Here is a 60948-nt window from a genome sequence, read left to right as displayed (position 1 = left end):
CTACACTAAACTAAAACTAAGCTAAATGTTTTAAATATCTGAGGCAAAAAAGTATTCACAAAGGCACATATATGAACATTAATTGCCTTTTCATTTTTAACTACACTAAACTAAAACTAAGCTAAATGTTTTAAATATCTGAGGCAAAAAAGTATTCACAAAGGCACATATATGAACATTAATTGCCTTTTCATTTTTAACTACACTAAACTAAAACTAAGCTAAATGTTTTAAATATCTGAGGCAAAAAAGTATTCACAAAGGCACATATATGAACATTAATTGCCTTTTCATTTTTAACTAAACTAAACTAAAACTAAGCTAAATGTTTTAAATATCTGAGGCAAAAAAGTATTCACACGTGCACATATATGAACATTAATTGCCTTTTCATTTTTAACTAAACTAAACTAAACTAAACTGAAGATAGTACACGAGGAGAACTAAGCCGGCATAAACATTTCATCCAACTAATGCATAAATGCAATAGTCTACTCTTTTGTTGATAGGCCTTTATGTAGATAGATGTTTACATGTTTGTAATGTACACAGCTGATGACAATGCCAGTGTACTCAACAGTTCATAAAGTCTTGACTGTACACTGTAGACCAGGTGTTCAGCGTCAACTCAAATGCACAGATGCGTTCTTCGTTCAATATTTGTGCTCACTCACTGCCAGGTCCTTTCTGTTCGCTCACTGCTAAATCCTCGATGGGTGTTCCATTTGTAACGTGGATGTTCAACAATGGCACAGAGGTCCAGTTGTGTTTTCGAGGATTTATTGGAAGAGTCAAATTTAGAACCAACGCCCTGAAACATATACGTAACAGTAAATACATATATTTATATACACTTGTATGTAAGGGCACATTAAAATCACAATAAAATTCATATTTACATTCATATATATTCACACATTTAATCCAACGAATGATGCAGCATATTGTAGATAAGAAATACATTTTTCAAATACATTCAAGGATAAACTACACTGAACACACACACACACGCGCGCACATGTATGTATGTATGGATGGATGGTTGTATATGCATATAAAGACTAGTATTTTTATAGATACATAAAAAGGGTTACCAGCGTACCCTGTGGGCTGTACTTTGTCTCGAACTGACTGCACAAGTTGATTATATCAGCTGCATCTAAATATACAAATATAAATATTTCAGAAAGACTGGATAACATACCATGTATAACACACAACATACCTATGAAGACTTCAAAACATGCACAAATAGTTACAGACAAACACGTAAATAATAAAAAGCATATACTCGCTCACTCAAGGTCAGAAACAGAAAAGTGGAAAGCTTCCGCCCGTATCCCTCCTCGATTTCAAACATAAGGAAATATTTCTTCTAGACGCATTTTTAGAAGTTGGCTATGTCTTTCAGTATGTTCAGATACAATTAAAGAAACAGGGTAAAACTTATCCTTATCATATGAGGATTACATATTCGGGTCATATGATTTGACTAGAATGAAATTTAGCGGGGGATACGGATGGAAGTCTTTCAAAATAGAACTGTGTAGAGACTTACTGTTTAATGTAATTTACATTTTGAATTATACCTATATTGATTACATAGATATCAGTACAGCGTGGCTTTAATATGACGGATTAAGCATTTTATAGACGTGTATAACTGTGAAAACATACAAAACGCGTAACTTACCTGTATTAATTTCTGGTCAGTCTCAGTCTACAGTGGTTTGTGTGCCGTGCTGGTAAAGTGCTCAACATTAGCGTTTCAGATAGGCCAATCAGGCGTAAGCTGTCTTAAACAAAAGAGTGACCCAAGCTGTGTAATCTTACCCTACAGCTACCCAAAGGCAGTCAAATAAAACTAAACCTGAATCAAGGACAAGTCAACCAGGCGTTTAGTGGAAAGCAAGTTTATTTCATTCAGTACTTCATAGTAAACTCTATTACATTATTTCACGACAACATTTGATAAATACACATGTGTAAAATACAGATGAATCATGAGCGTTAGTATCGCCACAGCGCTAAGGTTGCTGGTGGTACAGGACAGATATGGTATAAATGTGAATCAAGACAATCATGGTTCATGGTTCAATCAACACCATGACATCATGACGACCGAGCAGATCGAGGGTGTGCAGGCCGACTTGGGCGGCACTTTTAATACTCTCAGTGACGACCTTGTAAATACACTGGGCAGAAAGAACCAAAATATCGTTTTTTCCTTTGCATCTTTTGTAAAGGATTACACAATATATAATGAATTTACAACAACGAAATGTTACACAGGGTTAGGAGCATATTTCCTCCATTACATGCAGTCATGTATTTGCACTGTGGGACATTTGTGTCTGTGACGGCATTGTGACAAAGTCAGTACCTGGTGTGGCCACCACGAGCATCGATCACATGTAATGAGCTTCGCATGTAATGAGCTTCGCATGTAATGAAATGTCTGACATATTTTCGTCTCTATTCCTAATGCTTTATCATAAAAGCTATATAGATACAATGGAAGCTGTCAAAACCGGCATCTGCCCAACCCGGCAAGTTGTCAACACTGGCATAAAATCTCAGTTCTATGCGTGGCTTGTACATTTACCTTCAGCTCTGCAATCAGGCATGTTGTCTAAAGTGGATTACTTCTTCAGTCCCCGTGAGTGCCGGTTTAGACGGCTTCCGCTCTATATTATTAGGACGGAATATTGTACAGCATTGTGATTTAAAATGGGTTCTTTCATACCTAGACGACCAAGGTGTCTGGACATGGATTATACTCTACATCTGTCCCTGGTTGCGCAGACCTCATTCCGGGAAAGCCATGCTATACTGGACATGGTCAGTAGATATACGGGGTGTATTTTGCTTGTCAGAATGTTCCGAGCAGTGGGGAAAGTATAACACTCCGCATGCATGGTGTAAGAATGAGTTGCAGGTGCTGTCCACACCCAATGACACCACATTGACTGTAGACGTACCGCGAGGTCATCTGGATGTCTAATCCCGCTTGTTCGTGTATTACTAGACAATCAGTTTCTGTTCACTGCAAGTATAAAAGGACACAAGAGCTATCCTGCTTCGACATTGATTTCAGTCCACTTCCGATCATAATGATTTGGTTTTCACTACTTTAGTTCAATTTCGTCCATTTCATTCTAACAATGTATTATTTTTAATGTTTGGATCTAGTGGTGACGCGCTGTAATTTCTGTTATGAATTTATTTTATGTGTTAGATCTCACTGAGTTCGCAATGAATTAAGCCGGGTGTTTGATAATAGAACGACCAATACCGAAGAATTATTTGTAACAGATATTCAAGGAAACAGTTTTCAGATACAAAAATTTTGCAGATGAGTTGTTCTTTTTTCAGACCCAGTTTAGACACAACGTTCTTATGATGAATTATCTTTTTCAGTGTTTAGATCCAGTGGGGATGTGCTATAGTTCCTGTTATTATGAATTGTTTGTTTTGATGTAATAGATCCAGTTGAGACGTACAACTTCCTTATTACATTACAACTTAACAATACCAGGGATAATCTACAACATCTCTTGATAATACCAAAGTTTCTGCAGCAAGTTCGTGACAACTTCAGGTCTTATGGAAGACTGATTTCAATAGTATGACCTGGACCTGAAAGTTGAATCCTATGTTTACTTCTAAGCAAACTATTTGTTCACAGTACACTAGGATCAAGGGGTGCAAACCAGTTTGGAAGCCCTAGCAGAAAATGCCGAACTGTTAAAATTGTTTGTAACAAGCATACGCAGAGGGTTTATCACTTACTTAAAATTTCGGACTGATTTTGTTTACAAACCATAATTTTTTATTGTTAATCTGTTATAATTCGGGTTCAAGTTCAAAATATGATATCTCGGTTTCGTAGGTCGCGCCGTATTATGGTTAATTTGGGTGAAAGTTCGCACTCGCAAACGCTTGTTTTAGCGGTACGTATATTCAGACAATGAGTTACTGTGGTGTGTACTACGTCAGAGAAATGAGGGAAATGTCAGCCTCCACCACCATGCATGATATGTGACAACGAATAATCAATCTGCCTGTAACTCGTTTGACAGTTAGTGTGGGTCTGTTGTTGAAATATTTCCGTGCTTGAGTAAGTATGATGACTACATTTTGAACGTTTTACAAATGTTTAGAATGAATTTTACAGAATATAAACACTAAGTGCCAGGCTGCACTGTTTTGTTTACAGTCAATAATCAATATTCGATCACCCAAGTCGTTTAGGCACATCAACATCAACAATTATACAAACCTTCATCAATATAAAATGTTCATAAAAACATACATTTCAGCATTTGACACGTCGCTATCGTGGCGGGGCGAAGCCATCATCCACACGACAGTATCAAAGTCAACTGCGCGCAACGACTTCAATATTCGTGATAGCTTAAATCCGGACAAACATAATGGTGAATAGTTTACGCCAAAAGCTGATACCGATGTAGTTTTGAAGTTCATGTCTTACCATGCTGATAAGAAGGTTTTAGTCAGGAAATGTTTAGAATTTATGCAGTCATAAAAAAAAAGCATTTAAACATGTAAACGTTCCAGTTATCTTGAATAAAAATTTAAATAACATTCTACATGCCTTTGGAGACACTTACAGAATAAACACAAGCATATGTTCGTTTTTCATTGATTAAAACCATTTGATTTGATCATAAAAAGTCATATTAATTGCTTTTATGCTTTTACTTAGTAACTTTTCATGAAAATTTGTTAAAAAGTTTTAAGGATTGTGTCTGAAATTAGCTTCCAAGGTTATTTTTCCCGGACAACACCCGGCCTTCTGGGGTAATGACCTTTTAGCATTACCATTTACCAATACAGACAACCGGCAGATCGGTGATGCCATGAATGAAAACTGTTTTAGGGTTTAATTTCGTCTTGATGTTTTTGCATCAGTGCAGAAGAGTAAAAGTATGTTTGCTGGAAAACTTTGGATTAAAAACTGTACTTTCAAGTTTGTGATTTCAGAATCATAACAGCAGAAAAAAGAAGACGACTTCTTGTTTACAAACCCAGAATCTTACGTAACACTTTTATGTGTAGCGGCCACGTAAATCCGGAATGACAGGTGCACGAAAATTGACGTCCATGACTTTACATTACGCCAGGATGTTAGAGTAGGGATCCCAGACGAATGTGTAAATTTGCTTGCAGCTGAATAATCTGAGGACCTGTAGTAGATATAACATTATACAATAGTTTCATGTAAACATGTATAAAAATAGACATGCATTGTGTTAAAAATGACTTTGAAAGGTGTTGAGAATTAACTATACATGTTGTCTGCTTTAAGCGGAGAGGGAGTAACTGTGTAACTGTGCCTGTTATAAATAATTTAGAGACTGAAAGGTGACTGGTCCAGAGAGGACATCACGTTGGGATGATGAGGACAATTGTTCTGTCATTGTCAGTGTTTACTCACTACAAAGAGGAGAGTAGGGGAGGAACACATTCCAAAGTACCAGTTAAAGAAATTTATCTTATCATCTCACATTTTAGCACTTTGTTTTGTTCATTTAACAGTATAGTGTATAGGATAATTGCAATGAATGATATTTTTTGGCCTTTCCTCGATGAATGTTTGCCCAAACTCAAATATTACATAATTATGTGCTTGGATGAAATTATTTAGGAGATAAACATCATGTGTTGGCCACTTTCCGGGTGTTATAACACCCGGAAAGTGGCCAACACATGATGTTTATCGACATTGTAAACACAAAAGTAAACCAAAGGGGTTTTAGTGTCTGCACTTGTTTACATCGAATACGGACACAGCAGTGAAGTGTCATCAGCTGGCCGTTTCAGCTGGTTCTCATGGTAGCATCTGGAGTTGCTCATTTGTGACGTCATTCTAACTTTACGTCACAATATGATTTGAATGATGTCACCACTGTTGATGACACAACAAAACAATTGTTTACGTGTCAATACGCGGTGAATAGTCTTTCAGTTTCCGGGGATCTAATACCATTTAATCATGTTTTTCAACCAATCAGATTACACAACACAGTAACTTTTGGTTTACAATGTCTCAATATCATTTACAAACATACTATGAACATTCTTGCAGGAAACAGCTGCCATGACAGAGACAACGAAAGGGAAGGATACTCAGTACCAGCGGGTTGTCAGCAAGGGACCACTGCCTTTTCAGTACATAAAAGTCAAACTGTAGGTGAAATTTCATTCATCCATTCAATTTTAAATCAGCCCCTCAAATATTAGAAAGATGTCACAATTCCATAAGGCATTATTTGAAAAAAAAATGAAACATATGAAATACACTGGTTAGACAGAGTCCTTTGATGTCAACTTTTAACTGACGTTAAAACAGCTGAGTGTTGTCGAGAGTTTTCAACAATTTCTACTTTGCCAGCCTGCCATGTGCAAACATTCTTCACTGCCTCATTGTTAATTGGTATTTGTATAGTTTTAAGCATGTCTTGGTAAATCTCTGTTTAACAATGTGGAGGCTAACAGTCCAAAGGTTGCAAATTGTCTTGATAATATCTCCCTCACAGAAAGTTGTTGAATTATTTCATCAAAACAATATACAGTTTCAGAATTTGAAATTGTTTAGTTAATCATGCTGAAAGTGAACAGTGTTGGATATGTTTGTGCATGTATTTTTGTATGTGGTGCAATAACATTCCTTTATGTTAAGTATTTCATTGATTAAAAGTAATTTTCCGTATAAATATACCAAATAATTTCATTAAAATCATAATTCTTTTTTACACCATGATGTTCATATGAGATCAGTTATTGTCAAAAGTTTTGATCTATGTTAAACATCAGTGTTGAAATCAATAGTGCATATGATTATCATGATTATGGTTCATGGTCCTGGAATAATGATGAATATTAATGATGAACTCATCTCCTTCCTCTCTCATCATTCACTTCCGCCCCTTCACCCACTTCATGTCTTTCACTCCACCTCACTTACCTAAGTGTTGCGTTATTAGTCCGAGTATCTATCTGTCAACATCACAGTCGTCTGATAAAGTGGATTAATTGTAATATAATAGTTCTGTATCCTTTATAAAGGTGCCATTGTGCCATTGTGAAGGTGGTAGAAAACAGTCGCTGTTGTTGATGTGGGGAATTGAACCCAGACAAGCTATTCTCGAAACATTCGTAGCCTTACAAACTTCTTAAGGCCATTCTCAACACACTGGCTACGATCAAAGTTACGAATTCTTAGGGCTATGAATGTTTCGAGAATAAGTGCCCAGGTCTTTAGTTTGACAAACTAATGCTTTCACCACTAGTACTCCCCAAACTCTTACCCCCACTGCCCCAACACTTTGTAAAATATCTTCATATCTGTGGTTGATGCTTGTGTTAACGCATTAGTAGGTATCAAAATGTCACAGTGAAGGGCTCCTATGTACCTTCAAAACTGACAGTGGAGGAGGAATGGAAGTCATGGAAATTTCAAAAATATTTACGATTTGAATGAATTTTCTCAATGTGAGCGAACATTTCATTCCTGGTGTTTTTATGTTATAGAAGTAAGTAAGGTAAGACATTGCATTCTTGTTATTGGAGACACTTTCATAATTATTTTCTTTGATAGTTTTGATCTTTCAACTTCAGAGAATTTGAAGATGGACAACCTCGAGATGTTGGAGAATCTCATATGAAGGCCCTCATCAATAGCATGATCAGGGAAGTCTATGGAGAGGTAAGATATGACTTCTTTAAATGGCATTTAGAAGATGGAGATCATTCTGTGGCCATAGAACTCCCTTAATTCTCATAAGGCAGCCTTGCATTGGTACTGCTTGCTTGAGTATCTAAAACTAAAAGTTACATATCCACAGAAATATCTCTCTTGTTCATAGTGCCGCACAATATATGTCGCTGTTATATGTGTATGATGTATAAGGATTGCCTGCTTTTGGATGATAACATTGTCATTGATACCAGTTAACGAAGAACACCAACTTTGTCACACTATTTCACTTGTCTCGTCAAGTGGACGAGAAGTTTAAACTGACAATTCATAGATGTTTGGAGCTACTGAAACAAATATAGTAACAGATAAGTTGGATTTTGGAGGAATGTTGGATCAGAGCCATTTTTATCAGATCCCAATAGAGCTAAGGGACACAACTCTACTCAGCAGTGTGTTGTCCCAGATGGCAATTCATGTGTTGGTGTATATTTGCAGGTGGGCTGTAGCCTGACATCAGACGTGTTGAAGTATTCTCCCAAAGACTGTACAGTTATTCTCAGAGTGACACACAAGTGAGAAATGTCAAGGAGAAGAAATTTAACAAAAAAATCATGAAAAAATATCAAAACTGGACATTCAAAAGATCTGTCATATATCATATATCATATACCTTGAAAAATGTTTTAACCATCACATGCATTAACAACCAGTCAATCATGATTAAAATGTTTATAGCCTTCCTTTTTGTGCTTTGCATGAATAACTTGGAGAAAAATCCAACATGGCCCATAGAGAACAGAGACATGAGATGCATGTATAACTATTACGCACATCCATTTTGGTCAGTTCCGGTCATGTGACACTTATATTCCACCTACATGGTGACTTGCCATGGAATGGCCTAGTTTGCGTCTTTCATGACTTATCTTTTTGAAAGATAGTAATACCACAAGTTCCAAATAAAGCATAACTGAAATCGATGTTGGTCAATTCTGGCCATGTTAAATATGTGGGTTGTTGTGTGTTTTCAGAGTTATTCCCCTTTTACTGTTTCAGGAATTTAGTGAAGGTGTGGAGTTCATTGACACTGTGTGGCAGTTTTGAGGGAGAACCATGTGCATTTAGAGTTCTTCAGGTAAAAATTAATTAAATCGATGTATTGAAAATTAGTTTTGAATAAATTAAATAAAATCAATATCACTCACCTGTAAATTGGTTTAATTCATGCAAAGTCATGGCCTTCAGAAGAACAGATAATCTCTTCTTGTAAGAGAAATCAGGTATTCTTTTTATTATTCTTATTGAGGTAATAATTCATCAAATCGATGTAAGGAGAAATAGTTTTGAATAAATTAAATTTTTATCAATATTGCTCACCTCTGAATTGGTTTAGTTTCATGCAAAGTCACGGCCTTCAGAAAGAACTGATAATCTCTTCTTGTAAGAGAAATCAGTTATTCTTTTGATCATTCATAGTAATAATTTTGAATTAGTACACAGAATATGTTTGAAGTATGTATTTCTTATGTATTTATAAAACTTTATTTCAAACATATGTATATGTACATGTATAAACATTGTCAAAGGCTACTGGACCTGCAAAAGCACATAATATAAGTTGTATGCTTCTCTCCAGGGTAACATGGACTGATGTGTTCCTCTTTGTAGCAGTGTCACTGGAGAAGCGTCTATCTTACTGCTGTGTTACATGTTCAAAATTAAAATACGAAAAATTCTTAGTAACAAAATATGAAAAATATCATTTGGACATTTGGATGAATTGTATCATTATTGTAATATATTTATATAATGCCGAGTTCCAGCTAGCCTGATCACAGGTACTTTGGTTGTATTTTCCCTCAGTAATAGGATGTCAATCTCTACAGCACTCCATATTATCAATCTCCACTCCCTTTGGATCATACAACTCTAGAGCCACAAGGCACACCAAGTTAATATAGATTTCCTATCCTTATGAGGTACCCATTCACAGCTGGGTAGACTGGAACACATAGTCATTTGGTTCAAGTTGCCGTACCTGCAACTAGGTTTTGCACTTATTCATGTGGCCACCATCTGGTCATCACGTTAGACAGCGCACCACCACACCCTTTCAGTCAGTGTCCTAGAGAATGAACTGATTTGTCCCACTATACTTCTAGTACTCATGTACTTGATGTATTTCTGATTTGAGAGTTATGTCCTTTTCACCCTGTGTTGAACTCATGTGACAGCTTGCAGATACATGTAAAATCTTTGTTTTCCCTGTTCAGTTAAATGAGTGAGTTTTACCTCGTTTTAGGAATATTCCAGCAATATTACGGCAGGGGACACCAGAAATGGGTTTCACATATTGCACCCATGTGGGGAATTGAACCTGTGCCTTCTGAGTGACAAGTTGATTCTTTAACCCCACTGCCCTCTGTTCTGATAAAGTCACGAGAGGTGCACATAGTGACATGAAAGAATCAGGTGACCCTGAAGTATTTGATATCAAGATAACTGATCAAGAAGACTGTAGCATAAACTTTATGTTGCTTATTCTGTAAGGTACTTTGTTTAAGTGATGGATCGAAACAGACTCCGAGGTTTTATTTGAAAAAGTATGCCCGCAGTAGAGGTAATTGGGGATGGCTGATAGGCCCGAAAACCGAGGAGGAAGTTTTGATTTAACTTATGAACTGCCTGTAGATATACTCTAGATATAATTTTAATATTTGGTATTTACTGTTGAATCAACTGGGATGTGCCTTGCATGCACAATGCATGTGCACTGCACACACTACCCATGTCTCCACGTGCACTGCTCTCACTACCCATTTTGTGACGAATGCATGGTTCAAACAGACAATCACTCACTTTAGAGCAATTCTTTGTATCCTAGAGAGTATGGAGTATTCAACCACTTGCCTTGCGGTCAAAAACCCAGGTTCAATTATTCACATTGGTACAATATGTGAATTCTATTTCTGATGTCACCCACAGTGATACTGCTGTAATATTGATAAAAACAGCCTAAAATAGAACTCACTCACTTTCATAGTGGATGATTTACCAATAATTTACTTTTATAGATTTACCTATATAACAAGTTAACAATTGCATCCAATGAAATATAATGCCCCCTTATCCTTTTCTTTCCCCGTCTGGACAAAATATGACGATACTCTAGGGACACAACCTTATTCCATATGGTCATTGAACAAATTGAGTCTTGTTCTTATGATCGCCTGGGAAATTATATATTCATATCAAGGCTTACAATCCTATTAAACTAACAGTCCATCCGATGAAATTAACACATGCAATAAAGATTCTTATCAACATTGTACACAAGGGAACTCAAGATATATATGGAACCTTTGGGGCTACATATGTACTAGGGCTTCAGTGGCATCAGCTTTCACACTGAATTTACTGTTGAGTATTTCATGGATTACTTGTTTTGTTAAACAGTTAGTTTTGTCATAATTAATGTAAGGATATGTAAATTTCTCTTTCTGTACATTTGGCTTACAGTTCATAAAATAGGTTTGCTAAAAAATTGAATGAAATCTTAATGCTGCAGAAAAGCCAATGATGTTTGATATTTTCACTCTCTTTAACACCACTGAACATTATTTATTCATTTATTTTAACAAAGGTGTGAGTAGTAGTAACGATGAGGTAATAATGATATTAAGGATTATAATATTTTTTTGTCACTTGCAACTTGTGTCTCAGGTGATACTCATGCATGACTTGGCAACACGGAGTCAAGTGAGTGTGATTGTACTCCATTTTAAGCAATATTCAAGCAAACACTCGGTGGGGGGCACCAGAAATGGGTTTCACACATTGTACTCATATTGGGGAATATAATCTGGTTCGTCAGCATGTTGAGCAAATTATTAGCCTATTAGGCTTCCCAACCACCCCTGTCATCAAGTAAAGAAGAGATCCCAGCAATTATATACCACAGCGTAACGACTGAAATGACGAATGATATATCATTATGTCTCCCATTTTCTTAAAAGTTTGAATACTTTTCAAATAATAAGTCAGAGTATACATATCACTATTTCCTTCTCATAAACACATGTATTCACAGTGATATTGTAATTGTTACAGAATATTGATAGAGTCAACGTCTTTCCAAAGTGGTAAGGTGAGCTACAGCATATTTTTCTTTAAATTCATGTCATTTTCATGGCTCACCCTGTACATTTGATGACACATGGACTTTAATGGATGTTGTCATTTGATGTTATTGATTCGACATTAACATTTTTGGAAACAGAAGATTTAATGATGTGTGTTTTTGTGTGACATTTTCAAAAAGGAAGTGGGTCATTATTTTTGTGGAGGAAGGTCTGGCCAGAGCTGACTCTACTGATTCTCACTTTGTAGGATTCCTTGATAATCTGCACCTTATTTCCGAGACAGCTTTTAAAACTCATTTGCTGAGGTGCCTCTTGACTTTTAGCATGTGAAAAGATCAATATCACCACTGGAAGCCCTTGCACGTTCATTTGAAATGGAAAACCAATGTAAGTTAAATAGTCTATTTATATTTTGGAATGAATATGCCTACATTAAATGGACATGAATGATTGATTGTGTTTGCAATGAAATCACTGGCATTCTGCGGATGTGAGTAAAAGCATCAGATAGATGCAGTTTGATTGTAATAGCCAAATGTTGACTAACTTGATGTTTAATTATCTATTTTGAAATATACATGAAAAGGATTGTGTAATTGATGTAAGATTTTTAAATGTACATGTGAAGAAGAATATCTAATTATTCTGAAAAAAATAGCGATTCCTTCAAAATAAAGTATGTAATCAATGCAAATTATCTAAGTATGTTTGTAAAGGATAAGAAGATTGCCAATGTGGTACTGACATGAGGTGTATTGCATTGCCCACAGCAGTTTCAGTGTTTGTAACACTGATTAAGTCAGTGTTTAGTTTGGAGAAATAAATACACACATCAATCTGAAGAGCAGTATTTGAAGTGATTCCCATTGTCTCCAAAGACCACACAATTGCCACCATGATTTTCAGAATAATTTCATTTTACTTACCTATCACCAGAATGGAGTCACCAATGCCCCCTAAATAAGCCAGATCATAATTTGACACCTATGGTTGGTTTGTGGTGTAATGCCTCACTCTGCAATATTCCAACTATCTGGCACCAGTGTGTAAATAATCAAATCTGGATCAGACAATTCAGTGATCAACAGCATGAGCGTCAATCTATGTAATGGAAATGTGATGACGTATCAAACCAAGTCACTGAGCTGGACCACCTGATCCCTTAAATAATTTCTTATGAAAAACATGGGTCACTGAAGACTAATTCAAACCCAGATCTTCATGGGCCTGATAAAATTTTGCTTATACTGGATAAATTTCACACTATTTATATTGTCATATACACATTTGTTATAATTATTCATAAATACCATCTTCTGTAGGGTCACCAGAAATAGGTTTATAACTGCTTTTACAGATGGCAGGTCCAAATGGTTAACTCATAGCTTTTTTTGGCCTAAACTTGGGTTTTATGGTCCATTTTGGAACAATGTTGAAAGGGGATTGCGAAACGATTTCAAAATGAAATTATCACCATCACTAGAGAAAGCCCATTATGTTGCTTGTTCAATAAGATTGACCACATGGAATCTTCTTTGTTGAAAATAGCTTTACTGTTAATTTGGACCTTCCCTAGAGTAGGTTAGTCTTGACATCTGAAGTAGAAAATATGTGACAGAAGAACATTACTGTCACAATTATTCCTTAGCCGGGGCAATAGTGGGAGGTCCTCAAGTGTTGGCGCCAATAAATGGCCATGTGTGAGAATACAAAAAATACCATTCCAGTGACCATACTTAAAACTGTCGTGCAGTCAGACTGGGTAACTGTCTTGTACAGTCATCCCAGCAGTCTTTGCAAAGCTGATTGGTCTCAATCAATTATAGGAAATATCTTGTTAGAACACCTTGTGTCCACTTCATTGTGATTCTTGCCTAAATTCTAATCACATTTTCGCCCTTCTTGTGACTATTAGTCTCCTCAGGGGGCTTGTCTGGCAACTGTACAAGCCCCAGGAAGAAATTAGTCCCATGAGTGTGTTTCAATGACCCTGATTGGTTGAGGAAAATGGACATTTACCTGACACGTGGATGTCACTGACGTTTGCCAAAATCGAGGTGGTGTGACTTTGGTTTGACTGATTGATGAAGTCTCTGTGAGACCTAGCTTCTGGTGTGGTCGGTCATGGTTGATAAAACAGATAACTTCATTCTCATTAAACACTGCATGAAGGTCAATGTGTGTGTTGTTCTACACAGGCCCTGAAAATGTTAGCATTGAACTGGCAGGTCTTTCTACTCCACCACAGTTCTGATCCACAGAGGATTGGGATGGGGCATGGTGATGTAAGGTAGGGGTGGAATGTTGAGGTAGAGAGTTGAGGATGGTGGTGAGGGGTGGGGTTGGGATGGAGCATGGTGGTGTAAGGTAGGTGTGGAATGTTGAGGTAGAGAGTTGAGGATGATGGTGAGGGGTGGGGTTGGGATAGAGCATGGTAATGTAAGGTAGGGGTGGAATTTTGAGTGTGAAGGTCAGGGATGGTGGTGAGGGGTAGGGTTGGGATGGAACATGGTGATGTAAGGTAGGTATCATGGAATAATACTTTATACAAAAATTCATTTATTACCACTACAAGCATTATATATTAGGATTCAGATATTAAGAAAATATACACATAGCATATTAATTTCAGCTTGAAGCAAAAACTAATTTCATAGATCTACAACTCCACAAGGGTTTAAAATTACAAGTGCATTGTTTAAAGATGTTTGTAGCCTGAGATATTCAAAATGCCATGGTTAGACAAACCGTTCATTAAGACTAAAGCTGAATCTAGACAGTTTAATGAGCTTCTTTGAAGAAAACATATCATTAGTACAACAGTGTGAAAACATTTTTAATCAGGGTCATTAAGCCATGGCTCAGTGAAGTACATCTATTGTAATCCAAGCTATTATAATTGACACATCAGAACAGGCTTGGATAGAACTAGCCCAAGCATACAGTAAATGTGCCAGCAGGATTAATGCCACTTAAGATAGGATTAAGAGCACTCCCCTCTGCCTGGTTATTCCAGTAGGTGACACCCCACTCTGTATATTCAGTATTTCATTGGCTGTTATAGAGCACACCCATTTGTATCTTTTAACGAGCCACAACCTTTTTATTGTTTCAAGTTTAGTTAAATAGTCTCCAACTCCATTTGTCGCTCAGAAGGGTTTAGACTTCCAACTCAGACCAACTCTAGCCCTCAGCCCAGAGGGTTGTACCGACTCTCTGTGACCACCCTTGTTATTCTAATTCTTGTTAATAAAATTGTAATTAGCTTCTTGTGACTTCAGACTCTTTGCTGAGTTAATTCCCCCAAGCAGACCAGCACGCCAGTTAGATAAGGGATTTCACTGGTGCGCTCATTTGGACCCGAGACCCTTATCATAATATAGGGGTGGAATATAGGGGCTGAGGGGTGGGGATGGTGATGGTTGGTAGTTTTGGGGAAACAGAAATCACTCTCCCACTAGCTTTGTTGGTATTTGAAACATGCTGCCTATTTTCTTAAATTCTTGGATATGTCCTTGAAAAGTTCCATTTAAAGCCGATTTTTGATCCATATATGAGTACAGTTGCTTCCCTTAGAGATGCAAAGACCGAAGTTTCAAATCCTTGATTGATTCAATTTCAATGGTAGATACACTATTCAAAACTCACTCACTCATGATCTCTCTCTATATCGTGAATGAGGATGTTGCTGGGAAAGGGAAGCAATTCTACACAGTATATTGCAGCATTTCAGATGTTTGGACGGCTAGTATAGATTGGACTCAGTATATTGAGAGAAGCTGTAGGGAACAAGCGCTTTGCAGCCAAAGTGTCGCAGTCATTCATGATGTTATGAAATGACAGGTTTCTGGAACTGGACCATAGCTTGCAATATGAATTCAGCTGTAACCAACAATAACTGGCATGCCAAAGACCCCAGGAACCAAGTGTAAGTTATAGTGCTATTTGGGGCTGCTTATTGCTCTTGATGCTGTTGAGTGTGACGTGAGCCATGCTTCTGTTGTAGAAAGCATTCAGGCAAGGTGAACGATTAATTATTGGTACTGTGTGAGGCGCCATCAGCATTTAGACCTGACATGAATTACCACACTTGCTCCATAGTCAACATTTGTGGCCCAGGCTATAGGTGTTTGTCATCAGATCAGATCTGAGATAAATCAAAGATAGCAAGGTGTCACAGTGTGCTATCACTATAAAATCAACTTTATTCCCGACTAGTTTTTGGAGGGAGGGAGGGAGAGAGATGAATGACATATCGTTAAAGACATCTCACACATTCTCTCTCTCTCTCTCACTCACTCACTCAGAGAGAGAGAGAGAGAGATAAGATCTCTTTACTGAACAAATAACAAAACCAAGAAATCCTTTTGATTATAGTTAATTCTTTCAAAACACTTGTTTGAATTTCCTTTTGTTGCAGGGTTCCAGATTTGTTGCAAAAAAATATAAAATCAATGAATAATGTGTACTCTCACTCTTTATATGAAGCCCTTTCATGCCCCCAGACAAACGTAAGAAGGGTTTTGTCACAATTTTTGAATCATAGAAGTTCCTAGTGTTATAGTCTACTCAGGCTGTTAAATATTTGCTAGGCTTCCTCAAACAAATTATCACAAAGATGTGTGCATTTACTTTCATTCAGTAAAACAATCTCTAGTAAAACAGTCCTTATTTTTTAAAGAATACATTTGTCTAGGAACAATGTCAGCTTATGAAACATTGACCAGCTGTGTTCTCTCCCCTGTTCATAGTTCCCTCAATTTGGTGGATTTGTCTGTTAATTTACCTGTCTTCCTTCTTGGGCAAATATTGACAGTGGACCTTGACTAAGCAGGAATTGCAAAGGTGATACCCTTTTGCTTGTGCAAGGTAGAGCAATCAATGGTTTGACAGGATAGGCGGAAGAGAGTCATTGGAATATGGCCACTTCGGTAGCTTGGAAAGGCTGGAATCTTGACTTTTGCACACCCCCTGAAATGTATGTTCATAGTCGGTGATTCTTCAAATAATTGTTAGTGGGGCTGGCAGAGAACAAGTTGAAATGATATAATTCCAAGGAAGTATCGTTCTGATTGATCAATGTTCGGAAAGGAAGGTGTGTATTGGTTACTGTGGAGACCGTTTTCATCCTAATTTACAGCATCGACAGAAGCAGTATGGTATTGCATGCAATGTGACAACATACAATGTGGTCATCTTTTTATAAGCCAAGTGATATTTCATATTCTTGTGGAGGGGGAAGGGGTGTGGGGAATTTGTATGGAGACCAGGTTATATTATAAGCTTGAATATGAGGATAAAAGCATCTTGCAAAAGTGAAGACTGTAGGACGTTGGTCAGAAATGCAATTCAGTAGTTTCTTGGAAAACTCACCCACTCACTCACCTTGCCAAGGCCTCAAATGCCTCAGCGTGACCCATACTTGAGAGACTGTCAGATCCCAACCTTGAATTGTGTGTTGTGGACAGACAGTTGTGTCATCAAACGAGATCCCATCTATTACCATTCACAGTTCGTGTTACCCTAGGGGTCAGAAATGGTCACGTCAGCGATTAATGTTACTTAACATGGACAAAGCCCATTCTGTATATCAGAGATGAAATAAAAAAACTCTCACAGTTGCACAATCACAAATGAAACCACCTACGCCATTATGGGAATCAGTCAGTTTGAATGCTGCTTTGTATGGTATTTACGTTGTTTTATATTGCCACCATCATGAGTGTTGGTTGGGTAGCCCAGCAGTGGTAGAAGTGTTTGCTTGTCATGTCAAAGCAGCATAAAACTAAACCTTATTCACGTACACACTTACTCACTTGACCTTCTATGAGGCCATAGCCCGATGTGACCATTGATTACTGTCCACGATTTGGTTGACCTATTGCTCGTTCTTACACTGGTCATAGGTTCTTCATGGATGGTAGATGCCAGAATTCTCAATTTCTTGTTTCAGACCTCACCACATCTCATGGCACTAGCTGTCAATTCCCGTGACCTTGACTTTTGATGCAGCGACCTTGATAGTTACAGGTGAGTAGTTATTGAAAATAAACAAAAACAATGGTTATGAAAGTTGTAAAACCTGTTTGATTATAGACATGACCCACATTAAATTTCAAAGACAGTACAGGCAAACTTTGAATAAACTAAATTACTGCTGACATTTAAGGAGATAAAGAAAATGAAACATGGAGGTCCTTTCAGTTTTAACTTGTTTCACTTTAGATCACATTTTGATGAATCAATTACTTTTGAAGCATTTAAAGTCTCCTTTCAGCATCGAGGATTTTGGACATGAACTAATTTTAAACTTGACGTAATCATTTTCAAGCCTGATTAGTCTTGAACACTTCAGCTGTGATCAGCTCATGGAATTCAACATCTGCTTTTGAAGCATGTCAGATTCAACTGTAGTTACAGATTCTCTGTGAAACACTTACCAGTTTCCATGTTGATTTCAGTGTCAGATAATTGGTAAATGGGAAAGTCAACCAAGCACTCGCATGTACAACATGTAGGATCATTTATCATTGCCTTCGAACTGTGCTGATGTTTTTAGTTGAAGCTCATTAGCTACTGTTCATGCATGCATTTTCTATGGGCCTTGAGGTGATATTTTGTTCCCTCTTATGAGTTAGTAGGGAATGTGAACGTGCATAAAGCTTTGACCAAGGAGTAATTTATTGCATTTTTTAAAAAACAGTGTCAAAACAACTGTTAGGTGAATAAGGTTGAAATGGAGGTCATTCTGAAAGGTTTCATCAACATCGTCCTATTTCTTTCTACTCTTTGGGTGCTAATGTTTTTGTTGTGATCTGGATGTTCAGTGGAACATCAATACGTGGCAACATTAGTTAGAAAATTCATACTACTTCCACAATTTTGATATAATGTCTTTTAAGTCTTCATCAGCTTCATCCCAGATATCTGTGGGTAATGTCTGTAGATAAAGAGAGTCATTCACCCATGAATTTGATGACCAAATTACAAGTGACAAGGTCAGTGCTGACAAAGGAATGTGGCTTTGTGGTCACAGCATATAGCTGTTACACTGAAACACAGGGTCTTCACTTGGGTACAATGGGTGAAGCTCATTTCTGGATTAATCAGGACTGGATTTGGGCTAAACATTGTGTAAGGCAATAATCACTCACTATTCCTGCCATATGCACCTGCCAATCAGATGTTCAGGCTCTGTGACTTGATTACTTGCAGGTACAACTCATGATATCAAGCAATGGTTTGTGTGTATCAGTCTTGTCTACTTGCAGACAGACATGCTGTGCCATTCATATCAACATTTAGTCAACAATATTCCAACAATGCTCAAGGCTCGTGTTGTCAGTGGCGTGACTATTAAAATGATTCATGTAACAGTCATACTGTAGTCGAGATTTCTCAGACCACTAAATATTCTCTCATCCAACACCTGCAGCCACATAAACTTCTGGATAATATCACGTTTGTTTCTAAGTGAAACTGCTTTTTCTGAATTTAAACATTATCCTCTGATTTATGGCATACAAAATAAGCGTATTGGTTTGCTATTTGTTCTGTGTCACTGATCATGTTTGAAATAGGAACTTCTTCACCCATATCTCATTAAATGTCATGAATTTCAGTTTTGATCTTGTCTGGTTTACTGTTGGATAGATAATAGATTTGATTTGTACTGTCTTTCTCTTGACAACCTTTCTACTGCAATGTCTGATGGAATTGATAAAGTAGAATTTACACACATTATTGTATAGGGGTTGAAGAGCTCCTTGATGTCCATGATCTTTTGCAAGGGTTATTAAGTTGAGCTTAGTCAGTGCCCGTGTATTTACATTTTAATGCTGTAGTTTCATTTCAAGTCTGCCAGAGGCCAAGATACATCAAGGTATTTATTTAAAATTGCAAGTTTTTTGGGGCTGTGCAGAAACGCTGTGTTATAGCAATTACAGCTAATTTTGAAGTCTGGCAGTAATCTTCAGATTTGTAATGATGTGAGGGATTCTGAGCAGAACTGGTCATGATGACCCAGTGTTTTTGTAATTTATGACTCAGAATGAAGTTTGAGTTTTTGACAAAGACCTTACATATTTTTACTTTCCCGTTGTAAGACTGATGTTTAATCATCCCATTTCAAAGAGCCTTAAGGGCAAGTGTTGTGGCTGGTTATCCCTTGTCACCGTCCAACATCCATTGTGTGATCCAGGGATCATGGATTGGCCTGTTCTGATATATGTCTCTGTTTTTCTCCTGTCATAAACCATTTTCAGCTTCTGTTCTTGAGAGTGATGGCATGAGGAAGATTTTGTATGTGATAAAGGGATTTATTTTGTCACAAGCATGAACATTCATTTTCTACTTAAAAGTATTCCATTCGGAATGTATTTTTTACAAATCAAAATGTGTTAATTTTGAAACAGTCCAGTTATCTCTTAATGACGGAAAAATGGTGCCTATAAATATTTTTACTCAGTTTTTAATCAAAACCAAGTTATCGTTTGATGTCATGCTGAAATTAACCAATAAATTATTTGGTCATGAAATGTACATCATCTGCTTGTGTGATTTGATTTCTTTAACTAAAAATAATCTATCAGTTTCAATTCTTGACTGCTCATGGAGCCCAGTGTGAGAAACCATTGTTTTCTACTTACCCTTTTAGTGTTGAGTGTTGAAAATATTGTATGGTTAATTCAGTGTATAAGTGGCAAGCAGATTGTTACAGATAATCATTCTCTTTAGTGTGACAATGGAAGTGCATTGATGAAGGTGATTATTCAGCTGTGTTTTATTTGGAAAGAAATTCAGGACAACTCTTGAAATCACCTATAACCCAAGGGAGTTTACTCCATCTTGACACATGTTGTGTACATCAGCATGCTTCTCAGACTCTCATCATGTATTTCATGGCAAAATATTACCCTCGTCAGTGCTCCATGCTTAAAATTCTGATTGGATTTTGGAAGTGACACAATTGGAGAGTTTGTGTGGATGTCAGTTTTGCACTGTGAGGATAATGCTGTTTCAGATCACATTAGTATATCACCTGTGTTAAAGCAGTCTAATGAGGATAAGCTAGTGTTACCCCTAGGCACATTTAGGAGGGCACAGCGCCCTGCCCTTTTTAATTTGTGCCCTGCCCTTTTTAATTTGTGCCCTGCCCTTTTTCGCCTCAATCGCAGTTGTTTACTATGACAAGTGTGTATTTTCCAGATTTGAAATGCTGTTTTCAAATTCTAATCTTAAAGTACAAACTCAGAAGAGTTATAATTTCAATTCTCAAGTTTGTTTTAAGACAATTTGACTTCTTATACATTTTGTTGTTTTCTAAATAACCCTCACCATCATGCCCTTTGAGGTTATGAAGTGCTCTTTTCCATGAATTTACCCTGCCCTTTCTGAACCCTAGGGGGAACACTATAAGCTGCATGAGTCGATTGCTCACAGATTACCCTAATATTGAACAGTGGAAATTAGTGATCATTCTATCCACCACTGACTGGCCAAGACTTGACCACTTACTGGCAGTGTTTGCAATACCAGTTGGCCTTGCTACTACCTGCAGGCTTTAAAATCTACAGTCCCTGAATGAAATCTGCAGGCCCCAAGAATGCCAAATAGACTCCAGTAGATATAAATTTCATTCTACAGCACAGACAATAGAAACTATGTCAAAACAATGGTAAAACAATGCGGTAATTAGCTAAAACAATAGCCCATGACCCATGACCCACATCCCTCATCCCTCATTTCGTGCTCCAATTAGCAAAGACAATGAAACCAGTGACCGTAAATCCCCCATCCCTCATTTATCCCTCATCCCTCATCCCTCATTTGGCCCACATTTCATCCCCAAAATAGCTACACGTGACAGTCATTATCTAATCATATCAATTTCATTAAGCCTAGTGATACATAACATCACCATGATGAAAAGAAGTTAATGATGTTCAAGGAGAAATTATCAATGGATGTTTCACGCTATAGTTGATGGTTATTTGTTACAAAACGATTGGAATGCTGTCTATTCAAATAAGTTGTTTATACAGAACAGTCACGACAGGGTGGCATGACCGGTTGATACCCAGTGCACGGTGCACTCTATATATAGAATCAACAAACCGGGGTAGCATGACTGGATGATGAAACTTAAACCTTTGAATAGTGCCATGTCATGATTAGTCATCCCTTTCACATTCTTTTTTTTAAAAAATACATGTTCCACTACGTCTATAAATCTACCAATGAGCGATGATGATTATTGTGTGTTGTCCAGTGACATAGTTTGAATTCACCAATAGATGTGCGCATGCTCGCATCCATCACTGCTTACAGCAATGTTATTCCAACTGAGTACAAGCAACAGACAAGGTGTGCCTTTGCTGAGCAGACGTCATGGGAACAAGAGTTACAGATCGGTTCGTATTCTTTTATACAAAATCTTCACCATTTAGCCAGCATTATCCTGTTAGGATTGAAGTTGATGGTAAAATCTTCAACTGTGCTGAGCAGTATTATATGTACATGAAGGCAGTGACGTTTGGCGATGTGGTTACAGCTCAACACATTTTAAGAGCCTCTTCTGCTGTTATGCAGAAGAGATTAGGAAGATGTGTGAAAAACTTTATTCAACACAAATGCGATGTTGTGAGTTACCATGTTGTGAAGAAAGTTACCCTGGCTAAGTTTACTCAGTCTTCCACTCTTCGACATACATTAATGAACACCTCCACAAAAATATTAGCTGAAGCCAGTCCATATGATAGACGGTGGGGTGTTGGACTCTCTCTTCACGATCCCAAGCTACTAAATCCATCTAACTGGAAGGGACAAAACTGGTTGGGGAAAGCTTTGATGGAGGTCAGACAAGAGCTTATGGACAAAGCTGTTGAGAGTGAAAAGTGTTAAATTCTTGTTTACAGTCAACTGAATGGTAAAGCAGCTTTCTATTCCTGGAAGCAAGTTCTACAATCATCACACACCTTGCATGAAACAGTTGTCATGCAATCTAACGAATGGTTTCAAGATCGCAGTGAATGTGTCAAGGATGCTAAGAGAAAGTTTCAAGATGATTCTAGGTCAACGAAAAGAATCATCTACAAGAAGACAAGAAAACTGTTCTTGTGTGTCGACGAAGTTGACAGTGTAAATCACATAAAGCATGCAGAAAATCTTCTCACTTTGTGTTACACTTTGGAACTGGCTAAGATTCTTAGACGGTTATCCTGTGATTTGTGTTTTGGATGTATGTTTGAACCCGAGGGAGAACTGGTGCACACGTGTAAGCACATACTAGAACAGGATCACGTTTATGGTCTTTTCATGACGGCCATGAGTGAAATAAATGATGAACACATGATTGATAAATGGTTGGAAGTATTTAGTGATGACTCATCTCTGAATTACGTGAACATAGTTTCATACCGCTGCAAAGACTGGCTTCATGATCTGAAGCAACGTGTGGTTAAGATGCTGTTGTTAGGAAATCGCTTTCAATAATTGTGAATGTATACATGAATGAATTCTATTAATTAAAGCATATGGTCCTTCGTATTCGTACCTTCATGTTATATATTGCCTGTTACAACTGGTTTCGTTCAGTACTTGTGTGAGTTCACAAAAGATGAACAGGGTATTGTCAGAGAGGCACGAAAAAGCATTAGAAAAGTATTATTATGACCCTCACAATCCAGGAGCCTACTCTGGTCCGTCCAAACTCCGACAGGTATTGAAGACAACACCTCAACCTGATGTTAAGCACAGGAAGGTGAAATGGTTTGTCAACAACCAAGATCCTTACAGTTTACACAAACCAGTCAATCATAGATTTAAAAGGATGAAAGTCAGAGTGAATTCCATGGACGAAATGTGGGATGTGGACCTTGCTGATCCTTCACGCTACAGCAAAGAAAATGAGGGTATCCGGTATTTGCTTGTCGTGATTGACATACTGAGTAGGTTTACTTTTGTCTTTCCTTTGGAAAATAAAAGGCCAGAGTCCGTGTTGAAAGCCTTTAAAAAAATACTTCAAGAAAGAAAACCAAGAAAATATGCGTAGATGGTGGTAGTGAGTTTAAGGGAGTGTTCAAATCTTTTTTGGAAAAACAAAATATTACCATTACTATTGCATGCAACGAAAACATTAAAAGTAATTATGTGGAACGCTTCAACAGAACACTGAAGTCGTTGATCACACGTTACATGACACGTAAGAACACCAAGCATTATCTCAGTGTTCTACTGGTGTACAACTACAATAACACCCCACATTCGTCTTTACCCCTTCTATCACCTGCTCAAGTCAATAAAAGCAATGAATTGAAAGTTTGGCAACACTTGTATGTCAAACCCTTGTTGAAGTCAAAGGAAAAAAAAGGTCAAGTGATAAAGAAATACAGATATAAAGTTGGTGATCTTGTTCGCATCCCATACCTGAGGTAACCGTTCAGCAAAGAACTTGATCTGAAGTGGACGGAAGAACTTTTCAAAGTAACAGAACGTTTCAAGAAACAGGACATACCTCTGTACAGAATTAAAGATTTTCACGGTGAACTTATTAAAGGGAGTTTTTACACTGCCGAACTGCAAAAGGTTAACAAAGTGGAAAAGATCTTAAAGAAGAAACACACGAGAGGAAAAACGTATGTTTTGGTTCGTTGGTTAGGTTGGCCTAGTTCTTTTGATTCATATGTGGAAGAAGGTCAACTGAAAAACCTATGATGGAGAAATATGTGTTTCTCAAGAGTTCTGACACAAAAAATTCTTATTTCAAGGATAACAGCCCTTATCATTTTCGCATTAAGCTCAATCAAAGACTGGTGTTTGATGGATTTTGGGTCGTGTCTTTATCCCAGTTAAACTTTGGAAAGATGGACCTCACTCATGTGAACGATCCATATGTAGATATACTGTGTAACCTGTGCGATAGTTCCCTGGTGGGTAATACCCAGTTACCACTGTTAAGACGCATTGATCTGAGGAATGGACCCAACTTTTCCTTTGCTAATGAATACAATATCCATGTGATGGTCAAAGAGTCACCTGACTTTGAAATCTGTATAAAGGCGAGCAGTGGAACACCACTGTCATTCTTGAAAGGGCAGACTTATGCAACACTTCACTTGAGACGTTATCCCTTTGCTGACTGAACATGGATTCCCTCCCTCTGTATATCCCAGATTATGGCAAATGGCAGAATTACTTCAAGAAACACATGACAAGTACTTCTCGTGTTGTGAATGGAAAAGCTCCCCCTAAAGTTATTCCATCTCACCGATCTGTTTCTCAACCGGACGAACCTAAAATCGAACAGCAGATGACTTCAGAACAACAAAGTGTTGTGGAGAGAGCGGGTGCTAAAGAAAAGCGTCATAGGTCTTTAAAAAGAGCTGCAGGTGAACAGATTGCCACAACCAAGAAGATACACCAGACAAGTAACATCGCCTCCAAGACAGCTAAAGTGCTCAAGTGTAGTCCTGTGAAAGAAAACGACATCTTAAGTTGAGCATCATGTCTTTATTGAATAGCAAAAATTTTGAAGAGTTGGTACCGGATTCGCTCAACCTATTTACCTTACCTCCATATCAGACCAGTATCCAGCAACACTATTTTGTAGATGTACGCCCGCTCAGTCAAATTAATGACTCTTCTCCACTGGAATTTCACATATCCAATTCGGGTAGTGATTACATTGATTTGAAGCGAACAAAACTGCACGTAAAACTCAAAGTCACCCATGCGGATGGATCGGTATTGGATGCAGACGAACACGTGGCACCTGTCAATTTGCTTTTGCAGGCACTGTTTTCTCAAATTTCAGTGTATATGCAGAACCAGTTGGTGTCTTCAACCAACAATCATTATGCTTACAAGAGCATGATGAAGACCTTGCTAAACTATGGAGCTGATGCGAAAAGCTCTCAAATGACATCGCAACTGTTTTACAAAGATGAGGGTGAAGATAAATATAGTTGCAAGCAACGATGAGGGCTCCTTGCGTTTAATGCAACTCATCTGTTTGTAACTCACATGTTAACGGTGAAAGTAGTAATGGTTGATTAATATGAATGATATCACAAATAGTTGAATGCTCTTTTACTGGAATTACTGGAAGTTTCCAGAAGCTGTTCCGAAAACGTTTTTTCTTAGATTGGAAAATATCACTTAAGTATCATGAATCTGAAAAGAAAGGGAATCTTTGTTCAAACAATCGCAAAACTAGAACATTTATTAACAGAACAAGTTTCCCTAATAAGCAGATTATACAGAGTTGTCTCTCAGGTTCAGGCCAATGATATCAGCTTCAGTGACGAATGCCTTTTATTGGATGCCATCTTGTATACAGTACATGGAGCACAGTTGGTTATTACATCCTGCGAATTATCATTGAAATCAAGTGGTATGTATCCATTGTGGAAGCTAAGACACTTGTCCATGCTTTAGTGACATTATGGCTTGATTATTGTAATTCATTGCTGTCTGGATCAATTCACCGGCCTGCCTTCAGAAGGTACAGAACTGAGCAGCAAGATTGATAAAAGGAACATGCAGACATAAGCATATTACGCCCATTTTATACGGCTTCCAGAAACTGTTGTTTGAAACTCTTCACCGTGTAGCTTCTCTGCATCTGGAACAGCTGTGGTCAGCTTCAAGATAGATGTGTTACTAAGAAAGTTTGGTTTATAATATCCATGACCAAATATACATTTGTTCACTTTGTAAGAAAATGTAATGACAGTTTATCCTTCATATACAGTTTAGGATGTCAGTGGAATATTGTTATCAGAGGTAATTCTATTAGGCCGTTTGACAACTCAAGCAGCGACAGTTATTACCGGAAGAAGCAGGACTTGACTATGTAAATAGCTCATTTGGAAATATTACCCAGGTACAATTAACCACACTCCAACGTGTCCAAAACAATGATGAAGCATGGATCGTGGCCCAAACTAAGATGTGAGCACAAACAACACAAGTGTTAACCTTCGAGTCAATACAAGATCCGTACACCTTTTCATATATATGTGTCAATCAAACTGCTCCTGTTTATTTCATAAAACTGATTGATGTATGAATCTGCTCGGTTACTAATATCTGCTGATTAGTTTGTTTTTAAAGCATTCAAAACTTATAATTACTAACTCTTTTCCAAACATTACATTGTTATACTGTTCATCTGCATTGCATGCCAAAACATAGTTGTCAAGTTCTGAATCACATTTAACTGTCAGTAATCACAATGTTTGTACCATTTTAAACTTTATCCAGCATATTTTATGTGCATAATGTACTCAAACATATCGCCAATTCGGCAATATCACCACGCTACGAGAGGAGAAACGAACGTGCCTGCACGAGAAATACATGCAAAATCATGCGTCGGATAAAAATAGACATGAAATGTACAACTACCTACACGGCATTTTGGCAGCTTGAGGGATTGGTACCAGTAAAGGTTTGAAAACAATTTAAATTTCAAAAATCAGCAACAAACATGACCATTATCTATTTTTTTCAAAATGAGGGGTAAGTAGTTTATTTCCATACTTTTCCGAGTGTATCAGCGATCACACAAGAGACACACTACAACAGCTCTCTATATAGGCTCCCTGATTACACCAACTGCGCCTCGGAAGGGCCCCCCTCATTAAACTGATGGCGTATCAGCTCATTCACACATTAATTATCGGAACTGCTATTACGTACATATATGTATACATATATTACTCAACGTTGAACATGCAGACTATGGTGAGTGGTGGCGTGTAGTCCTCTAACTTGTCCCCATAAAACAGCTCGGTAGAGTGATTAAAGAAGCGGCTATAATCATCATATGCTTAGTGAGGAAAATCTCCTGGAACTTCACAAACATTCCCTCGCGTATCCATGGGCCGTCGGTGATATAAAGAAGTGCCTATTTCCATTATCTGTCGAAACTTGTGGGTTTTGAGGGCCAATATTGCTTACCATAACTGGTACATTCTTTCAAACAATTTTGCATGATTACCGCTGTTGGCTTTCTGAAGTTGTGACAGACTTTGTTTCGCACTCTTTTTCTTTCATTTGGGGCACGTCTCAAATGTCATTTTGCTCTTTAAGTACAAGCACGCGCCAACAGCGGGTGCATTTCAGCGACTCAACTTGACAAGATAGTCACAAAGTCTGGAAAGTTTGAAAGCCGTAGCTCTTTCAGTTTGAGTGCAGCAGATTTTGAGAGCAAAGCAGTGGGGATTTTGCTTGAAAAACAGCACCAAAAACTGGAATCCAAAATAGCGGCCAAACGGTGCATTTTAGCGACTCGACCCATCAGGCGAAATTCAAGACATTTTGATTGCGCATCTGCTCAAGAAATCTGGAACTTGTAGGATCAGTAGTTCTGGAGATATCTGAAGTTGAAATTGAAAAAAATAAATGGATTTTGATTTATCTCCCCTTTGCTATCGGGCCTACAGCCTTGAGATTTTAATGGGGGAATATCTACACCTCGATGGGCATCTGCCTGATTTTTTTCAAGCGATTCTGTCCACTGGTGCTCTTTGTAGCTCTGGTACAAAATCCGGCGGAATAACAAATAATAATAATAATAATAATAATAATAATAATGCTTGAAACAAGATAAAAGCCACCAATACTTTTGCTGTGCCAGTCCTCTCCTACTCCTTTGGAGTAGTTGATTGGACAAAACAAGACATCCAGAGTCTTGACCGTCTGACCAGAAGGATCATGTCAGATAACAGAGCACACCACCCTCGTTCCTCTCTTAATCGTTTATACATGCCAATCAATTCAGGAGGTCGGGGTTTGATTAATGTGGAAGCTCTTCATGACAGAATTTTATTGTGTACTTTTGCACATATTTATTTATCGGATGATCCTCTGGTGATGCACGTGAAGACTCATGATGAAAGCAAGGAATTCCACAGCTATTTTAAGCGTGCCAAGGTTGTTGGACACAATCTGAAATTTGAAGTTGATTTTGTTGATGGCGATGTACTGCTGGACGGTACAGTGATGGGAGTAAACCAGGTGAAGTCATTCACCAAATCTGCCCAGAGTCGGTCCTTTGTGGAGAAGCTTTCTGAGAAATCATTGCATCGAGTGTACATGCAGTGTGTGGAACAGAACAGCAATCCAACCGACTCCTTCGCCTGGATGAAGTCGGCTGGTCTCAAATGTGAAACTGAGGGCTTCCTTTTTGCTGCTCAGGACCAGTCACTTCCCACTCGCAATCGCCAGAATGTTATTCTTAAAGAGAATATCAATATGAAATGTCGTCTTTGCAATAAATTTACAAAGACTGTCCAACACCTTGTCAGTGGATGCCCTTCCTTGGCACAAACAGCATATCTTAAAAGACATGATGGCATGGCTCGCTGCTTTTATTATCGTCTCCGCCATGCCTGTGGCTTTGACTCCGAGGTCCATCCATGGTACGACCCTGAACATGTCCAGGGCGTCCTGGAAAATGATGCTTTTAAACTTCTCTGGAATAGGCCAATATACAGCCTGAGACGAATTCCAGCCAACAAACCTGATCTTGTCCTTTTTGATAAAGCCAATGAAATTATTTATATCATAGAATTTTCTGTCCCTTTTGACAGCAATGTGATTGGCAAGATTCAGGAAAAGCATGATAAATATGCGGACCTCGCCTTTGAAATGTCTCGCTTGCATCCCAAGTACACTGTCGTCAGGCTCCCCATTGTTCTCGGTGCCCTTGGTTTGGTACCTCCTGATCTCTTGATGCAGAACAGGAGAGTGCCCGGGTTCTCCACCGGGAGCACAGCCCTTCTGACAATCTGGGTAATGCAGAAGGCTGCAGTGTTGGGGAGCCTCCATATTCTCCGGAAAGTTCTTGGTGGGTTCGACTAGGCAGTGTTTCCTGGGAGAAGTCCCATTCGCTGTCTGGGCTGCGTGTAGAGGGGGTGAGGGCCCTGAGCTGATGATGAGCTTGACCAGCCTGACTGTGCCAGGATCACCCGAACCCTCTCTGCTGCATTTTAATTCTAATCTGTAAAATAAAAAGGGCCTGATGATGTACGCCTCTCCGTGGTGGGCCTAGATAGGGGAATTTTATTCCCTGAACTGAACGTACATCACCCAGTTAGGGCTGACCCCCCGAAGCTGGTTTTTACTGGGTTACAGACAAACAAGGAGAAAAACATCTTACAACTCCGCAGCCCAGTCAGCCTTCCTCCGGTAGTGACACCAACCACACTGGAGATGGGACTTGCCCCAGGGGAAGGCACAGAACCCGACCAAGAATATCTTGGTCACAACATCTAAAATCCACACTACTTGAGTGTGCGATGGCGACTGGATGGCCTGACAATCCACGCATAAATGGCAAATCGCTTAAGCTGCATTGGGACAATGCCATGCCCATGTATGCTTACCTGACGGAGCAAAATCTCCGAGATCAACTCCGGAGGCTAAAACATCTTATGCCCCGTGAGCCAGTTCAACCCACAACTGGTGCCCGTCAGGAACCTTTGCAAGAGCAAAATACTCAAGTGGCAGCAGACCCAAAACTTCTTATGGACGTCTGCGTCAACCTCTTTCCTCTTCCTGGTGGAAACTCTTCCGAGAAAGAGCCAATTGGCCCCGAAATTTTGGACCCTCAATCTTCCTCTTCTTCAGTTGCAGACCTTACCGAAAACCCTGTTTATATTTTATTTACTTCTATTTATGAGGAAATTTGTGATTTACCTTTAGAGAAACGGAGGCCAATTAAACAACTAAACATGTCTTTTCCCAAAAATGAAATTGATTTACTTAATGAAATTATCTCTTTAAAACTTCCTGCGGATTGTTCATTACATGAAGTAAATTGTTGTGTCTGTGCTGCCGCTCGAACCTTGGAGGAACTTCACACAGTTTCCAAAGAAAAGTCTTCTAATACTACTAAAAATAAACCAAGAAAAAACCGGTTTCAAGTAAAATTAACAGAAACTAGAAAATATATTTCCTGGATAGAACTGTGCCTGAAATTAAGATCATCAGGGAATCCCATGTCTAAACGACAAAAGGCAATCTGGAGAAAATTAAAATTACAGTACAAAACAACAAAAGAAAAGGTACTTCTCCAAATTGTCGATTCCCTTAAGGCAAAAATAAAAGTTTGGACTGAAAGAAAGAAAAAATGGGAAAAGAGAAACAAATTTATCAAACAAAATAAACTTTTCAAAAATAATGAAAAGCAATTTTATAGGCAACTTAAAACAAGTGGTGATGGTGAGCATGATAAACGGCCTCCCATGGCTGCCAGTGAAAGGTTCTGGAAACAGTTGTGGTCTGTACCCGGCAACTGTAACCTGGAGGCACCATGGGTCAGTGATTATGACCATGCAATGCATGAGAAAGTAACTAGGTCGTTTGTCTGTTACATCTCACCAGATTGCCTTAAAAGTGTCATTAAAAAGTCCAAATCTAATACAGCTCCAGGGCCTGATGGCATTCGAAACCGGTACTGGAAACTGTTTCCCTGTGTCCAAGCACCACTTCTTCACTGTTTCAATTCTCTTGTGGATATAGGTGATGTTCCTCCATGGTTCTGCAAAGGTCGCACAATACTCCTTCCCAAAAAAGGAGACTTGACTGATCCCAAACACTTCCGCCCTATCACATGTCTAAATACTCAATATAAATTATTCACAGTGTGTTTGACAAACCTCGTGTCATGTTACTGCTCTTCCAATGAGATAATTTACAGGGAGCAGAAGGGGGCGAGAAAGGGATGTTGGGGGTGCAAGGATCAACTTCTTGTACAGAAAATGATTTTGGAAGAGGCTAAAACCTATCACCGCAACTTCTCCATGTGCTGGATAGACTACAAAAAGGCATACGACTCTGTCCCTCACGAATGGATTCTGAAGTCTCTTCAGTGTATTGACCTCCCTGAGCGATTACTTGATTTACTCAAGTCTTTAATGAGTTGCTGGTCGACTCAACTTGAGATGTACTCACAAGGGCAGGTGCAGACTTCGGAATCTATTCCAATTAGAAGGGGAATTTTCCAGGGGGACTCCTTTAGTCCTTTGCTTTTTTGTCTGTCTCTGAATCCTTTGAGTTTTCTGCTCAATAGGGAGGAGGGCTATCATCCCGGACCTCCTCAGCACAGATCCCCAACACCTCTTACTCATCTCCTTTCCAATTTGAAAGAACAGGTTCTCCTTGTCGAGTCCGTCTCTAATGATATAGGCATGACGTTTGGACTCGACAAATGTAATACTCTTCATTTGAAACGTGGCAAGGTAACTAATGATGGATCGGTCAAGTTACAAGGGGGAGGAGTTATTGAGCATCTTGTGGAAGATCAGGCCTACACCTATCTTGGAATGCAAGTTCGAGACAAGCTCCAGAATGCCCTGATTCAAGATAAACTTCGGGCCGAGTATAAATCTCGTTTAAAGAAAATCTGGAGTTCAGAGCTAAATGCTCGAAACAAAGTCAAAGCCACCAATACTTTTGCTGTGCCAGTCCTCTCCTATTCCTTTGGAGTAGTTGATTGGACAAAACAAGACATCCAGAGTCTTGACCGCCTGACCAGAAGGATCATGTCTGATAACAGAGCACACCACCCTCGTTCCTCTCTTAATCGTTTATATATGCCAATCAATTCAGGAGGACGGGGTTTGATTAATGTGGAAGCTCTTCATGACAGAATTTTATTGTGTACTTTTGCACATATTTATTTGTCAGATGATCCTCTGGTGATGCACGTCAAGATTCATGATGAAAGCAAGGAATTCCACAGCTACTTTAAGCGTGCCAAGGTTGTTGGACACAATTTGAAATTTGACATTGATTTTGTTGATGACGATGTACTGCTGGACGGTACAGTGATGAAAGTAAACCAGGTGAAGTCTTTCACCAAGTCTGCCCAGAGTCGGTCCTTTGTGGAGAAGCTTTCGGAGAAGCCTTTGCATCGTGTTTACATGGAGTGTGTGGAACAGAACAGCAATCCAACTGACTCCTTTGCCTGGATGAAGTCGGCTGGTCTCAAATGTGAAACTGAGGGCTTCCTTTTTGCTGCTCAGGACCAGTCACTTCCCACTCGCAATCGCCAGAATGTGATTCTTAAAGAAAATATCAATATGAAATGTCGTCTTTGCAATGAATTTACAGAGACTGTCCAACATCTTGTCAGTGGATGCCCTTCCTTGGCACAAACTGCATATCTCAAAAGACATGATGGCATGGCTCGCTGCTTTTATTATCGTCTCCGCCATGCCTGTGGCTTTGACTCCGAGGTCCATCCATGGTATGACCCTGAACATGTCCAAGGAGTCCTGGAAAATGATGCTTTTAAACTTCTCTGGAATAGGCCAATATACAGCCTCAGACGAATTCCAGCCAACAAACCTGATCTTGTCCTTTTTGATAAAGCCAATGAAATTACTTATATCATAGAATTTTCTGTCCCTTTTGACAGCAATGTGATTGGCAAGATTCAGGAAAAGCATGATAAATATGCGGACCTCGCCTTTGAAATGTCTCGCTTGCATCCCAAGTACACTGTCGTCAGGCTCCCCATTGTTCTCGGTGCCCTTGGTTTGGTACCTCCTGATCTCTTGGCGCAGATCAGGAGAGTGCCCGGGTTCTCCACCGGGAGCACAGCCCTTCTGACAATCTGGGTAATGCAGAAGGCTGCAGTGTTGGGGAGCCTTCATATTCTCCTGAAAGTTCTTGGTGGGTTCGACTAGGCAGTGTTTCCTGGGAGAAGTCCCATTTGCTGTCTGGGCTGCGTGTAGAGGGGGTGAGGGCCCTGAGCTGATGATGAGCTTGACCAGCCTGACTGTGCCAGGATCACCCGAACCGTCTCTGCTGCATTTTCATTCTAATCTGTAAAAAATAATAAAAACACGAACGATTACAATAGGCCTCCTGCTTAGCAGCAAGGAGCCCTAATTAGATTTCAGGTTTTTAGGGGTTTTGACTCCAGATATTGATAGTATGCAAAAAATGTTATGTAATGGTGAAGGTCACCAAGGTCACGACCTCAAGGTCATTTAGCCGGTCCGTGACAAGAAATCACACTTTTTTTCGCGAGCTAAGACACAACTGTTATTGCATATAAGCTAAAAGGAATTAGTGTTTCTGCTTTGCCCAGACCCGCTGTATCATATAGGCTGGTTAGATTTGTTAAGAAATTAGTCTGGCGTCTGTGCGTACGTCTGTCCGCCAAAATACTGTCTATCCATTATCTCCGGAACTATTCAACGTACAGAGTTGAGATTTTGCACACAGCATCCACTTGTCTGTGTCTAATGATGCTATAAAAATCAAGTCATTTGGTTTCACCTTCTGTTGCTTTGGCGACCCCGAAAAACAAAAATCTTCAATCCAAGATGGCGGCCAAACGGCTAGAGATATCGAAACTTGACCTGTAGCCAAACTGATCGCCATCACATGACCAAGCCACATACCAAATGTGGAAGCGATTGGATCAATACTAATGGAGTTATATGCTGTTTTATGCCGTTTTAGACGAATAATGGATTTCTTCAATTTCTAAAGCCATATGGCCGCCAAACGATGAAACTTTTGATATACATGTAAGAAGACGAAATGTTAAGCGGTCCCCGCTAATGCCTAATGCCAATTTTCACGACTTTCTGTGCAGACCCTGAGCATTTACACGGTTTCTTAGGTAGTGTCATCAGATTTTGCCGAAATCCAATATGGCCGCCAAGCAATTCACATTTTGACATGCATCAAAGAACAAAAAATGTTCAACACATCAAGCTACTGCACACTGCAAAATTTTAGCTGCATAGCTGTCATAGTAATTGTGCTGCGATTTTTTGAAAATACATCTGAGTTGAAAATAAACAACAAAAGTAAACATCTAGATATGAGTAAGTAATAAAGATATCGCAGCATAGCTCGAAATTCTTGATATTGGAGGTATATACACTAAATCTGCAAAATTACAGATTTGTACAGTCGATATATTCCGAGTTACGGATTGCGAAAAATGCCTATTCCACAAAAACTGCAAATTTCCTTTCAACAGCTTCAATCCAATATGGCCGCCGCATCACGTGACTTTTGACATATGACCAAGAACAGAAATTGTTCAACAACCATAGACAAGTTCAAATCAAGCATTAAAAGTCTTGTATCTGCTATGTTTTCTTTGAAAGAATTTTTTTAAAGAAGCCAGTGTAAGGTTTTGAAGACACATTTTGCCCCAAAGTAGTATCCAATATGGTGGCCATCGTATCTAGATATCCAGATTTGCCGATGCATCTGGCCAGAGAAATGCCTAGCCACAAAGTCTGGAAAGTTTGAAAGCCGTAGCTCTTTCAGTTTGAGTGCAGCAGATTTTGAGAGCAAAGCAGTGGGGATTTTGCTTGAAAAACAGCACCAAAAACTGGAATCCAAAATAGCGGCCAAACGGTGCATTTTAGCGACTCGACCCGTCGAGGCGAAATTCTAGACATTTTGATTGCGCATCTGCTCAAGAAATCTGGAACTTGTAGGATCAGTAGTTCTGGAGATATCTGAAGTTGAAATTGAAAAAAATAAATGGATTTTGATTTATCTCCCCTTTGCTATCGGGCCTACAGCCTTGAGATTTTAATGGGGGAATATCTACACCTCGATGGGCATCTGCCTGATTTTTTTCAAGCGATTCTGTCCACTGGTGCTCTTTGTAGCTCTGGTACAAAATCTGGCGGAATAACAAATAATAATAATAATAAGAACAGGTTCTCCTTGTCGAGTCCTTCTCTAATGATATTGGCATGACATTTGGACTCGACAAATGTAATACTCTTCATTTGAAATGTGGCAAGGTAACTAATGATGGTTCGGTCAAGTTACAAGGGGGAGGAGTTATTGAGCATCTTGTGGAAGATCAGGCCTACACCTATCTTGGAATGCAAGTTCGAGACAAGCTCCAGAATGCCCTGATTCAAGATAAACTTCGGGCCGAGTATAAATCTCGTTTAAAGAAAATCTGGAGTTCAGAGCTAAATGCTCGAAACAAAGTCAAAGCCACCAATACTTTTGCTGTGCCAGTCATCTCCTATTCCTTTGGAGTAGTGGATTCGACAAAACAAGACATCCAGAGTCTTGACCGCCTGACCAGAAGGATCATGTCTGATAACAGAGCACACCACCCTCGTTCCTCTCTTAATCGTTCATATATGCCAATCAATTCAGGAGGACGGGGTTTGATTAATGTGGAAGCTCTTCATGACAGAATTTTATTGTGTACTTTTGCACATATTTATTTGTCAGATGATCCTCTGGTGATGCACGTCAAGATTCATGATGAAAGCAAGGAATTCCACAGCTACTTTAAGCGTGCCAAGGTTGTTGGACACAATTTGAAATTTGACATTGATTTTGTTGATGGCGATGTACTGCTGGACGGTACAGTGATGGGAGTAAACCAGGTGAAGTCTTTCACCAAGTCTGCCCAGAGTCGGTCCTTTGTGGAGAAGCTTTCGGAGAAGCCATTGCATCGTGTTTACATGCAGTGTGTGGAACAGAACAGCAATCCAACCGACTCCTTTGCCTGGATGAAGTCGGCTGGTCTCAAATGTGAAACTGAGGGCTTCCCTTTTGCTGCTCAGGACCAGTCACTTCCCACTCGCAATCGCCAGAATGTGATTCTTAAAGAAAATATCAATATGAAATGTCGTCTTTGCAATGAATTTACAGAGACTGTCCAACACCTTGTCAGTGGATGCCCTTCCTTGGCACAAACTGCATATCTCAAAAGACATGATGGCATGGCTCGCTGCTTTTATTATCGTCTCCGCCATGCCTGTGGCTTTGACTCCGAGGTCCATCCATGATATGACCCTGAACATGTCCAGGGCGTCCTGGAAAATGATGCTTTTAAACTTCTCTGGAATAGGCCAATATACAGCCTGAGACGAATTCCAGCCAACAAACCTGATCTTGTCCTTTTTGATAAAGCCAATGAAATTATTTATATCATAGAATTTTCTGTCCCTTTTGACAGCAATGTGATTGGCAAGATTCAGGAAAAGCATGATAAATATGCGGACCTCGCCTTTGAAATGTCTCGCTTGCATCCCAAGTACACTGTCGTCAGGCTCCCCATTGTTCTCGGTGCCCTTGGTTTGGTACCTCCTGATCTCTTGGCGCAGATCAGGAGAGTGCCCGGGTTCTCCATCGGGAGCACAGCCCTTCTGACAATCTGGGTAATGCAGAAGGCTGCAGTGTTGGGGAGCCTCCATATTCTCCGGAAAGTTCTTGGTGGGTTCGACTAGGCAGTGTTTCTTGGGAGAAGTCCCATTCGCTGTCTGGGCTGCGTGTAGAGGGGGCGAGGGCCCTGAGCTGATGATGAGCTTGACCAGCCTGACTGTGCCAGGATCACCCGAACCGTCTCTGCTGCATTTTCATTCTAATCTGTAAATAATAATAATAATAAAAACACGAACGATTACAATAGGCCTCCTGCTTAGCAGCAAGGAGCCCTAACGATGCCATTGAAACAACTGATTGTGTCACTGGAACCAATTACGGTTTGATTGCACGTGGTACCTACATCAAGAAGAGCAATGAACTGACCATGTCTGGACCTTTGTATGAAGATGTGTTTAGCATGAAAAGACATTTAATCAATGGAGTAGATTTGACTTTGAAATTGTACAGATCATCACCTACTTTCTGTTTGATGAGCGGTAAAGCCAACCAAGAGTATACCATTGAGCTACTCGATGCTTATCTTCAAGTATGCAAACTCAAAGTCAACCCGGCGCTGATTCTAGCTCACAACACCCTGTTCCAAAATAACTCCAATGCACTCTACCCTTTCACCAAGTCTGAGGTCAAGATCAACAGCATCCCTGTTTCTCAACTGACGCATACCATTGATAATGTGTCCAACCCCATTGCTAATCGTTACATCATCGCCTTTGTGGAAAGCAAGAGTTTGAATGGGTCATATGAATCATAATAAGGGTTCTAGTGATGAAACGGTTGCATCTGTCATGGAACATAACATGGACTTTATGCTTCGTGTCCCCGAGCAGATCATTCGAGGGGTTTCGTCTACAAAGACCATTGGGAAGTTAATGAGCTTGTGGATATTTGTGAAAGAAAATATTCTGAATGGTCAAATAGGACTAACAGGAGATCTAAGACTTGTGTTACCTAATGGTGAGGTATTACATGGTTCAAATATAGTGGACTTGCTCCGCTTTCTCATCATGAAAGCAGGTGCTGAGAGTCACCGACCAGTGGGATATAGAGAGTTTTATAAACTTTTGAGACATTTACACGTTCCTAAACATCTCATGAAAAGCAGGCAAAAGAAAGACAAAAAGAAGAAGACTGTAAATTCTTTATATATAAAATGCAAAGCGTCTCATGGTGTGCCTGGTGTGACAAACGTAAGGAAAACAATCGAACCATTTTAATGTACATCCATTCTTCTATACATATTATGTACAAGGAAATGAAAAATGGATTACTAAATGACTAGTTGGTCTTGTTGTTTATCGTAAACGCATGTTGAGTTTGGTCAGCATCAGCAGTTTCTCTTTTCCTGTGTTGGAAAGCAAACCAGCGTTCAAACTGTTAATGTTTGCATACCAGACGGTGTATCTATCATGGAAGTCTAGTCTGAGTTGTGTACGTTGATGACATGCACTTTCTAACATGTTTTGATGAGATATTCCACTCAGAGCTTCTTCAAAATAGCGCTCCATCTTTTCATCACTATTCATCATCACACACTGGTGATGGATTTGAAACGGATGACCAGTTTCACATCCATAGCAATTGTCTTCACGCAATTTGGTGATTTTTGTCTGGAGTTCATTCAGGTAGAGCGTTTCGAGAATAGACTCGAACATTTGACAATGGTGTCTCAAGTCACGTGCACGCTCAAGAGACCGCCTTGTGGTGTTAATTTCATGCACTTCCACAGGATATACAGTATTAGCAGGGATCACACCCTGTTCCATGAGCCGCTGCAGAACCCTCTGTGCTGCTTGATAAGCAGCCATTCGTGTTCTTCTTAAGGTTTGTCCTTCACGCAGCGTTTCACCATTGGCACCGATCAGTCTGTACACATATCTCTGAACATTCATTTTGACGCTGAAAATAAATTAATGATTACATAAAAAGTTAGATAAAAGGAGCAATATATATATAATTAGATAAATTATATATATATATATATATATATATATATATATATATATATATAATGAATGAGTAAAGGAAGCAATATATGGTGAATGAGTAAAGGACTCCATACATGGCAAATGCGTAAAGGAAGCACATACCTGTTGAGCACTGTTTTCTTGTGGAAAGATGTCTTCACATACATAGTGAATGTATACAATTTTTTAGATTGGTGAATATCCATATGGAACGCTGTGAACAGCATCATCTAACAGATACCTCTTGTCGTCAACTGGTGTCAATGCCACTTTGTTTTGTCTCTCAGTGTACAAAGTGTTATTGTATGATCGAATCAAGTGAAATGAACAACTGAACCTCTTCTGTTCAAATAATGATTGTTTATACATATCATGTCTGAGAAATTTCTTGATGACTTTCTTGATTTCTTAATGCCATTAGCTGTCTTTTTTTCGATGACGTTTTTAGATTTTTGTATCAGAAAAGAGTACATTTTGCTCTTTAGTCCTACAAACTCTAATATGATGCCCCCGCCTGCTTCATCCTTCATTTTATCAGTTACCTTGCGATTTTCATCCGAGTATAACCCTTTTGGATCATCAGGTGCATAGTTGGAAGTGTCACAAATGTTGATTGTATTTCATGAACACGTAAGGATCCAAAAGGGGTTCATGTGAAGGTGCATGTACATGCATAAACAAACTGTCTGTGTCCGTCATCAAAAGGTCAAGTCTTTCTGGCCCATACTGCATTTGCATGACATCATAATAGAAAGTGTAAATTTCATATTTGGCTAAATCCAAGATGGTGAAGCCAACAGCAATGGGTTGATCTAAATGTACAGATAATTTCTCCAACTCTACTGCAGTCACGTCTTCTGAAAAAATTTTGACCTGTTTGAAGTTACTTTTAGCTGCACATTTTCGAAGTTTAGATCTCTGTGTTACCAACTGAACTGTTTTATGCTTTCGTTTATTCATGCAGAACCGTCCAAACACACAGTTGTTCATGAGTTTATAACGATCTTTATCACAGTCATCCTTGGCATTTTTGTGGTTACTCAAATTAAGATCGATGTAAGGTTTCAACCATGCTCCTTGTCTAAATTTTAACACTCTGTGTATTTTTGTACATATCAATCCATGTCTCAGGTACAGCTGTAATGTTTTGAAGTGAACCACGTAGTGGGAACGATCTTTTAGAGTAGTGAAGAGTTTTTTACCGGATGATTTCTTTGAACCTTTACGCAACGATTTTTTGAGTGGGTTGAAATGAGTTAACAGTTTCTGGTGAGCAGGTGAAAACTCATCATAGGGAATGTCATCATGTGTAGGAGCCATGGGAAAAGCAGCATGAGCTTTGTGTAAGTGTTTGGGATACAACAAATCGACTTCAAGGATGTAACCTGTATCTCCTTCTGTATCGACAGTTGTCCAGTCAGTGCTGTCATACTCTTCAGAACTGATGAAGCGATAGTTTCCAATGGGTGTCTTTCAGTGGATCAAAACCTGATAGGTGATAATTGTTAGCAACTGCATATTTCTTGCTAATCATAGACACCCCGCCATGAATGGAATTTTCAATGAAATTGTAAGTGTCGACATTAGTGAACAGATCAAGTTTGGCATCTGTGATTTTCATAGCAGCATCCAGACAAAAACCTGGCATGGAGTAATAATGACAAATGTCAAGACCATAGTCAGTCAAACACCCTGTTCTGAAGGTCTCTGACTAATATTTTCATCAGACAAAGAACTGAAGAAGGATGCTTGAGAAGGTAAACAAGTCTCATTCAGTTTTCCCCAGTCATCCATGTATTCATAAGGAAAGGGAAGTTTCCTTGTTAACATGTTTCCATGATGGGGGAAGTGTTCTTTCAAATAGACAAATGAATCCACGCCTTTGTTCAGTTGGTTTTGTGTCAGTGCATCTAAGGAACTTTGCAGAAATTTGTAACTATCCAAAAAGACCAAATTGTTATCTACTGTAAACGATAGGAACTGTTCTGAGTTGTGAGGGATGACTGTAATGTCTCTGTCACCAAAGTGTTGTGCTACTTCCAGTATCAAGTGAGAATCATAACGCTGAGAGTTATGACGCATGACAACCACTTTCTTGCGTAACTGAAAATTCAGGTTACTTCGATTATGCAAAACTTGTTGAAAACGTCCTGTAAGGTGATCGTGGTCAAACACTCGATCAGTACCTAACAGTTCACTACACAAACCACAATGAGTAGCATTGGCGATGGTTATCTTATCTTGGACAGTGAGCTGCATGGGTTTGATAGAATCCAACAATGTCTGGATGCTGTCATATTCCCTTAAAATACTTTCAATAAAATGCTCAGCTGCCTGTTCTCCTACATACAGGTTTGTACAGGTTTCGAATACCGTTCCTCCGTGCACACCACTTTGTAAGCATAAGCACAAAGTACATGTTTATTCAGTCGTGAACTACCCGGGTTGCTTTCTGGAATGAGCAAGGACTCACAATAACAAACTTGGCTCGTTCTGTTTTGCTTTGAGAACGTAATCCAAACTGATACACAGCATCCTCTGTACTAGGCATAACGACTCTTTGTGCTTTGTCATAACAGTAGTCTTTACGCTTATCCAGACATTGTTGTGATGTATAACACCAAAGACATTTGCGACAGATGAACTGAGTGCGGTTATTACGTTGCTTGTTTCTGACTAACCCACTTAAACTGGTAATGAGACAGTAATGTGTATTTGGTTTAACGTCTACGTTCATGCGTTCATGTTCTTCTAACCCTAAGATGCCTTCAAAATCATCCGACTCACTTTCTTGTGAAAGCAACAACAAATCAATCTTCCTGTTGTCATCTACATCCAGCAGATTGCTGATGTACATGGGATACAAAGTATTATCTTCAAACCCATACACATTGATACTCAACTCATTGGCTTCTTCAAATTGAGGAATTTGTTTTAAAGTCATGGGAAAGGTGAATCCTTCTAAATTCAAACGGTTTAAATAAGGACGATAATTTGCCTCGCGTTCTTTGTTATGAGAAGCTGGAAACAGTTTTGCTAAAATGCTGTAAGCAAAACAAAGATTATCGCCATTTTTTATGTTGATAATACTTTTGGATTTCTTGACAAGAGTTTTTGGTAGTGGAATATAACTACCACCTTTGAAAGGTTCAAACTTTACCGCAGTGAGTTTTAAAAGTACGACGACGGAGATATTCAAACCAGAATGAACCCCCTCATAATCATCCAGCGTCTGAAGCATCTTGTGTACGGCTTCAAGATACTGTTCATTTAAGTCACTACCCTCTGTAGCTATAGTCATGACACTTCTGAAATAAGCCTCATGGTAACTTGTGCTCTCATCTTCCCGACTAGGTTTGGCCATTCTAATATGGAGACATTTTACGGCTTTTTTCTCACGAATTTCATCATCAATTGTATCAATAACCTGACTCTGTTCACTGATCACGAAATTCAGTGGGTCCGTGCTGTTCCGTCCGTCAAAGTCATAGTCTCTAACATCTCCCTGTAAGGAGTGGCTTGAACATGGACGTGAGGCGATATTGGTGGCAGGAGGGACGTAAGGTGGGGGAGAAGTTGGGGGAGGTACAGATACCGTAGCCGTTTTAGCCCTTTGCCTACGTTTACCTCTGCCACCACCCGACATGTCATGGTCAGTTTTATGTGTGTGCATTCTTAATGCTTTAGAGGTTTGGAAAGATTGATGATAAGTTTGACAAATATGTTCATCAGGAGCAGATGTTTTACAGTTACATGAATGTCGTTGATAACCGAATTTGCTGTTAAACCTTTCAAAGCAATGTGGACATTGACGACAATAAACAACATTTTCGGAACAATTTTTGACATGACGTTTCAAATTGTCTTCCCGATTAAACGATCGATGGCAGTGGTTGCAGGTAAACAATGTGCCCACTCGTTCACAATGTCTCTGATGTCTTAACAAATGACATTTCTGTTTGAAACAATGTCTGCAAATTTCACATTGGAAGACAGGACATTTAGTTTGCTCAGACATTTTGTTATTTGTTGTTATTCACCTACTATAAAATTTGAATACGATTCACTATTGCATGCTTTTTTCTGCGCCAACTTCTACTTTGTTTATCTGAAATAATTAAAGTTATGATAAAACGTTTCGAACAATGTTTTAAAAAATGATGAACAAAAAGGCCAAAGACTAAATATTCTGATTGTTACTCACTTCTCTGTTGCTTGCACGTTCGCTTGAAGAAGTCGAGTCTTGACTGTCTCTAGTCTTTGATGGACTGTTGAAGTGTGTTTCCGGTCGTGCATAACCTTATCCTTTTTATACCGTGTAAGTGCGCTATGTTGCTTGCTATTTCTCATGTCTTGTATCGGAAGAGGGATGCGACTGGGGTCGCCACGTTTTGAAAAAGTGTCACGATTACTTCGCTTCTGTTTTTCAACAGTACAACGTGGTTGCTCGGTACATGCAGGGACGTTGATACAATGTGTTTTGGAAATGATAGAGGGGTGTGTCGCTCATATATACTGCTCACCATCACTCATGATGTTGTCTTGACTGATATTCTTGTATATGCGCGGATTCACATGGACACTCACGCACGCACGCACGCACACGCACACACACGCACACAGAGTGAGAAGTCAGTGTGGTACGTGTCTTATTACAAGGATGTTGTTTGCTGGCGTTGTGGGGAAAGCGTAGGGGACCCGTGCCTGACACTGTGTCACTGCATCAAGAGGATCCCTCGATACCTTGTGACAGCAACAGCAAATGTAGACTAACGCTTAGTTTCTGAATACATATCATTTTGATAGTAACACACAAACACATTCAAATTCAAAAGGAGCATCAGGGAGACCAGAGATTATAGGGCTTGAGCGCTGCAGCTAGGGCTATGGTGTTTGGGAAATAATATGGTTCGTGGGCTGTGAGACAGACTACAAGGGATCTTATCATCTCATGTGTGTAAACGTTTTTTAACAGAATTAATGTTAAGTAACTTTACGATAGGAGTACTACATCATTACATGAGAAGGGGCGTGATTGGACGAGTGGTAGTGACGTCGCACTGTATATCAGTGTGTTCTAAATCAGATTTGCAAATAATTTGAAAAAAAAAAACCTTCTTGCTATAATTAGACTTTACACACACAATTATGTGAACTATTGAAGACAAAAAATGTGACTTACTCAAGACAGTAATCTGTATAAATTTATTAGACACCGCATTGTGAGAAGCTGGTTTTGGTGAACATATGAGTAAATTCATTCATAACTAACGAAGCCGGAGGAACGTTTCTGTTTTAGACAGATCACTATCACCAGCTCGCCGCTTAATTAACCGGAATGAACCCGGTTGTTGAGCGAACAATATGATTAAAGTCAGGACATAGCTACAGCTGTAACCTAACCTATCACGCGTCGTCTACCTTCACCGCTTTTCATTCAAGACGATATGCTTACTAGAATGAAATCGCCTCACGCATATCTTTAAGACTAACTAAACAAACTCAGTGAGTGGGTAAGCACGTGTTCCCGTTGGTGAGAAACATTGCGCAAGCACCGCCATGCATGTGTCCATTTAGATTGCTTCGCAGAATATCTACCACCCATCATGATACTAACAGCGCAGTGATAATAACATATTTTAAAACTTGTACTTCTCACATCTTAGTAATAATTTATCCAACACTATGATGTAGGTAAGAACACTTTTTGTGAATTTCTGGTTCTCATAAAATTCGTAGTCGCCTACAATAGGATACAAGGTCGTTATCAGTACACCTATCATTTTGTGAATATCGTCTTCAATCAAGGCGATCGCACGAACAGAATTATAAACCACTTATCAATCAGATAAAGTAATCACATGATAGTTAATACGTGATTGTGGTAACATAGATGATGATCAAAGTTACAAAGTACCTGCGCGTTAGGTTCTGCAACTTTTCAACAGAACACTAATCACATGGTTTAACATGTAATGTTTGCATCAAAATCTCTCCCACTTTGCAAGTGAATTCACTCTCACGTTTGTGTAAAGTCGAGGTACGTTCTAACGATTCTATCTGACGATCTATCACTTGTTACAGCATGATTATCATAAAGAATTTCATTAAGAGTGGAAACATTGAGGATACACATCACATAACAGACATTTTTGATTCGGTAAAGTGTTACAAAGTAATTGAATCAGAAGCGTTAGTACTCTTTATAATTTTAAGTTCGTACTCTGTTCTTTGAGCATTAAATGAAACGTGAACAGGCATTACGTGAAATATTCCAACTAAAGCTGTTGCGAGCGGTGGTGCGTTTTAAGACGTAAACGAATTAGCAGACTCTTAAATGTGGAAAACGAGCTGTCTGCTGCTAACAGTTTTCTTTTCATCACCAATTCTACTGAATTTGAAAACGTAGCAAGGAGGGTCTTGCACATCTCAGTTAAATAAACAGTAATTTAAAGCAAACCCATCTTGACCTACAGATCAAACCATATTGACCTACAGATCAAACCTACTTGTCAGCACTTTTTTACACAATGGGCAATGGCGGAAAAAGTGGTGCATGAGCATGACACAGCTTTTCTCTTGCTGCTGATTAAGTTTCATTACAACGCATGAAATGGGATCGCGATGGGTTAGGGTTTGTATGTGACTTGGTGAAAAAATGCTAGATCATAAAGACACTGTCGAGACGTCGCCAAGATAACCAGTCACATGACACCTATCATGGTTGATCTATATTACAGAGTCCACCGTGCACTGGGTATCAACCGGTCATGCCACCCTGTCATGACTGTTCTGTATAAACAACTTATTTGAATAGACAGCATTCCAATCGTTTTGTAACAAATAACCATCAACTACAGCGTGAAACATCCATTGATAATTTCTCCTTAAACATCATTAACTTCTTTTCATCATGGTGATGTTATGTATCACTAGGCTTAATGAAATTGATATGATTAGATAATGACTGTCACGTGTAGCTATTTTTGGGATGAAATGTGGGCCAAATGAGGGATGAGGGATAAATGAGGGATGGGGGATTTACGGTCACTGGTTTCATTGTCTTTGCTAATTGGAGCACGAAATGAGGGATGAGGGATGTGGGTCATGGGCTATTGTTTTAGCTAAATACCGCATTGTTTTACCATTGTTTTGACATAGTTTCTATTGTCTGTGCTGTAGAATGAAATTTATATCTACTGACTCCACTGTACAGAGTTTCACACTGTTTCTACAAACTCAAACGAAGCCTATGACACACAGAGGAGTTTTTATTTGTTGAACTGGTGTTGACATTTCTGTGCCAAAGCACTGAAATACCCAGAAGTTAAATTGTGTGTTATCGTAACTTGATGGATTGTCGATGATGAGCGGACGTCAATACAGAAAACAGAGGAAACATTCCAGTTGGAAAATAATTGACAGATAATTTACTGAAGGCCATGAGGGCCTGCACATATTTGAAACTGCCAGCCTAACACAATGACAACTTGCGCTGGGCCTCTGGGCTGGCAGTTATTCCAAATGATGGTTACAGGTAACCTTCCTACAGCTGGAATATTGCCAACATTCTTGCACTGTGTTGACTGTTACTTTTAATATCCACCAATGTATGGCAGACACTCGACAGCTTACATACCACCTGCCTTTGTGGTTTCATGGGAAGAGCATCTGCCCTGTGAATGGAAGATGGGCCATTGTGGGAGTATGTACAGAACACAATTGGAGAGTTCTGTACACTAGACGTTACAAGTTTGGTTCATTACTGCAGCCTGTGTCATCCAAAATGATTGTATTTGTTCACACACAATTCATTTAGCGGGATTATCTTTGGTCCTTGTGTTGTTTCCTTGTAACTTTATCTCCTGAGTAACGCCTATAACAGTTGTTCAAGCATAGGGTAACAGAAACCTTCCTTTGATCGGAGCTTGGTTCCACATGAAATCAAATCATGTATGTTTCGGTTTAAAATGAGATGGCAACAGAATGTGTTTCTTCAGGTAAGGGTACAACTGACCTAATCTTATCTTGTGTACATTGTAGAAAAGCTGTCCCCTCAGATGCAGGTGAATTCATTCTGCTTTGAACTTTATATATAAAGGTTATTGTAATAACCAAATAGCTTGTTGCTTTAATGCTTTATTTTGGTCTTTATATTTCTTGTTACAAATCTTGTTACAAACACAGCTTTACTGAAAAAGGTGAAAAGCTATCATATTATTTAACCTTATGACAATTTCATTGTTAACATGTTTCACTTAAAGTGTAAGGTGAGCTAACATGTGACATACTAACACAAGGGAAAAACATGTGTCTGCTGAAAATGGATAACATAGAACTACCTTTGCTTCAACATACTGAATATATATTTGAGTAACATAGCATTGCATTTAAGGTTTCCACTTCATGTATAAGTTAAAAGTGTAAGTACCTTACCAATTGTTTTAGACCTTTTAACTTGGGGACTTGATGACTTGGCCATGTGGATGCTGAGAGCACGTGGCATGATATGGATAACCCAAAGCATTCACCTCCCCTTGTCAGATGTGGAAGGGTATCTTAAGACAGGTTGGATCAAAAACTTAGAATCTTAAATGAAATAGTAATGTAAATTTGGAACTTGAAATGGGAATGATACAAATTTGGAACTTGAGGAAACAAAAGATGATTATCTGTATGAATAATTAATTGATTTTGGCCACAACAGTTATCAAGTGTTTCCAGACCTGAAATATCCTTTAACAATATTTGTTACTTTGTGGTTGTTTATGTTGCTTTGAGATTTGAATGTGAAGGTTGTTATCATGTCTTACTTGATGAGTTCTTCATCTGAAATATCATTTAACAGTGTTATGGGTTTATGTTGCTTTGAGATCTGAAACTTTATTTCTCTCAGTGGTTCATGTATGTTGCTTTGGTATTTCAGCTTTATTATCATGTATAGCCAAATGAGATATATCACTTGTGTTCTGGTGTAAAGCAAACAATTTCCCTGAAAATTCATATAAAAATGTTTGATAAGATAGACTATGAGATAGATACCTGGTATTTGGTAAAAGAGAGAGTTTTACTGTATGTTGAAGAATGTATCAGTTACTTGTCGTCAAGGTAACTTTACGTCTGCTTTCAGGAATAGTGGCAATAATTGGTAATTGCACGCAGGATACAGAATGTATTCTATATAAACTGACTGTGCGGGTAACTGAAAACAAGTATTGTATGTATGGTGAAAACAACTTACCATGTTTCATGCTTCTGTTGCAGGTAATAAGTGTCAGATATGAGGATGAGCAACGTCAAGTCTCCTGCTGACTTAACAGCATTGCTCACACCCTGAGAAAATGCCCTGCTGAAGTACACGTAATACCATCGCAACATGAAAACGTGTGTCAGTTTGAGAACTGTCAACAACCTCACATTAATCCAAATATGTGGGATAATGTGTTGATAGAAGTCAGAGTCCAGATCTGAAAACTTTTAGCTTTGGTGTAAACGTCCAGAATGTGTAAAGTACTTCATTAATGGGTTGTGAGCAGTAATATTTAGTCACAGGAAAAGCAACCACTACTACTGAGCTGACGACATTAAGGACAAAGTGCTTGTTTGTTAACGCTAAGTCAGGCCAGACCAATTTTATTTCTTGTTTTGCGGATTTATTGTCCTTTGTAAACCCAAAGGCAGGCAGGAAAAAAGATAAAAAAGATAAAAATGAAATTTCCAATCAAAGTAATCTTCCTTCTAAATTCTCAAAGTATTTTACTTTTGGCAATTTATTAAGTGAATATGGGTAAAAAACAACCTAAAAAGTATTTTCTGGTGAGTTTACATTTTTAGCCAATAAAACATGAGGATTTAATTTTTGAGCGGGGAAAATTAATTTTATTTCTTATTCTTGAAAAAATATGGCGAGATCCATAAAACAAGAAATAAATTTGGTCTGACCTCAGGGAAAATTATGAGGCAATGCCCTTATACTTTTGATAGAATTTAAACTTAATGTATCATTAGTTTGATGATAGTTTGATGGATTTGTACTGTCTGTAAATATACAATATACAAATTGTCGTGGTCAGTGAAAATCTAATTCACTCCTTGACATTAAACATGTTTCTGTCATTCTTTGTGTTTCTCATGAAGGAATTTTAGATGATCAAATGAATATCTAATTGTGAATGATCATGAGGGATACATCGGGTCATGCAGCAATAGCTGGATCAAATTCCTGGAACAGATTCTTCGTGTTTGACACTCTCCTGGTTTGTGTTATATGGAGAAGACATGGACACAATGAGAAGAAAATGATGCAGCCATACAGAAACATTGCATGCTCATATTTTTTATTTTGATTTTGATGAATTCAATACAATGTGTTGATGAGTTTACACAAGGAACAATGCTAATTTGTGCTATTATGTTTTTTCTTATCTAGATTAAAATATTTTTCTACCATGTTGTTTAATGTCTTAGTTACAGACCTATGCATTTGTCTGTTGGTCCAAAAACACAGTCAAAAGTGACTAGTTGTTTTCTCCCTAATGTAGCTCTTGTACATTAACTACACGTGAGTGAGTGGGTGAGTTTACTTTTACGTCGCACTCTTAACTAAAAGTACAAGCTGGACTCAACCAGTGGTGCCTGCTCTTCTTGAGAAAACCGCCTTGGAGATTTTTTGTTCACTTCCATGCTTGTCCTACAAGTCAAAGTATGTCAACCAAGCTTTTATTAACTGTTGCAATAACTGTTTAAAGAATTTCCTTCAGGAAATATAAAAGAGCAACAGTTTTCAAAAGACGTCCTGAATAATATGAGTTGTGACTAAAATACGTTGTTCTGTATATAATATTCTGTATATAAAAGAGAGGTACATGTGTGCCAATTTCAGATTTGAATCAATATCAAGAGTTTAACAGTTGTAACAAGGATTAGTTGATTGATGTTCAGTGACATGATTAAGTGTCAGTGACCCCTGACAACGTGAATCGTTGCTCATAACATCAGTCACTGGTTTGACAGGCCCAAACATGAATTCATTTTATCAGCCACACAGATAGAATATTGTTAGTTATATCAGCCTGCACTTAAGAGCAATTGTGCATACAGGTTACAGGTAAATATGACTCATTCGGAAGTTGATTCATACGAGTAACCCATGTTCTGTGCAACTTGAGCAAGATTGTACATGGCCAGCAGTCATGGGCCATCAGTCAAATCTAGGCCTTAACAAAATCAGACAACTGAAAGTCACATTTGCTAAGCTTTACATCGATTGATTTAATCAGGATGTTAGGACATGTCAGTAATAAAATACTGGTTGTTGTGTTTTGATTGAGTCCACATACTGCTGCCTTTGTAAACGATGCTTACAATGTGGTAATACCATAGCAATACTTTAAATGAGGTACAAAACATTTCAGCTGATATAGTCCATTTAAGTCTGATCAGTGTGTGATGTTTAAACTGTTTCAGCCTTTCGTAAAGTGCAAGACTAATAATTTGTTCCCTTTAAAGATTCTTCCAGAAAATTTAATATCCCAGTGTATTCTGGTTTTAGAGGTCGCTCTTCTTACCTTTGGACCAACCTCGACCAATGCAAAAAGAAAAAACCTCAAAACTTGTGTTGTCTGAGGTCATTTTCAAAAGGGGAGTGTTTGAACCCCCTGAAAGAATATCTAATTCCAAAGAAAAAGTAGAGATACATGCGAAATAGAATATTTAATCAAAGCAAATGATCGATGTATATGTGCAAGGGATATGGAGAGACATCAGAAAGATGTTAGCCCGCCAGTGTATGTTCCTGACATGTGATGTTTTGCGTTTGAGGGAAGAGAATTTTGCTTGTAACACTGCTTTTGTCACGGTTCAGTTTGGAGTGAGTGAGTCTAGTGTTACGCCGCACTCAGCAATATTGTAGCTATATGGCGGCGGGCAGTAAATAATAGAGACTGGACCAGACAATCCAGTGATCAACAACATGAGCATCGATCTGCGCAATTGGGAACCGATGACATGTGCCAACCAAGTCAGCTAGTCTGACCACCCTATCCCGTTAGTCGCCTCTTACGACAAGCATAATCGCCTTTTATGGCAAGCATGGTTTAGTTTGGAGAAATAAATACATACACATAAATTTGAAGAGCAGTATTCGAAGTGATTCCCATTGTCTCCAAAGGTCACACAATTGCCACCGTCATAGTTTTTAAAAAATATCATTTAAATTAACCAGTCATTTGAATTAACCAATCATCAGAATGGAGTTTACAACACCCCCTGAAAAGGCAGAGGTTAAACTGATTCCTACGGTTGGAATCAATGGCTGTGGTCTGTAAATAATCAAATCTGGATCCGGCAATCCAGTGAGCATCAGTCTTCGCATCTGATGACGTGTCAACCAAGTCAGCAAGCCTGATCACCCGATTCCGTTAGTCAAGTCTCGGGATACTGAAGACCAGTTCTAACCCAAATCTTAACTGAGTTCTTGCTTCACATATAAAATCTTGGGAGATATTTTTACCCACACAAATGCCTACACCAGATGATTTTTCACACTGTGTATATTGACAGTCATATACAAATTTGTTATTATTATTGATACAAACCTTCCCCTGTAAGGTTAACAGAAATACGTTTGTCACATGTTTAACAGATGGCAGTGACAATTGGTTATGTGATTGATTGTCTTGCCAAACCTGGGGTTATATTGTCCACATTGGAACAGTATTCAAGAGCATTACAAAATGATCTCAAAGTGAAGTTATTTAACATCATCACGAGAGTAATCCCATTTTGTGGCCTGTTCATTTAGACTGACCACATCAAATCGTCTTTATTAAATAAGATCGTCTGTTCATGTTGTCCTCTAGAGTTGGCAAGTGTTTGCATTTGAAGTAGAGAAAATGTGCCAGACGAACATTGTTGTTGCAGTTATTCCTTCGTTGCTGCCATATTGGGAGTACCCACCTGTAGTTGTATGTGTATTAGAGTACTAGAACATATTCCAGTGACCTACCTAAAACTGTCGTGCAATCAGATTGTGTAAGTGTTTTGCACAGTCATGCCAGCAATCCTTGCAAAGCTGATTGGTCTCAATCAGTTATAGGAAATATCTTGTTAGAACACCTTGTGTCCACTTCATTGTGATTCTTGCCTAATTTCTTATCACATTTTCACACTTTTTGTGGCTTCAAGTTTCCTTAAGAGGCTTGTCAGTAGACTGTAAAGCTCCAGCAAAGTAATTAGTCCCACGAGTGTGTTTAAATGACCCTGATTGGTTGAAGAAAATGGACATTTATTCGACACATGGTCATCACTGACGTTTGCCAAAATCGGGATAGACTTTGGTTTGACTGATTGAGTCTTGGTGAGAACTTGCCTGTAGAGTGGTCAGTCAAGCTGGTTAAAAGACTTAAGTTACCTCTCAGACATTGCTCGATGGTCGGAATGTGTTGATCTACACAGGCCCTGAACACAATCTGAATATGGTGACATTGAACTGACGGTTCTTACAATTCCCAGCTGACTCACAGTGGATTCCTCGTGTCATAATTGTATGGACGCCATTCAATGACGTACCCACCAAATATGTTAAGAGAACCACCCATTTCTTCAATATGTATGGCACACATGTACATGGGAACAGTTGCTTCCTTTAGACATTCAAATATCACATGACCGAATCCTTGATTAATTTAGCAATTAATTTAATTAAATGACGTACATTCCGTTCAAAACTCACTCGCTCATTATCTCCCTCTATATCGGGAGTGAATATGTTGCTGACAAAAAGGAAGCAAATTTGTACAATATATCGCAGTACCTCAGATGACTGGAAAGCTGGTATAGTTTGGACCATAGGGAACAAGCACTTTGCAGTTAACGTGTCCCTGTCATTCACGACGTTATGAAATAATAGGTGTCTAGAGTGAGTGAGTGAGTGAGTTGGGTATTTTACCGCCTGTAGCAATATTCCAACAATATCATGGCGAGGGACAGCTTCACACATTGTGCTCATGTTGGGAATCGAACCAGGGTACCCCACTATCCCAGGTTTCTAGAACTAAACCATAATCTGCAATAACTGAATTGAATTGAAGAAGAAGAACTGAACTACAACCAACTAAAACTGGAAACTCCAAAGACCCCGGGAATCTAGTGTGAGTTATTGTGTTAAATTTGGCTGCTTGTTGCTCTTGATGCTGCTGTCAAACCCAATGGACAGAATGTTGCCAGCCGTGCTCTTGTTGTAGAAAGCATTCAGGCAAGATGAACAATCAGTTGGTGGTACTTTGCGTGGCGCCGTCAGCATTTAGACCTGAGATGAATTACCACACGTGCTGCATAGTTGACATTTGTGACCCAGGCTATTGGTGTCTGTGATCAGGTCAGATCTGAGATCACATAAAACATATGTCATAGAGTTTGTTGACAGCAAGGTGTCACAGTGTCCTAGCAATATAAAATCAGCTTAAGTCCCGACTAGTTTTTGGAGGGAGAGAGTGAGAGATGCACTACATATCCTAAAAGACAGACACGTGTTCGCATGCGCGCAAACACACAACCACAATCACATACACAACCCCCAACACACCTGCCTCCCCCATCCCACCCCATCCCCACGTATAACACATGTTACTGAAGTGTTTATCGATGTCGATATTTTTATTAAAAATACCCCGATCAAAGTTCTTCCTGAATAAATAACTAAACACGTAAACCATAAAACTAGCCTAAGCCCTGACTGAAGCCTGATGTACAACTTATGAAATTAAAGTACTACTTCCCCATTCGTCAATAAAGACAATTTCAAGATTAATGTTTTCAACAGTAAGTTGAAATCCCTTTACAGGACAGATAACAAAACCAGGATATCCTTTTGATAATATTTCAATTCCAATGCTTTCAAAGCACTTGTTTGGGTTTCCTTTGTTCCAGATTTACAGCCCAAAAATAGCAAATCAATGGATAATGTTTACTCTCGCTCTTCTGATGGGGGTCTTTTCATTTTCCAAGACAAACATAATTAGAAGGTTTTCATCACAAATTTAGAATCATAGAAGTTTCCTAATTTTTTCACCATTTTTTCTACTCAAGCTGTCAAATGTTTGCAAGTCTTCTTCAAACAAATTATCACGAAGATGTGTGCATTTAATTTCAATCGTTAAAACAATCCCTGATGAAACAATGTTTTTCTTTAAAAATACATTTGTCTTGAAACAACGTCAGCTTATGAAAAATCTACAGGTCACCTTTCTCTCAACTGTCCACTAAGGATTTGTCCTTCAGTTTACCCGTCTTGCCTCTTGTGCAAATATTGATAATGGACCTTGACTAAATAGGAATACAAAGGTGACACCAATTTGTTTGTCAAGACAGGACAATCCGTGGTGTAACAGGATAGGCGGTAGAGAGTCATTGGAATATGGCCACTTGGGTGTCTTGGAGAGACTGGAATCTTGAATTTGGCACGCACCCTGGAATGTATCTTCATAGTGGGTTATTCAATTATTAGTGGGGTCGCCAGAGAACAAGTTAAATGTTTAGTCCCTACACAGCCCATTCTCTATACTAGAGATGAAAGATGTTGACAGAATGCTTACTCCAAACTGAGACTTTTGAGCAAAGCGGACATTCAAAGCCTTTCCCCGTGTTGCGTGAAAGTGAAAGGAGTGCCAGTATTTCTGATGAAATAACAAACCCTCTTGTAGTTATACAATTATAAATGATACTACCTATGTCATTATGGGAATCAGTTTGAATGCTACTTTATATGGTATTTAAGTCATTTTATAAATAGTGCCAGCATTATGAGGGTTGGTTATGTAGTCCAGTGTCAAAGTGTCTGGTTGTTATGTTGAAGGTGAGTTCGACTAACATGGGTACGATGTGTGAAACGTGTTTCCGGTGATAGTACTGGAATATTTTTAAAGCGGCGTAAATCCTTATTCACTCAATCGCTCAGATATATGAGGCTATTGCCTAACTATTTTAGTGGTCGTGTAGCCTATTGACTGAAGAAGTCGAAAATCTCAAAAATGAAATTTTGGATAAGTCATTGATACCCCAGGTGTTTTTGAAAACCTTTAACTCAAAGTACAGTGACATTGTCTACCCCAGAATGGCAAAATGTAAAACCATTCATATCAGTCTTTAGACATCAAATATTCTGACAAGGCTCAAAGTTCGTATTGTCAGTGGCGTGACTAGGACAATGATTCATGTAACAGTCATGTTATAGATATTTCGCAGGCCACTAAATATTAATTCAACCAACTCCATTTGTCAGGAAAACATTCCTCCCTTGATAGTATGCTAGCTAACAGGGTCGCCGGCTGTTTTCAAAATGAAACTTTCTGAATTGAAACATGTTTGCTTTGATTTATGGCATACGAAATAAGCGTATTGGTTTGTTATTTTGTTCTGTGTCACTGATTGTATCTGAAATAGTAACATTTTTACAAGGGTCTCATTAAATGCCATGAATTTCAATTTCGTTCGTGTCTGGTTTACTGTTGGATAGATAATAGGTTTGATCTGCACTGTTTTTCTTTTTACAAACTTTAACTGCAATGTCTGATGAAATTGATAAAGTAGAATTTACACACATTATCGTAGACGGGTTGACGAGTTACTTGTTGTCGGTGATCTTTCTCAAGAGCGATTAGGTTGAGTTTAGTCAGTTCCATCGTATCGACAGCAAAATTCTGTTGTTTTTAGTCAATGCCGCCAGAGGCCAGGATACTTCAAGGAATCTATCTAAAACAGCAAGTCATTTTTGGCTCCGACTGATTTAAGCAGATCTTGGATATTATAGTGATTAGAAACTATTTTTAAGTATATCAGTAATCTTAAGATTTGTTATTATGTGAGGGATTCTGAAAAGAACTGGTCATGATAGCCCAATGTTTTTGTAAATTATGACTTAGAATGAAGAGTTTTCAACTGCGGCCAGACGTATTTTTAACTTTTGCATTTTAAGACTGACAGATGTTTAATCACTCCTTTGAAAGAGCTTTAAGGGCAGTTGTGACTGGTTATCCCTTGTCACTGTTCATCGTCCATTGTGTGATTCAGGGATCATGGATCAGTCTGTTCTGACTTGTGTCTGTTTCTGCCTGTCATAAACCGTTTTCAGCTTTTGTTCTTGAAAGTGATATCATGGTGAAGATTTTGTAGGTTATTTTGTCACAAGGATGAACATTCATTTTTTACTTAAAGCATTTCACTCAGCATCTAAAACCGTTATTTTCTCCTTACCTTTTTAGCAAAGTCAGCGTTGAAAACATTGACTCAGTAATTTTGTATTGAGGCATCCAGATCATTGCAGATAATGTTTATCTCTATTGGTTGAAAAAAAATCATGTCAAGCCTTGAAAATCAGTAGACCGAGAGTCCAAGAGTGTTCGTTCCATTTTGACACATGTTGTATGCATCAGGATGTTTTCTCGGATGCTAATCGTGTGTTACTTGGCAAATACAGATAACCTTGATGCAGCTGAAATAATGCCGACTGCCAACATCTTGCGCTGTGTTGACTATTACCCTTACTATCCACCAATGAATTGAAGAGACTGGACAACCTACATATCAACTGTCTTGTGATCTTGGGAGGAGAGTCTGCCCTGAAAGTGGAAGGTGGGTTGTTTGACCGTCATCCATGGTCTGCTGCAAGACACGGTACATGTCAGCCTGCTGGTCACATGGAGACTGACAGCCTGAGAGTTGTTACACTTGTAGAGTATCCATGTGTGGTGTGGCCTTTCATAAACGGGGCAATGCAGTCGAGACTAGTCCACTCGCACTATGCATTCACACATGAACGCACACACGCACGCATACTAGTAAACACAAACGAGAACACGGGTGTTTTGGTGGCAACAGAACCCTGGATACATTCTGCACATACAAGAAGTGTGAGCTGCTCGGGTCATTTTAAATTCATTACTCCAGTCTCTCGGTCAGGCAGTCACTCACTCATGGTCACTCATTAACACACAAACCCACCTATCCACCAGCTTGTAAACTCACTGTGTTTGGTCCTGACTTGAGCGCGTTATGCTAAAAGCAGTAACATTGAAGGACATTGCAAACATACAAATGTTCATAATCGCGATATAATCAGCTTATTCTGTATCAAAAACCTCTCACAAACAGATAATATGGTCCACTATGTCATGTTTGAACTTTTGATCAAAGGACAATTTTTTAAAAGCTAGATAATTGTGTCTATATGTCGTCAGTGTCACCGCGCCCTCCAACACATTCTGTTATCTATGGTGGTTTGTTCGCGATGCCATGAGCATGTGCAATCAGATACTTTCATTGTTATGTAATGTTGACAGAAACGCCAACCGTACTCGAGGAGATAATGTCAACAAAATGTCAAACTCAACAAGATCGTTTCCATGTAATTTGCAAGTCCTGTGAAATCCTACAGCCCCGATATTGCCTCGGGGAGTCTGCCTCCATAAACCCGAAATACCTCCTTTCAATGAAGCTCATATTTTTTCATTATCTTCTTCCTGTAGTTGGTCTTTTTTCATTGAGAATCCATGTGACGCAACTACAAGAAGGCAGGGAGTTTCCCATTATAATATAATTATAAATGTAGTTATTTGAGGTCACAAATGAATCCAGAGAATGGGGTAGCCGAGAGTATTAGCTGTGTTATTAGGTATAAGGTATGAGGTATCTCGGTTCGGTAAAAACCGCGACATTGTCCAACAAGAGAATAATTGTAACCTAATAGTACACAGAATGGCATGAAGAAACGTGACATATTTCACAAGCGACTAAAATCACTGTATCAAAGCTTTCAGAGTTCAAAATATACATACAACCATAGTCACAGAGCAAAGCAAACAACAGTGGAATGTATACACAAGTTCATTGGATGCCCATAAACACAGACAATAGTCCACAATGGTTGTGGTTGTAATCCTGCATGCGATGCATAACTGTTCTGTGTATTGCCATCTACCTGAACAGTGTAGTACTGCCTGATGATCACGAAACCAGAAGTGGGAGCAATTTCCCCAAGTCTGAAATAAATATCTTGTCGCTAGTCACGTCATGACAACCATAACATGTGGTGTCAACACATTTAACGAGGTACAGTGTGTGTGGCCCATTTTCTGGTGTGCCCCACTGATGTTGCTGGAATATTGTTAAAAGTGGCGTGAAACCAAACTCACTCACTCACATTTAACGCAACTAAATTCTTAATATAAGACCAAAAATGATTCCAAAACTTTCTGTAAGAAACAACTTAAAAGAACATATTTTCTAATCTTCAACATTCAACTTATTGACCTTTGTTGAAACCATAAATGTACTCACAAATGCCTTTTCCTTAGCCCCACCTTGACAGTATGAAGTTCAATTGTGTCAAATGCAACTTAGCAAGACTTTATATAACAAATTTTAGAACCAAATGCATGCTTCTCATGTGTTTAACTCGGTGTGTTTGGGAGCTCTGTTCCCACATTAAGGAGGTGTGTTTGGGAGATTTGTACCCAGCTTAAGGCTTACACTACCACCCCACCACCCCCATCCCCCTAAGAGCAGGAAACGTGACATAAACATTGTCATCAACTGTATTTTACCTAGTCGGTTATTCTTATTGCGTTGGATGTCAACTATAGTTTCAGGTGTTGCTGAGAGAGAGAGAGAGAGAGAGAGAGAGAGAGAGAGAGAGAGAGAGAGAGAGTATTAGCAATGAGCCCTTTATCTGGATGAGAATGGGGTGAGGGAGCGGACTATGAGATTTCAGGGCGTTTTGTACACGATAAAAATCGTATAGAGACTGACCAGCAGTCTATTGCTACGGCTGGCTATCTAGCGGCCTTGACACTACGCATAACAGTTTGCAGCCATGGCTGACGCGTTGTTGCTGATGAATAGGTTTTGCAACGTCAGTAAGTGACTGTGCGCGTTCGAGATTGCTAAGAATGGACGTATTGAAAGTCTACACAGGAAAGGTAATATATGATTTTGAGTTTGCTACATATGTGGCGTGTTTAGAAATGACCCCAAGAAGCAGCAAGTGAGATTGGTTATTCGACACTTCATATCTCAAATAAACCAGTGGTGAAATTGTCGCACGTACAAGGTATTTGAAAGACCATAACAAGGAGCTTGTGTCACCATGTCACCAATGGGATTGTGTTTAGGAGGGAAGATAGTCATACCGCACTCAGCAATATTCCAGCTATATGACGGCGGTCTGTAAATAATCCAGCCTGGACCAGACAATCCAGTGATCAACAACATGAGTATCGATCTGCGCAACTGGGAACCGATGACATGTGTCAACTAAGTCAGCGAGCCCGATCACCTGATCCTGCTAGTCGCCACTTACGACAAGCACAGTCGCCTTTTGTGGCAAGCATGGGTTACTGAAGGCCTATTCAACCCCAGATCGTCACAGGTCACACTGACTAGGAATTTATGCCAATGACTAAACAGAAGTAAGATTTAGGGTTTCATGAGTTCCTCTGTAATATAATCTCCCAGCATGATGTGATTGATTGCATCCGTGTTCATTTCTTCTTCACAAGTCAGCACGCCAGAGACATTTAATACTGCATAAATATTGGAATACCACAACCTCGCTGCATTGTCATTATTTGGCCCGTGACAACCAGTTGACAGTAACAGATAGACCATTATATAATTGAAGTTCAAGATCATTTCGGTAAAATGAAATTGCATTGTTGTGCCACGAGTGGCAACTCATTTATGAGCTAATCCAACATTTAATGCCAGAATCCTTTCTTTACATTATATTGACATTTATTGGAAATTGATGCGAGTAATCTTGAAGCAAATGTTTACAAAATAACTGATTTAGTGATAACGTGACACTGAGTGAAGGGTAATTAGACCTTAAACAGTTCACAGCATCGAACTGTTTGCAAAGGTCAATTGTTTTCAGTGCACGGGTGCATCACTTTTATAATGAAATCCGAGTTCATCAAATGACAGACAAGAAACTTTTACTGTTAACCCTGTATTATACATTATAATTTGGGAATTCTTTTCTCGTTGAAAGCTTGCATTTCAATGATATACCTGCTGAAATTCATGACTGCTTTGTAGCTATGCTTCCTGTATGTCAAAGAATAGATGATATTTTCCTCATCACTATTTCATCATTGCTGAATGTTTCAAGACAAGTTCGACATTCTGCTACTTTTCTTTACTTTTGCTTCTCAGTAATTATTTACTGACAAATACATCACTAGCTCGCATACAATGAGGCACACGTTATCTGATAATGCATTTTCAAAGATGTGTCTGCAACCATAAAACATATACCAGGTAGTTAAGAAAATGTAAGCGTATCCTGTTCTGCCATGGGTACCTGTCACTGACGACCCGTGAAGGTCCCGGTGTAGAATAGGCCTTCAGCAAGCCATGGACCCGTGAAGGTCCGGGGTAGAATAGGCCTGGATTGTCTGGTCCAGACTCGATTATTTACAGACTGCCCCCATATTGCTGGAATGCTTCTGATTGCGGCGTAAACCTAAACTCACTTACTGTCTTTAGTCTGGAAAACATACTTGTTAAGACGCGGCAAACAGTTCATCTTTATCACTTACCATCGATCAACTTATGCAAAGAAATTATATCTTGAAAATCATTGGCTATATGTTAACTGATGCAAAGAAATATATAGTATTACATGTATACCGATTATTTTTTCTTATTTAAGGAAATTTAATACTTTGTACAATAATATAGTCGTAATACCTTTGTTCAGGTAGCATCGTTGTCTATTATATGAATCAATTGTGTTGTCAAATGCAGTTAACCGAGGTCATACACATCAAACGTACAAAAGAGGAATTATAAGTGTATTGGTTGTATGTGTCCTACGGATGGAATTGTTCAGACCACTTGAATCATGTTGTCTCTTTGTTAGACGACGAAA

General features: G+C 38.9%; 1 protein-coding gene across 2 annotated transcripts; it reads left to right on the top strand.

Moving 5' to 3' along the window:
- Positions 1–3980: 3980 nt before the first annotated feature.
- On the top strand, positions 3981–49469 carry LOC137295937 (ribonuclease P protein subunit p14-like). Of its 2 annotated transcripts, XM_067827529.1 has the most exons (8): positions 3995–4120; positions 6113–6213; positions 7645–7732; positions 8222–8298; positions 8783–8861; positions 17822–17898; positions 47064–47086; positions 48285–49469. In XM_067827529.1, exons 2-6 carry the CDS (start codon positions 6125–6127, stop codon positions 17873–17875), a joined length of 387 nt encoding a protein of 128 aa, XP_067683630.1. In that variant the 5' UTR covers positions 3995–4120; positions 6113–6124; the 3' UTR covers positions 17876–17898; positions 47064–47086; positions 48285–49469. The 2 variants fall into 2 exon arrangements, with proteins under 2 accessions (XP_067683629.1, XP_067683630.1); XM_067827528.1 differs by lacking the exon at positions 47064–47086 and having other exon boundaries at positions 3981–4120.
- Positions 49470–60948: the final 11479 nt, after the last annotated feature.

Source organism: Haliotis asinina, chromosome 9 (genome assembly GCF_037392515.1).
Source record: "Haliotis asinina isolate JCU_RB_2024 chromosome 9, JCU_Hal_asi_v2, whole genome shotgun sequence".
Classification (NCBI taxonomy): Eukaryota; Metazoa; Mollusca; class Gastropoda; order Lepetellida; family Haliotidae; genus Haliotis; species Haliotis asinina.
Note: the sequence above shows the minus strand (reverse complement) of the source record. Positions and strands in the feature narration are given on the sequence as shown.

Excerpts from the sequence above, each read along its gene's own strand:
- LOC137295937 (XM_067827528.1), top strand. The coding sequence starts at position 6,125 with ATGACAGAGACAACGAAAGGGAAGGATACTCAGTACCAGCGGGTTGTC. Across the intron at positions 6,214-7,644 it reads CAGTACATAAAAGTCAAACT|AGAATTTGAAGATGGACAAC; the intron begins GTAGGTGAAATT and ends TTTCAACTTCAG. Across the intron at positions 8,862-17,821 it reads GTGCATTTAGAGTTCTTCAG|ACCTCACCACATCTCATGGC; the intron begins GTAAAAATTAAT and ends TTCTTGTTTCAG.